The 72,089-nt window shown below is 42.7% G+C and overlaps 2 protein-coding genes and 1 long non-coding RNA gene across 5 annotated transcripts in view; 1 reads left to right on the top strand and 2 right to left on the bottom strand.

Moving 5' to 3' along the window:
- LOC118230192 (BTB/POZ domain-containing protein 7-like) overlaps positions 1-23,158 on the bottom strand; it is a 65,168-nt gene extending 42,010 nt beyond the window's left edge. Inside the window, exon 1 of the mRNA XM_035423004.1 lies at positions 22,558-23,158. The gene's annotated coding sequence lies outside the window, so the exon portion shown is untranslated. The remainder of the gene's footprint in view (positions 1-22,557) is intronic.
- A 14,089-nt stretch (positions 23,159-37,247) lies between these two features.
- LOC118228782 lies at positions 37,248-46,288 on the top strand. Of its 2 annotated transcripts, XR_004765537.1 has the most exons (4): positions 37,248-37,388; positions 38,461-38,686; positions 45,884-45,993; positions 46,198-46,288. It is a non-coding gene; the product is annotated as an uncharacterized LOC118228782 (long non-coding RNA). The 2 variants fall into 2 exon arrangements; XR_004765536.1 differs by lacking the exon at positions 37,248-37,388 and having other exon boundaries at positions 37,395-38,686.
- LOC118228781 (proline-rich membrane anchor 1-like) lies at positions 45,404-70,514 on the bottom strand. Of its 2 annotated transcripts, XM_035420194.1 has the most exons (5): positions 70,075-70,514; positions 69,465-69,581; positions 67,500-67,650; positions 53,283-53,403; positions 45,404-46,296 (listed from the first exon to the last, which is right to left on the bottom strand). In XM_035420194.1, the coding sequence occupies exons 2-5, from the start codon at positions 69,555-69,557 to the stop codon at positions 46,203-46,205; spliced, it is 459 nt and encodes a 152-aa protein (XP_035276085.1). In that variant the 5' UTR covers positions 69,558-69,581; positions 70,075-70,514; the 3' UTR covers positions 45,404-46,202. The 2 variants fall into 2 exon arrangements, with proteins under 2 accessions (XP_035276085.1, XP_035276086.1); XM_035420195.1 differs by lacking the exon at positions 69,465-69,581.
- Between the last annotated feature and the right edge of the window lie 1,575 nt (positions 70,515-72,089).

The following is a 72,089-nucleotide window of genomic DNA, read 5'->3' as shown; positions in this document are numbered from 1 at the left end:
TGTTCCTACAAGGGCCTCGACACTATTATCACTGCAAGATATTGTTACACGCAACAGAGAGCCGATGAGAACAGCCCTAGTTAGGTCCCAACATACACAGAATTACACTGTCAATCTGACGATTTCACAGACCCCCACAGATGGTGGGAATAGGCACATAATTAATATTGATTCTCACGAGTTCTGAAACGTCATTTCCAAAACTCAGGCACGCATAATACTGGAAAGAGACGCACTGTATTAGCTGACCGCCCACCAACTTACAGTGACAACAACTCCACTTTGTGGAGGTCTTCTCTACCGCATGTGTTTGTGTAGCACAATGTGGGATGCATTTCAGCGCAGAAACAAGCCGTAAACTTGTCTAAATAAGCGTAAGACAGGACTCGCTGTAGGCACGGTCCCGGACGGTAGGTTGTAGAATTGCCTGGAAGACTTGACTTCATGAGTTTTATTAGCCTGAAAATCTAGCTTCAAATGAAGGCAACCTCCCCACACCAAAAGTTTTTTTTTTTTTTTTTAAAAGGGAAAATTCACCCAATACTGCAAGATTTCTGCAAGTCGACTTACAGGAAATGAAAAGAATCCCCATTTTTCAGCAAGAACCAGTGTGTAGTCCAGCAACGGTTATATACATGACAGGTACGCCAGCATACCAACACGAGCCATCCTCATTTCTGTGCTTGATACACAGGCCTGTCCATCATAACCTCAGAGACAATGGAGGATAGGGGGTGGGGGGTGGGCAAAAGCTTGTTTGGATTCATGGTAGCCAGGGAGGTGAAGCAAGGTCACTAACTGACCAAGAGATAATGGTTATGCTGAGAAAATTGAGGCAACGGAAGGGCTTGTAATTCAGTTTGGAGCCCACACACTGCTGAGAGAGGCGACTTCTGAAGGGAAAGGAAGAGATTAATGATTCCACTCCCTGAAGCAGCACATACACGCCGCAGTTCAGAGAAAGAACGGAAAGGGAGAGGGTAGATACTGTCGGTAAGGGTCCTCGTCAAAACTTCAAGACTTTACGAGCTTCCAATGGAGGGGCAGATTCACTTATAAAGCAGCAGTGGAGCGCTTTGTAGAGGTGGGGATGCATTCATCCCATCTTTATGGCTGTAGGCATGCAGGACGTCTTCCGAGGTGTTCCGTTTTGAGGGTGCTGATTGGTCTGTTACGCAAAGGCCGGTGCACAACCAGACTGATTATGGGGCGGAAAAAAAAAACAATACACAGCGCTGCCTACTTTACATCAATTCATTAAGCCCAGCAGTCGCTTCCCTTGCTCCAGACTTTCCGCTGACTGTTCCGGAAAGTTCCAACACTTACCAGATTTGGACCAAAAGAGTAAACCAATAAACTGGAGTAAAATCAAACTTAAGAGCTTCAAGGTGGCACATAATTACCCATTGGATGCATAACTGGCACAGTTCACCTGGCAAGGTATCTCTTCCCTCACTGAACAACAGTCTGGCGGTTGGGTGCCCTCCCGGTGCCCATTCAGGCTGGAAGCAGTTCATAGAGCTGGGGGGTGGTCCAGGCCCTTTCTGCTGGACTCGTGAATGCTTGTGCTGGATAGCCAGTGCAGACAGCGCTCACGGCACTCGCCTCACTTTCCAAGGCTAACCCGGGCCAGGTTTAAGGTATGCACTGCACGCAAGTGACACTGGTGTGCAACAGGCAACCGGGGGCCTGATTTTGCAGGAGAAAACCTGAGCCGACAGCAGTCATCCGGCTCCTCTGGGAAGGAGGGGGGTTCTTGGGCTGCCCCAGGGAAAAAATCCCCTGGGGGATTGCCCTATCTGTCCCATTGTCTTCTGAGAACAATCTGCCACTGGTGCTGGGTGTGGCCACGGTGACCGGTGCCACCGGTCTTCAGATTTAATCAGGACCCCGAGGCACCTGGGGGGGGGGGGTCGCAGAGCTGTAGATACGTATCAGGAAAGATTCCCGTTCATGTTCGTTTGCATATTTTTGCCTGCATTCCTGTCAGAGTGACACTCTTTACAAAGTCTCAGTGGGAAGACGAAATTGAAGGGGGGTAAAAAAAAAAAAAAAAAAACCACAAACAAACGACGGGACCACACACGGCGCGCAAAGAGACGGCCGCGGAGGCGGCTCGCAGGGTTTTACGTGGCACTAAGGAGCCGGCTGAAAGGAGGGAAAATAAAAAGGAGAACAAGATGGCGGAGGAGGACTTTTTTTATGGGCCTTGCAGTGACCGCAGACAGCTGAGAGGAGGCTAGGCTAACTGCATAGGCTATGAGCTTTGTGCAGAGGACACGCCCTATTCCACACAGGCGCTTCATGTGAAAAACACACTTGCTCAAATTCAACTAAGCACCCGCCGGAGAAAGAGGCGTCTTTCAATGGCAGGCTGGGCTTCTTTCGTGAAAACAACCCTGAAAAGCTGGAAGGAGCTCACCGTTAGTATGACATCAGGAACCTGGCCGTCAAAATTAGATGGTCAGGTGCAACGCTCCTCGATACATTTCTCTCAAAGAGAGCTGCATCAGTTGGTAAATGTGACTCAGCCACACAACGCAGGCTGTGTGTCAGTGTTCGCTGGTGGGAGTAGCGCCTTGCAAGCAAAACTCTACCGTGGTGTTAGGGGAGAAATGCTGCCGGTCCCGTTTTCATACCGTAGTCCTTTGGCTGAGTTGCGGAGTCACAGCATCAGAGGAACAAACTTCACGCGCAGCCGGTGCAGGCAGGCTACAGGCACCCGAGTTAGCCAGAAGGGATGTTGCGCAACGTGGTTAGAAGAGCCCTACCGACCACTGGCAGCACCTTCGACCAATTACGCACCTCCCCGCAGAGCTGCCGTCCAGTTAGCGCTGACATCGTCTGGGGTTTTATTCGAGACCGCGACGAGTCGCCAGCAGAGGACTTTCACCACGACGTTCCCCCGTGACAGCCCGAAGAACCTACACACTGACAATCCCCCCCCCCCCCCCCGAAACCCCGACAGCGCGTCCGAGAGAAAGTTCCGGAGAGGCCGGGTCTTCTGGGGGCCGCGGTTCGGCCCGACCGCCGCGGACGGTTGAGCGGGATCAAAAGTGCCCGGGGCCAACGCGTTAAATATATGCCCGCTCGCCGGGAGGCACGATGTTAACGAGGCGGTTATAAAAACGGTCATGTGCGGGAGAGCCGCTAAGAAGGCGCCGCCGTGCGGGGGGGGGGGGGAGAGCCGAGCCGTGCCAGCGAATCGCTAAGCGGCCATCAGTCACTTCATCAATCGTGTGCCGGGCGATGGAGCACTTAATCCTCAGTGCATTAAGGTGTCGATGGTGGGGAGGGGGGGGGGGAGGGTGGCGCGTCTATTAAATTGGCGGCGTAAGCGCGTCGATTGTAATGTTCCGCCGCGCCGTCCTCGTGTAATTAGAGGGCGCGCGGGCAGGCTCCTCCAGGTCACGGTTGCGTTCGCGGTCGTTCGCGGTCGTTCCTTTGGGAGACGCAGAGACCGTGAGGGCCGTGAGCACGGGGTCCTTAACGGGCGGGACTCTTTACTGAACCTGCTTCTCCTGTTCGCACGTTTAAATCTAACCGTTACAGCCTCTCTCATTCTTTCTCCTTCCCATCTAGGCCTGTCCTTCCATGTCTCTCCCTCTCCCACCATCCCCCATGCACCTATCCAATCCAATCCAATCCAATTTTATTTGTTAAGCACTTTAAAACAGCCATGGCTGACCAAGGTGCTGCACAGAAAAATAAATACATTGCAAAATAAACACATCATAGCTTTCTGAAACACATCATAGCTATAGTCATATAGGTAACAGTCATACAATCGGAGAAATAAATAGGAAAAAATAAAATAAAATAAATAGGATAAAATGAGGAATAAAATAAAGGATAAAATAAAATAAAATAAAATAATAAAATAAAATCAAGTCACTGTCTTTCTAGGAGTCAAAAGCCAAGGAGAAGAGGTGGGTTTTGACGAGGGATTTAAAAACAGACAGAGAGGAGGCCTGTCTGATGTGCTGAGGCAGGTCGTTCCATAGTGTTGGAGCTGCAACAGCGAAGGCGCGGTCCCCTCTGAGCTTCAGCTTACTATTTCTCACTCAATCTCGCTTTCTCTCCCTCCATCTCTCTCTCTCTCCCTCGGTTTGTCTTTCTCCCTCCGTCTCTTCAGCTTTATGAGATTACACATCATTCATTTATAAGAATTAAGCAGAGTGACTTACAATGAGAGAGAACATACTGTGCTTTCACTTGAGTTGTCTGAGTAACAGTGACTTCAGGCTTCTTCCTACAGTTCCTGTACTGGGGTCCTAGTAGGAAGGAGTTTGACTATTTGAATACATCCCTAGTCCTGATACTGAGGAGGCCACTTATAAGGCTGGACAGCCTGACAGAACAGCCGATGTCTAGACCACAACACAACTGAGGCAAATCTAATGAAGAAATTTCTTCATGAAGGAACATATGTAGCTACTTCTCTCCACCCCTGTCCTCATCAACCTCGAAACGTATTAGCCTACTATTAGAACACCTTGGCTTAGTGTCCGGCTGTAACTGTTGGTTTGGCTTAGAAGAAAAACAATGTAGCTAGTTCTCCCTCTGAGAGAACTGAATATTAATTCCCTACACATTCCCACTTGAAAATGGCTTGGATTATTACAGAAATAGGCCATTCCGAAATAATTTTAGTATTAAAAATAGTAGGTCGGTTAAAAAAAAAAGAAGAAATTTGGCCGTTGCACTTGTCCCCACTTTAATTCAAAATCCCCTGAAGCATTTTGAAGTTTTTAAAAGATAATTTATGTCTTCCCATTTTAAGTTGCATGGGAGCGAGCCTGAATTAGCCAGGTGTGGCTGCAGTTCATAGAGCTCCGCTTTGCTTCGCTGAAGTGGACAGGACATGATCCATAGCGCTATGAAATATACTCCGGTTCTCAACTCTCGACACTTATTCCAATCGCCACAGAAAGTTTTAAAGCAAACTGCCTGTTGTGAAACAGTAAAGTGCCTTTCTGTGCAACAGGCTTGTTTTCAGTGATTCAACATTTCCGCTTCCACATTGTGCATTTTCACAATGTTCATTTTTGGTTTTTATTTAAGAATTCATCTTTATAAGCCACTACTTGCTCATGTCCTGGTTTCTGGTTTCCCTCTGCCATCCATTCATTAGGCTAAATTACATTACTGTAATTTAGCAGATGCTCTTATCTAGAGCCAATTCAGGTGAAGCGACCTTCTCATTTTAATATAGTCTACATCTATACTGCTGGATATATTACTGAAGCAATTCACCTTCTTTAATGGGCAAAACGGTCATCTGCTACATGGGAATTGAACCTGCAACCTTCAGGTTACAGGCCCAGTTCCCTAAGTGCTGGGGTCCGCTGGGTCGCTAAGCTGGGCCGCGGGCGTCCGCTGGGTTGCCAGACCGCTCGGGGCGGGGGCGGGGAGGGGGTAAAGTCGATGCAAATGGGGTTCTGATCGCCTCATTATCCCGAATGCGTTCTGGCTCCCTCGCCGACGGCCGCGGCGGCTAAATCACTTCAGACGCCGCCGCCGCCGGCGAGAGCCAGCTCGTTTACGCATGGCTGGAAGGCCGCCACAGCCGGGGGGAGAGCCACCGGGGGGGGGGGGGCTACCGGAGACGACGGCAAAGAGGTCACGGGCGGACCGAAGGAGCCGCCGCGACGCTACCGCGCCACCCCTTCAACCGCGGCCATTCCTGTGGCAGCTTTTCCGTTGTTAAATTTGCGGGACGGAAACCGAGCGTCATTAACGTAGCCGCCGATGCTCGGGCTGCATCACAGCGGCGACGAGGGAGGGGGGGGGGACAGACAGTCACGTGACGCGCCGGAATTCAACGCCGCGTTTCTTAGCGGGCTCTTTGTTTTTCTTCGACCGGTTTATCTGGCGGTAGCCCGTCATAAGAAAGCCCTCGGAGTCATAAAAGCTCCATCTCTTTGATGTAATCACGCCGGCCTGCGGCCTGCTGCCTGCTGTCTGCTGCCAGGCCCACGGGGGGAAGATCTCCCAGGACTGAATGCGGCTGAGAACGCTCCCGATGCCGTTTCACACACAACGCAGTGAGCACGCGTTTCTCTCATTACGACAATGAGTGCACACAGGGAGAGACACAGACACAGAGACACATAGGGACACACACACACGCACAGATATAGAGACAGATACACACACACACATAGACACAGAGACACACAGATACACCACAGAGACACACAGAGACACACACACAGACAGACACAGACACGCACGCACACACACACACACAAAAACACACTGACACAAACATACGCACACACGCACACACTCTCACACACACACACAGACACACAGCCAAACTCTCCCATGACCATAGCCACACATGACCACAGTCACACTCAGCCACGGACAAACCCTTACTCACGGCCACGCGCAAAACACAAACGTGCACCCACCAACGCTCACGCCAGCAGATAATTGTCCGTGAAGCCGAAAATCTGTCATAAACACAGCGGGCAGGCCAAAGTTTCTGACAACTGTGTCCATCCCCCCCCCCCAACATCGGAGAGCACAGCTGCGCTGGCACGCAATCGCACACGGCAATTTCACTTCTGCACCGAAAGTACACCCTTAAATATAGTTAAATATTTTTAAAAACAACCACAGAAAAAAAAAAAAAAAAAAACACAGAAAAACGCACACAAATCTTCGACTGACACAATTCAACTCTGAATGCTATTTAGAGCGAATCGGAGAACCGCCAAAAACGATGCAGGAGCACGCGCGCCCAAACGCACCGGAGTCGAACAACAACAACGGGACCTGTCAGACATTAAACGAGTCTCTCTCCTGACCAGCGTCCCGAGTCGTGTGGCTTCGAGGGGTGGCGGCAGGTGAAGGTTTTTGCGCGAATGCGGTCGATGCTCATTATTCAAAATCTGCCCTGAGCAGCCATTAACAATTAAGGGCTCTGACCATAAGCCACCTAAAGGAATTCTCCATGTAACCCTACGTCAGGAGAATAAACATGTTCCATATGTAATATTTGCTCAGACTACTGGACCAGTGGAGCAGACTAGCACTCAGCCTTGGACTATATATATATATATATTTATTTTTTTAAATTTTTTTTCCCAAGCTTACATGCAGCTCTTGTATAATACAAAATGTACTGTTTGTTAAGTCTCATCGCTGCATTCCAGGCTCATTAGCAAAAACAGCTGCTGGGGTGATATTTTTTTAATTGGACAGCGACCTCCATCATCCCCCCTATGGGGGAAGCCAATGAATGACAATGTGGCATTTTTCAACAGGGCAGACACATTTGTTTTCACTTAAAGGGACCAAGTGAGAGAACCTCTGTCCATCAAAGACAACAAAGCCTCTAGAAATTTGACCTTGGTGGCAAACAAACTGCATTACAGCAAAAACACCAAATAATAAAACACAACACAAAATCATAAAAATGAGAACCGTCTGTTGAATAAATGACACGCGCCTTTGCACGCGACATCCGAGATCAGAAAGTACGATTGCAAACGCAAATGGCAAAGCTTACGCCTAGTGTTTCCCAGATTGAAAGTTTGATACGAAGCATATCGCCTTCTCCTGGCTCGTCAGCTCCCTCTCTGCCCTCTCCGCAGACGACTCCGCAGGTACGCGGGGGCTGGATGCCGGGAACGGGCTCGCCGTTTCTAATTTCCGGATCTCGACGCGGCAGAAATATTGCTTTCGCGCGTCCGTAAGCCGATCCGGCTGCTGACGCCGCGGGCCTCGTGGGCGTTCGGGCGTAGCGGTCGGAGCGCTGGAACCGGGAGACCCACTGAGGGGGGTCACGAGCTCAAACCGCGGGGCGGAACGCCGTTTTAACTGAAGCGACTGAAACCTCAAACCGCGCCGTTATAAATCCAAACTTATAAAGTAAAGGGACGCTTGTCTGTGGAAGAAGCAAAGGACCTTCCAAATCCTTTGAAGGACCCACTTTCCTAAATTGATGGACTCATGAAAACTGTTATGTCACAGATCGTTGCACGCCGTCCATAAAATATGTAAAAAGCCTCCAATATCCATTCCCAGCCCAAAGACCATTTTGAGTAGGCGGCAGATTCTGAAACAGGATGTTCCTGAAGGTAAAACTTGTGTGATTTAAAATGTGGACATGAAGCTTTTCAGGTTGACTGTCAAAAAGAAAAAAAACCCATCACATACACATTCCAAGCCATGACTACTGTTAATAGATGAATTAGCTGGATAACCATTTCTTAACTAATTAGTCATCTAGTTCTATGTCATCCACCTAGTAAGGTCCAAATGAATTCAGGTTTTTGTTAATCTTAGGCGAAGAATATTTATGGCTGTCTTACCTTTGGCTGTGTGAACCATATACTTGTTAATTAAAACGATTCTTGTTAAAACACATGCTTTGTTATTTAAAAAGACTGTTCTCAAAAGGACACTTTCGGTTCCTTTGTAACCTCAAAGAAAAGCGCTGCTCGAACGGTTGCCAGAGTCTACAGAAAATCCCCTCGTAACATTTTTTGGAATTTTCACATGCCTCGCTACTGAAGGGTGTTTGATTGGATAGTTACGTTTAAACTGCGCAATCAGCTTTAACATCCCTTAAAAGAAAATTTAATTGGTCACTGGGCACAGAGGACAGTACACAAAACAACGGAAAGCACAGTTTGTATAAAAGCACTTAAAGGCACTATCAGGAAATTGCGTGGAGATAGGGTGTTATTAAAGAGTGAGGGTCCTTGTAAAACGCATATGAGGATATATGGCCTCCCTATGTTGTCATGATACAATGCAGATCAATGGCTCCCAAGGCTCCATCCACCCAGAGAAATAAGTTGTGTACGTGAGTCGCGAATGAGTCACAGACATTCGACATCATCGTAATGCGTGCAGACAGCATATCGCAGGGACGCGTCAGTTCGATTTCGGCAGATAAGAGGTTTGATACTTGATAGGGCAAGCAAGCCCTTCCGAGATCCGCTATGTATAGCCCTCGCACTTCGAGCGTCGAGGCATGCTTCTGAAGAGCAAGTCAACATCAATCAAAATCTGCTCCGGCAAAACAAATTTCATTATTGATGGAGCCTTTAAGAAAAGCATCAACGTTTCATCAAATTTTTTATAAAACATTAATGACAGTGATATAATTTCGGAGACCTGATGTCAAACAAGCAAATTGCAAACAGCACCTTTTTTTCCAGGACGGTCTGAAATATAAATATACGATAATACGTCAAATAGAAATATATTTTTAAAAAGTGTGAAATACGTAACTCACAAGAAATACAGGAGGGTTGGCAGGAATGAAATTAGCACCATTAATTAACTTCACACATCATAACCGTATATGTTAATGCCGCTGCTTTAATCTCTACCTGTTCTGAGCCTTAAAGGCAAAGACAATGCTTGTCAAAGGTCGCTGTAATTTGACATTAACAACGATAAAATAAAAACGCAGTGCCACACAATGCGAGAAGCGCTCTAAATTGTTGGGGGAAAAAAGCGGTTATTTTTGTGTGAAAAAAGTTAGTGACCTTGTTGTCGAGGCCTGGGTCGGTGTTAACGGGACTCTTTATTGGGGTTCCCTTGATTTGTTGAGCAAATTAACAGGCTGTCAGTGCGCTCGCTCGGCTGGGCCCGTGCAGCCACCGTGATGAATGCTTCACTGCCAGCGCTGTGTTCAAAAGACATTAAAAATGTACGAGGCTAATCTGTCCGCGATGTCGTGCGTGCAAATTAATGGCCGACTAATAAGTGTGCCCGATTTCAGTGAAATAGGGTAATGCTGCCAAGAAAGAAAAGAAAAAAAAAAACAAGGAGTAAGAAAGAAGGGGAGGGATGGATGGGCAGATGGAAAGAAAGAGTAGGCTTTAAGTCATTTAAATTGAACCCCGATATATATTAGCACTGTGTCAGTAAAACGTTTGAAATATCAAGTGAGGGTCGTTAGAGTACTACGGAACTGAGAAATCTGAGGCTTTGTGACATAAAAACTAGTTCAATACCCAGTGATTAAACTTTTTAGAAAAGGCTTTCCCTTTCTTCTCCTAATTCAGAATGCCCAATCATATTCATCATCAGTGTCGCATTCATTATCTCATTGCTGCAAACTACCCTTTCGATTGAGGAGAGAAACACGCAATGGCAAATTCTTACCACTCCGCAGTCCACAAGTGTGGATTACACAAACATGGGTAAGAGGAAGACATTTCACACGCAGCCCAACAAGCAGAACACGAGTGTCCCATCGACTGGGAGGGGATGGGGGGGGCGGGTGGAGTACACTGTATCATCCAGGACAACTGAAACCCTCCCTACCTAGGGTGCCACAAATGCCTATATTCTGAATCTCCCTACGGGGCTGCGGACCACACCCAGATTTGAAACCAGTCCCAGAAACTAAACAGTGCCTTAACAGGATGAGCCACCCAGCAGCCCAATGACTAAACTCTTTGAACTGAATTATGAAACATTATGAAATAAAAATTAATACATTTTCCACATGAAAATTTAACAGTCCAGACAGGTGAATTTTGCATTTTGTGGAAACCGATACAACACAATGGCTATCAGACAAGCCTCATGATTCCCTGCCTTTGCTCCGACCTCACTCCAAAAATAAAATGACAGTACACAGCTCCCAGCTTATGGAATCCCACCACAACTACCTAGCTAGCATGAGGCAGCATGGCACGAGGCATTTGCTCACCCACCTGCAGTATGAGTAAGAGCATCTGCCTTGTTTATGCATCTCTCTCACTTAGCATCTTGCCTTTATAAACAAACCTTAATAAAAATACAACCAGTGCGCTTGTTGGTAAAGGATGAAGGGCCAGATATGGTGCTTGATGCCCATTATGTCAGGTCCTCTGGGGAAGTGGGGAAGGATGGGTGGTGTGAAGGAATTGAAACAGGTCAAAGCATCATCATTTGATCTTGCGCATTCTTCTTCAAATCCTTCTGCTTTGCAAAAAAAAACTACAACACTTCTCCTTTTTATCCGCCCACGCCCGCGACAAGCAGTTCTTATGAGGAAAAAATAAATTAGCCAGTCCACAGCTGTAGTCTGACGTTTACTTTGATCTTTGACCCTAGTCGGGAGGAGGCTCACGCCTCAAGGGGGCTTTCTTTCCGGTTCCTTTCAGCACAAGCTCAATCATTGGAGAAGAGTAGCTCATACATTCAAATTGAGCCAGATTTAAAGCAATTAAAGCCATGGGAGAAGGAATTATTCTGCATAGCCAAAGGCTTTCCCTCCCCGGAGACTGTACCTATCAGGTGCCAGAAAGAGCTTTCCTTTCTCTACGCCCCACCTCCCCCACCCCATCATTCTTAAGGTGTACCCCAGGGCTCTGTCCAGGACCCCCTGCTGTCATCTTTGTGGATTCAAGCTGTATGGCTCCTCATTAACTAGCACAGGTTCTTTATAAAATTGTCATGCTAATGCTGCCTGGCACCTATAATCACAGATCCCTGCTTTGTTATCAGCCAGTTATTACTGGGGCATACCTGGCCCCACCCCACCAGGGTAGTGTGTGTTTTAGTAGTCACTGAGGTTCAATTATCTAAATAGAAAATTGTAGAGGTAACGGAATATAGGAATATCAAATAAATATGATTGAATATGATTTATTAAATCAATATTATCAATAATAAATACCATTTGTAAATAATTTAAAATATTTTAATACTTAATCCTCTTCGTTCCCTGTGGAACATAAGGCTGCGACTACCTGCTTCCACCTGGTCCTATCATGTGAAGCATGTTGTGCTTCGCCCCAAAATATTTCAATATTAACCCTTTAAATCAACTCAAAACTATTTATGCATATTCTTCAACTTGGTTTTAATGATTCATAATCAACATGGAAGTTGGCTCATAAATAGCACTGTACAGACATCGTAAAATAACAACCTCTCAGCCAAAACACTAATTGGTAGCCTATAGCAATTAATGCCATTTCAGAACATTGCGACACAAATAACAAATAGCTTAGCCCTCAGTAGACTATGTCCCATATGACAGTAATAATAATGTAGATCGTCCAGAGAAATCGTAATTTCTGTTTTATAGGGGAATATGTGCACTCCATGAAGTTGTTTTTATTTTCCCTTCAAACTCTACATATATCCAAGATCAGTTTTTAAGGTGATGGCATCGATTTACAATCAACTGATTACTGTACTTCTCTATGAGAGCTGGACACCCTATGAACTGGATGCTGCTCAATCCTAAAGCCCTGTACACTGGAATGCGAGTGTGTGTTGTAGCCACTTTCACTTCTCTGCAATTGCGTTTTAATGCAAACGGTCAGTCACTCAAACGAATTACAGAGTTTCAGTCATCTTCATTGGAAGAACACAGAACTTCAGAAGCAACGTGAACGTGAAGCCGTCAGCCCAGCTCATGCCATTGCCGTAACCCGCCAACCACTGACTCGGCATGGATAGAAGCTGGGGATTATGGGAACGATGCAGGAATAGAGAAAAAAAAAATCTTCCTTTTCAAATCTGTCTGCCAGAGTTCAACCAGCAAACCCACGAGGAACGTCTGCTCAATGGCCAGGGATAACCATATTGCACCTCGAAGGTGGGGTGCAAATACACACTCGTCATACCACACGTCACTGCCGCAATGTGAGGCATAGCGGCTTGCCTTTCGGCAGGCTTTTCTGTTGGAGACCCTCGTTTTAGCCTCTCAGTTAAGGACAGAAGGAATGGGAGCACCGCTGCAGAGGCAGCAGAAAGGCTTATTTATTTATTTTTCGTCCTAAGAGAGGCTTTCCTTTAGCCTAATTCTCATCTTTTTTTCCCTGAAGCAACTGATCTGGCCTCCGGGGCTTTTGCTGGGCATGTAATCGGAATATTGATCTGGCCCGGGCCATTTGAAGACCTCAGGCCGAACCAATGCTGGAATTACTCATACATCATCAACCAGATGCAAATCTGAGAAAGCCTATTGGACAGTTCCTAGAAAGCACGGTTTTACCGTCAACTGTACCGTTCCCAAAGACACGATTTTGGCTTCTTATTTGACCAAAAGTGAGGCAAAACCTCTTGAATTATTTATGTGCGGATAGGCTTACCTCAACTGACCGCCATTTGCAGCCTACTGATGAATAGGTCCCGGTTATTGATTTGATGGCTTAATACTTTCCTGCAGTCAAAACTGCTCCCTATAATTCTGTCATTTGAGGACAGTGATGGGAAAAAAATTACACAGGCAGCTAAAATTCTGGAATATTTTAGGGGTTCACTGGCACACTCCACTGAACATTATTGAGCAGATGAGGAAAAATAATCCTGTTTACGTGCAGAAACTCGTGAATAGATTCATTGTTGAATGAGGCCAACCATGAGCAGATACTAAATTTGGGAATCTTCACGCTGTGCACAAATATATTTTGTTGAATCTGGATTCGGCTAAGTCGGATGGCAAGCAATTACACCAGAGGTCGGAGGTAGGTCGTCCTGGGGCAGTTACTGACGACTGTCATTGCTAAATGTGCCAATAGTTAGGGGTCCGAGCTGAACAGCTGCTGAAAGAGTATTGTACATGTACTGGTTATTTTTATTCTGCCAGTTAAGGAACAAATGGCTGCACAGTCAACAGGGACTGAGAAAAACTCATTAAACTTGGCATAAGTGCAAGCTATGCTAATATGGCGCCAACTGGCCTCACAGTTGAGCTATAACGGCAGCTGAATGTGCAAACTTCAAAAAGATTAACTCCTGAAGCATATGAAGTAAAGACACAAAACATGATGCAGTGACTTACAAGGAACAAATCAGCTTTTATATATAAAGTCCACCATATTAAATTTCCCACCCTTTCAGATAATTTGCTAGATCTGTTTGATATAGCCTGCCAAAATTGGACTTTCATTAGCTAACTGGACTATCCTCTTGAAATGTTATCCAAAAAATGTTGCTATGCTAAAAAAAGCAGGCCACAGTAAGCCAATGAACTTTCAGTGGGTGTGAATTTTTACAAAAAATCTGAGATCACAAATGGTTTGACATAAGACAACTTGATATTCACACTGACAACCACACCAACTCTCCAGACCTATGGCATTAGCCCAATCAAAACACAGGCTCACTACTGTGTCCCAAGTGTTGAGAAATATTCACTTACAATCACTGTAACTTTGCAGAGATTGTGAGGTTTACGCAGCGACCAACACATACATATTCCCCATGGCCCAGCCATTCAAATCACGGTCCTTGAGGGTCGATTTTCCACACTCCCTTTATCAGGGAGTTGGGCCTGAAGATAGTCTGGCCAACCAGTAGCACTAATTGTTCATTTAATTACCTGGGAGAAAAGAAAACCAGGTATTTGAGGGCCAAACACAAGTACCCAATGGGTTGCCACTACCATGAATTAACCATTTAATTTTTCCCCTTCAGTTTTGAACAAAAATGCCTGTAAAATCAACAGGGCTTTAATGCTAATGAATAACTGGGCTGTTCTAGGAGTGGAATATGCCCCAGCACCTGGCTAAGTGGCTTTGTGTTGTTTTTTTCTTCCATTGCCTGTATACATGGGGTCAGTGGACAGGCCAGCACAGGGCCATGTGCTGGGACACTGGGCCATTTTGTGCATTTTGTTGGTTGAACAGTTCGGATTTAACTGTGTTTGATAAAAAACTGATTTGAGTACCCTTTTTTTTGCCACAGCCACCTCTCTCTTTTTGCTGTAAAACTCAGTTTCCTCCATTATTCAATTGCTATGAACAAAAATATTTACATTGGATGCATGATTTACAGTGATTGGAACCATTAACATGAATTCACGTAGTTGCACTACATTGAAACATCTTTCCAAATATTTCAATTATTGCTAAACTTTCAGAGGTTTGTTTTTTTTTTTTTTGTTTTTTTACTTTTAGACAAAGCTTTGCTCTCCATGCCTGAATTTAAGTATTACCATGGCATTAAGATCCCTTAATCTGTTCTGCATATCATGAGAAATCAAGTTTGTTTGTTGGCTTTGAGTGCAACACACTTTACAGATAAAGAGATTTACCTCTAAGCATAGCCTATACGATGAAGCGATTTGACCGATTAATTTAATCTGGCTCCATTTTGTCTTTCACACAACTGTATTTTCCAGAACAAGAAGAATGCTACAGTGTGAAACCAAAAATAACATTGCATTTGCCAATGGTTTATATTCTGATAATTGGAAGCAGTTATAGTTATTGCTAAATGTTTATAAATCATCCCTCTGTGTGTGAGCGTGTGTGTGTGTGTGTGTGTGTGTGTGTGTGTGCACGCATGTGTAGCCAAAGATCAGTGGAATGTCTTGTCGTTGGAAGCGGCAAAGGGAAATGTAGCACGCGCTCCTTTGCCAGAGCTGCATTAGGCCAAACACATTGTGTAGTGTAAAGCGGCCTTTGAAAGACCTCTTTATTGATTAGGAGGGCGAGGAGGGGTGGGAAAAATCAAACAGACTCTACTCTATGCCCCTCTCATCGCCGCTGTGGCGATTAATGGAGCCCGCTGGGGACGCTCTGACGCCTTCCAAACCGCAGGCTTCCAGCCACTTGCCTGGAAGCACAACCTGGCCTTTGAGCCAACTGCACATTCCCAGTTACAAATAGAAGGGTAAAAACAAGACCAGGTTAAAACCTAGTATATGGCTGGACCTAACACACGTGATCCGGCCAGCCAATGGTGTAACTTCTTCAGTCAGTCAGTCAGTCACAGACATTCGCGTTTGTAGGGCTGGCCCCACTGCTGAGGTCCAGCCAAAAAACAGCAAAGAAGAAAGTCTGCAATTATTTTTTCTTTTAAAAAAACCCTTTCAGTTCAGGGTGACAATGATTGCACATTTATATCTTTAAGTCCTGAGTGTTGTGATAGGGCAAATACTAACTGGACCATTAGAGCATTTGGGGTAACAAAAAATACAGAAATACATAAACACAATTAAGCATTGATGAATGTAGAACAGTGGCACCCTTGCTTTGGGGTATTTTAAACAGATGTCAATAGTATATAGGCTCCTGGTTTTCTTTTCATAAGTTGTGTCCAAATTCACAATATTAATCTCTCAATGACTTCAAAAATATATTAAATAAAGCTTGTGATGATGTGGTCTGACCAAATTACTTTGTCATGTTTGGTTCAGCTGCTATTCAGAAATGGTTATTTTGATTTGGACATTTTATGTTAAGAATTTACTCTGGCTTAGGGTAAGACTATGAATATTTGCTAGAAGTGAACAAACCTAGACTGCAGGTTACAGGCACACCGCAAACTCCACGTCTTCAAAGACCAGCATTTCAGACAAGCGTTCCCCATTGACAATAAGGGCGAGCTGAGCCAATTTCAAAATAAGATTTCCATGTGGTTCTCCCATCTGCTGCTTTAGACCAACCGACTGGCCCCGACAATGAACTCTTGTTTTACAGGGAATAATTAAGTAGGAGCTGTCTGGCCTACTTCAGTCTGATCTGGTAGCGCTCACTTCCCAAACTCCTCCCAACAGTGGTATAACCACTCGCACACCACTTCAAAACTTCTAGCAATCGCTTTCCGTATTTCCACACAAACAATAAAATAAACCTCTGTCGTGCGAAAAAGGCTAAACGAATGAATGACAGCCCAAAACCAAGCAATTTTATTTTCCTCAAATAAAATGGCCGGGCTGTGTCCGGAAATAAAAAAATAAAACACAAGGTCACAAATTGGGAGCAATCCGTAGAGAGATTTGCCCATCTGTTTCCCAAGCGTGAAAGCACAGCTCCTGCCAGAAAAGGTAGAGAAGCACAATAGAGATGACTGCTGACGGGGCCGCTCGCACAAAGAGCAAAGGGCTGGAACACAACAATGAACAAATCTTCACACCCGTACACGGCTGGGTGGCTTTTGTTCACTGGAACAAAAAACCCATCTGACCTCTTATTTGTAGCTGCGAGGCACTGTTCATCAAATTCTGAAAGGCTCCGGAACAGACCCTTGAAGTACACCCAAACACAGGTTAGTACGTGAATAGCCTGACAACCTTTAATGTAAGTACATTGCGCAATTGGTGGGCCTACTGTATTGAAATCGAAAGGGCACTGCAAAAACACTTCACAACCAGATGTTCGGGTCACATCAAAGTGGTCAGTGGATAGTTTTTGCATGTCTGCTTGAGTCAACAGAAAATAGGCCTCCATTCTTCCATTCTTACCAGAGGCAAATAGTCTTTAGTTACTCCATTAAACTTTGCTACAGTACCAAAACATAACATAAATTTTATATGATGTGTAATTAAGACGACAAATAAAAGCCAAGGCCTCATTTACCAAAATAAAGCAAAATAATGATACATTCAATATTACAAACTTGGGGGTAATTGTGATTGACCAAATGTGGGCTTTTTTTCAGTGAGTTCTTCGTGTAGCAACGATTGATGGAGAAAACTACACTTGCCCTTGAACACTCATACCACAAGTCCTACCAGGTATGAGACAAGACTTAGTACATGATAAAGGAGAGAACCAACAACGGACACCTCGGAGGTCAACTGAATGCAAGATAAAGGTTTTCTGTCGACTAGCTTGAATGAATGACTGAATGACCACTGCGACAATGACTCAGGCAACGCTGGGCAGGAGGTTGTGGGTTAAATACCACAACGCCGGCTAAGGAGCCGTGCGATTGGAGGCGGGGGGTCAGCAATTTGGTCAAGGCCGCAACGGAATTAGCGGGCGTTACCAGGAGGATAAATGGCCCGTAATAACTGCCATTTCCTCGTTCAGCTCGACAGTCGTCCAGCCCCCAGCGAGCCAGGTCTTCACCACCCGGGCAGACCATCGGTATTAGCCCGCGTGAGGTCGACGACTTTACTCAGGAAATGCATCCTGTGTGCCAATTGCCTTTGACATGTTAAACCAAAATCATGACTGCAGCCAAACCCTATGAGTTACAGGCTCATAAGGAATGGGTGTCATTCGGAGTTGGAATGCTGAAGTAGGAGAGGGCGTGAGACACAGCTCTAAAGATGCATGCGACTGGGAAAGAGAAAATGATGCAATCACTGACAAGGCAATGTGGGAAAAAAAAAACCATGAAAGTTCAGACGACATCCAAATTACTGTTGGTTTAATTACAGGCCAATAAACTAAAATTAAAAATCTAGGCTACACAATGACAGTGGCCTTTTTCGTTTTCGTTTTTATTAAGGCAACCGTAAGGCAAGAACAAGATTCCATTTTCGTGTCACCTTCAGAGCCGCACACATTTGTTCTCAACAACTTCTGCTCCCAACGCGTTTAAAAATCAGTGATCACTCAATAAATCACCGTATGGATTTGGCCGTAAACCGCACAAAAGGCGCGTTAGATAAAAACTCGAGACGATTGCTGTTGACGCGCTTTCTGGGAATAATTCTAGAGGCCGACTGGCTCAAAAAAAATGGCTGGTTGGACCAGAGGACTAGATCAATGGCACGGCAATCCTTTCAAAACATTTCTGACAGCTCCATTTTGGAAAGAGCGATCTCATTTCTATATTTTGAGTTTTTTTTTTTTTTTTTTTGCACATGATTGATGAGACTTTAAGCTCCCATTCTGGAACTCAAGGTCCTTTCTCCTCCTTTTTTTTCCCCTATCCTGGTTACTGCAGTCACCCCTGTGTGCGTCTGCTGCCTACGAATAGGGTCACTGGTGAAAACTGTGGACAGGCTTAAATGAAACTGGGTGAAAACACTGGCTTCAGAAAAACTCTAGAAATTACTTGATATTAAGCCGGTAACAAAACTCCTGAATGAAAGGTAACAATACACACCCGTTGCCACCGAATAACAGCCTTTATAAGGATTTGCTTCTCGAGTAGTTTACATCTTATTGTGATTTAGCAGAAATGACTGTGGACAACTATCCATGTAGGTGTTCAGAGGATGATGAACTTATTCTTATTAAGCCATGAAAGGTCAGCACGTCTAACTATTTTCTAAATGGCAACGCGCAGAGATGGAAGTCTTTGTACAACTACCGTGCAAAAGTGTTCAATTATTAAAGCACCAATGGATTTCTGACATTTTTATAGATACTAAATTAACTTCCCCCTACAAGCCAATGTGTTCTCCAAGGACACTCCATAAAAAATATAATTAATGTGCTACTGGTCCGATGTATTCACTGAATTACATGGAGGGAGCAATAACTAGGAAAGGGTTTTACATTTATCAAATCAGGCAACTTTCAAGGCCTTTTAAATGTGATAATTGTGATTAATAATAAGGGGAGGCACTTGGAGTGTCGCACATTTTGAATATGTAGGGCAAACGATTCACAATGCCACAAACCTGGGTGTCCATGTAATGTCTTTGGATTCTATATCTTCACACACAAAGCGCTTTTGTCCCCTTCAATTTAAGAATGTTCGCAAAAGTAACATTTTATTTGGGAAACTGGTTTCTGCATGTGATATCTAGGTACCTATGAGATATAGTGAAATCACGTTAAGCACGTAAATTAATACAGATTACAGTTTCAGCCCAAAAAGTCACTTAATTTAAGCTGTATACTGTCAGGATCTTTCCAGAGTACAGGAATGCAGCTGCTACATGTATACATTGTTCAACCAAGGGAAGTTTCAAAGTTCATGGGAACAAAGTTATTTTATCTCTCATATAATTAAATTCATATAATCTCACAAAATTTAAATTCATATAATTTCATGTATTTAATATTCAGGAAATCATATCTGCACACAATCAGGCCATGCTCATGGAACGGAGCGTTCTGTTCTACAATCTCAGGATGTTCACTGGATAAAATCATTTTAAAATTCATGTAAGGTTATGCGGTCTTTCAAAGACAATTTATGCCATCAAACCCTATAATGACAAACTTAAATTATTCCACTAAAAAAATGTTTTGAAGTGAAAGAACTGATTCAACCACATTACAAATGGATGGACAAGATTAGCCATGACAACATAACATGAAGCATCCTAAACACCAATATTCTTAGTGGGGGGGAAGCCAGTTCAGAGATGACACAGTGGATGGACTACAATTGGACCACTGTTTGTTGGGCCTTTTGAAATAGGATACATGCTAGGCCAAACAGCCATTACGTTGGTGCTTAACATACAGGTGTCAGTGTTTTGTGGATTTCAAAAAAAGCTTTATTGACAATCAAGTTCAGATGGAACCATTGTCTTTAGCATGCGGGCTCAATTAGGCCTAAAAGGAATGCATGATACGGCACAGTGTACAACAAAAAAAAAAAACCCCAACAGGAAAATTCTAAGTACATCCATATTTGTTATGCAGCCTGGCTTCCAGCGGCCAACAATGTGCTTGATTAATGATGGAGTGCAGGCTTGAACGCACTCCTAATGAAGCCTTTTAATATTCACATGCCCGGCATTACTGATTTTGTAATGTTTCCCAAAGTCCGATGGCTTCAGTACCGAGCCCTTGATTCAGATTGTCATGCGAAACCCTTTCCAAGTCGCATGTAATTCTTTTTGACAAGCGTGCGGGATTTCTGCAGGGCGCTAACCGCCCCTCGCCAGTACTACCGCGTTGGAATCCGCCTCATATCCCAGGGCTTTTAATGTCAGCCAGTTACATAAGACCGCCATCATCCCGATTGTAATTACTACATGGCATTGTTTATTTCAGATCAAATGTGCACACTGCGGGGGATAAGCTCTGGGAACACTGAGGAGACAGGCAGGCGGAATCAACAAGACAAGTTGACAAAAGAAGAGGCGGATAAACTCGTAGGCTTTACTCAAAGTCACGCGCCACGTGGTCGTTTACGTCTCAGGTATGGTTTTAGACACCACTGAGGAAGACCTGGGTGTAGCGGATCTACAGCTGACTCGAGGTACTTTGCAACGTGCGGGTTGGCCTCACCCACGATGGCGAGCCATTCCAAAATACAGTAGAGGTGCCAATCAACCGTGGAATTCGCACAAAACAAGAGACAGATGGTGGATTACTCTGGTGGCTCGTGGGTGGATTTGAGCACTATAAATTGAAGGGAATAGAAAAAAAAAAACATTTCAAAACAAGTCAGCAAAGACTTTGTTTACCTAATTTTTTTTTTTTTGAAAATATATAAGCAATGTTGCAACACCTCAATATAGTCATACTATTTTAACCTGTAGAAACACTCAAATTAACATATCCCCTATTTTGCAAGTGTAAATAAATAGTGCATCGCAATTCCTTCACAGCAGTATTGCAATTCTAGAAGAAAATGTTAAAAGGGAAGTGAACCTAAAAACCAAGGCAACACCTATTTTGAAGTAATGACAGGACGCAGGGGTTATGGGTTCGAGTCCCAACAGTGACGCAGTCAAGTAGATCGAAATGCCAGCCGATTTGCAGATATCCACGAAACAGGCTGTCTTGCAAGCGCAGTACAGTTTAATATAGCTGGCTATTCGGAGCAAGGTTGAAATGTACACTAAATTGCCCAACTCGATTTACAGTGCACTGGCGACTACAATCAGCAATACGTAACGTTAATCAAATGAAGACGGGAATGATGTGAAGCCATCGCACCTGGCTGCCAGAGTTACCAATACTGATGTATACCTTGTCATTCCAAAAAGAGATATCAGCAGCAAAAACAAAAGAAAATCGAATGCTGGCCGAACAAAAACTACTTTGGAAAAAGCATCCTTAGCGCTAGCTAGCTTAACTTCGGACAGACCCCCCGATTTCCCCTCAAACTGAAACTAGCTAGCCAACTATTTGGACATTAGCTGGAGTTAGCTAGCTAGCTTACGTTAACTCACTCAAGCCTGTAAACTGACTTACTTTACACTAAACGATTAATCTGAGACAGGGAAATGAAAAGTTAGCTAGCTAGGAAAAATACTGTTGTATGCGATATAAGCTGTAGCTAGTTAGAAAATAATGATTGGCTATTTTTTGCTAGACATATCTAGCTAGACATCCAGTCAAAAACTATCCGACTAGCATTGGGAACTGGAAACCTAAAGTGCAAAGCAGCAATATGTTAGCAAACTAGCCGACGTTACCCATCTATTGCTATGTGCTAGCATCTACAGTGATTTTCGCATTGCTAGCTATTGCCAAGTTATTTATACATGGAATCTGTCAAGTAGGCTAGCTACCTAGCTAACGTTAGCTTGTTTCCACGGGAGCGAACTGGAAATACTCGATTTATGGAAAATAATTGGCCAAATTGGGGGAAAATTATGCTATCGACCGCAGTAATTAGAAATGATGTTAACTTTGACAATAAGACAATCTGTGGTCTTAAGAAAATGCGATGGAAATTAGCGGCTCTGCTAAAGTAGCAAGTCACAGTCGCTTGTTAGAGAAAGGTATCTAGCTGTCCCATACAGTTAATTTAATTAATTTATAAATCTAGTAGCTTATACTGGTTGCTACACCCGCTTGGCATGTTTCTCATTCATGAGTCAACGCAGAGCACAAGTTTCAGTTTACAATTGCATGCATGTTAGCCTACAATAGCAGATAAATAAAAAACAAACAAACAAATAAAATCGACCCGTAGGGTGCTTAAACATGCAGTGCACACCCTCCATGATGTTAAATGATAGCCAACCAGCTACCAAGCTACCTTGAGTTTGATGGCTTCGGGATTTGTTGTCCCTTCTCAGTAAGAAGACTCCGTCAGGTCTCGCACAAGCTCACAATTTCTCGCTGGCTCTCCGCTAGCAGACAAGTTTTGAAACCCTTCAGAAAAACGCACAAATCCACAAAAACAGGCTTCTAACCCTGGCGGACGTCTCTGGCAGTTTACCAACAAGCTTGTGAGAAGGAGACATTCTTTAATTCCACTTTAATTTGACTTTTTCATATCCCCTCCGTTTTTTCTTGGAAAGAGAAACTCGGAGGCGGTCCTTCCCCTTTGCTTCGTTACATTGTCTTTGTTGAAGCGCCTGGTTGGTCGCTCTCATGGCCTATCCGGGCGCGGTTTACTGGACGGTTCGCGACTTTCATGAAAGTAACAAGGCGGAAAAATTCCGGGTTGGTGCGTTTGATTTTTATAACAGCCGATCTCGGTTTCGGGCTCCACCTAATGGAAAGTAGGTCGTATTGCTAACTCTCAAAAGCCACTCATACTGAAACATCGATGCATCACTGTTTCCGCAGTTGCATCGATATGAAATGTATAAATCGACCCAGAGAACTGCCAAACTCTCGGTGCTGTATTGGTATGGGGCATGCCACCCCGGCACGGCGTAACTTCGTATGTAATTCGTATCACGTTGAATCGTTAATTTACATGGCAAACTTTTATTCGGGCACGTCTGAGGCACTGAAGTTAAAGCATTTGTCATCTTTGAAAGTTATAGCGTAATGTATCTTATTTCAATGATCTCTTGAGTGTCAATGGGGTGGGGGGAGTCTGTCAGATCTAATGGTTACATTCACATCACAGCTAATTGCATCGTATTCTTTAATGATTGGTTGTTATTGCATATCATATTGTTAGAAATGAATGGAAATCGCATCGTATCGTTGTTCAGAGTATCACTATCACTATTGTATCGCGATGAAGCTGTTTCAATCCCTACTCCTTACTGGATTTTCATTAGAAGGTGCTGCAAATGTATTGACTTCACTTACCCTCTCAAATTTATGGTTATTCAGGTTCATTCTTAGAGAGGTCAGTTATGCAGCACAGGCAAAGCTCACCGTTAAGTTAAATGAGATTAACAGGAAAAAATGTTTGTATTTTTGTTGTTCACTACAGATGTACCATAAACATATTGATTACAACATTTGGGCGGAACAGTGTGTCACTTAACCACACAGAATGCATTTTCAGCTTTAATGTTTCCCTCAATTAATCATTGTCCTTTGTTTTTGTTTCATAAACCAGTCAGGATTGTGGGGCAAGCTGAACATATTTAATCTTGTAAAACTTTTTTTTTACAGTCTAGATGGCCTTATCATTGATTATTCACAGCAAAAAAAACTACAAAATACTGTGTATACAAAAGTCTTGAAAGTATAGCTTTCAACTGCGGCTTTGGAGGCACATATATTTACAGTGCCTTCCAGAATTACTGTCACGCTTGAAAAAGATGAGCGAAGAAGATGATAAAAAATAGACAATATACAGCACAATACAGCACATTACAATGCGCTAAATTGTATACTGAAAATGGGGAACTGATATTATTTTACATTAATACAATTCCTCAGAGGAAAGTAATATTTTCCACCAAAAAATATATTGCAATAATACCTACCTCCCTTTTCAATACCATTTGTAAGAATAACTCCTCTGAGTCATCTTCTTTAGTATTTTATGAGATTAGTGAACATATTTGGGGGTGGGGGCTTTCACCATTCCTCCATTTTCAAGATGTAATGTTGTTTTATATAGCCTTCTTTGCTCATCTTTATCAAGGGTGTGAATAATTTTGGGAGGCAGTATATTTCCATGCAATGCCTCTATTTGCATATTTGATGTTCTGCACCTATGAAATTCAAGGTTGCCTTTGAGCACACACATCCCATGTTGAGTAATGCACTGTGGTGACCTTATCAAGGTTTAGCTGACCCAATAAGATAAAACAGAGTGGTTTCAGCTATTTCAGCGACGCCCATTGTTAACAGGTACCTGAAATCAGGCATGCAGTCATGCAATCTCATTTACAAACATTGCCAGTAGAATGGATCATACTGAAGAGGTCGGTGACTTTCAGCGTGGCACTGTCACAGGATGCCACCTTTCCAACAAGTCAGTTTTTCAAATTTCTGCCCTGCTAGAGCTGCAGCAGTCAATGGTGCTGTTATTGGAAAGTGGAAACGTATAGGAGCAACAACAACTCAGCCACAAAACGGTAGTCCACACATGCTCACAGAACGGGACTGCTGAATGCTGAAGATTGTAGCGTGTAAAAATAATCTGTCCTCGGTTGCAACACTCACTACAGAGTCCCAAATTACCTCTGGAAATAACGTCAGCACGAGAACTGTTTGTCAAAATGGGTTTCCATGGCTGAGCAGCCGTACACAAGCCTAAGATCACCATATGCAATGCCAAGCGCTGGCTGGAGTGATTTAAAGCACACCACCGTTGGACTCTGGAGCAATGACAACGTGTTCTCTGGAGTGATGAATCATGCTTCACAATCTGGAAGTCTGACAGAAGAATCAGGTTTTGGCAGAATGCATAGTGCCAACTGTACTGGCCCGAATAGCGCCAACTGTAAAGTTTGGTGGAGGAGGAATAATGGTCTGGGGCTGTTTTTTGTGGTTTGGGCTCAGCCCCTTAGTTCCAGTGAAGGGAAATCTGAACGCTGCAGCATACAATGACATTCTAGATAAATGTGCGCTTCCAACTTTGTGGCAATAGTTTGGGGAAGGCCCTTTTCTGTTTCAGCATGACAATCCTCCCGTGTACAAAGCAAGGAGTTTGGTGGGAAAGAAGTTGACTGGCCTGCAGAGAGCCCTGACCTCTACCCCATCAAAAGCCTTCCCAGTACAGTGGAGGCTTTGGACAGCAGCAAAGGAGGGTCCAACCTCATATTAATGCCCATGGTTTTGGAATGAGATGTTCAACAAGAACATATGGGTGTGATGTTCAGGTGTCAACATACTTTTAAAAATGTAGTGTATATCCAGGATTCACCTTTATGACAGAGGACGGGCAACAACAGAATGGCCCTAAAGTTAGATTTTTGTTCTTGCTTTGTATCGTAAATTTTCATTTATGCAGTTATGTGCATTAAGCTGTGTTGCATATGTCCACGCTGGTCTGGAAATGCTGTTAGCCTGGCCTGGCATAATTAATCAAGTGAATGCACTTATGTTCTCTAACACTGTAAGTCAATCTGGATAAGAGTGTCTGTTAAATGAATGTAATGTAATATATGTAATGTAATCATGTCTCACAAGTTATTTGAATGTCATCATGTATTGTGTCTTACACAATTTATGTATCCACTGAGCGCTCAGAAATACAGCCATGTAATCAATTGATTCCATTAATGCTTAAACTACCATTTGTGCACAGGCATCTTAAAGTTGTAATACACTATATGTTGTAGCACCATAGTCTACACTGGGCTCATCCTGTTACTGTATATCAGCAACCATGAGCAACAGTTATCACCATGATCATTATCACCAACAGCATCCACACTGCCACCACCAACACCTTCATCATCATCATCATCATCACCATCCTCTACTCCTTCATTATAGCTGGTCATCTGTGCTTTTTTCATCATCATCATCATCATCATCATCATCATCATTAAAATCATTGTCATCTTTTTATTTAACAGCATAATCCTCATTTGAAGCTAATAAATAATACCCATTCATCTCAAACTATTTATTTCATGAAAAAGTAAAAAAAAACAGGCAACAAATGAGAATGTAAGAAATGCAACTATTAATTGTAAAAACATGTAATGATCTAATTTTTCTTGGGGTAGAAATGGTAAATATCTACTAATTCAACAAGGTAGTGAACCAGGTTTGATTATAGTACGCAGGATCTGAAAAATATGAAGTATTTGTTTAGAAAAACTTTTCACTGAAAACAAAAAACAGGTCTTCATAAAGAAAATGTTTTTTATTTTTTACTCTATTAATTCTTGAGGCAATCTTGTATTGGGCCCCTCTCTACAGGATAGAAATACTTAAAATGGGGTGCAGTGATACTTTTGCAGTATGGAACAAAGTCTGACATCAGCCTAACCTTCTAAGTACATTAGCATGCCCAATCCACACCAGGCACTGGACCCCACACCATTATGGAATCACCAGAACCCTTTACTGTTGTATTTTCATTTTTTTGTTCACGACCTGACAGTTAATGACATTATGCATAGAAAGTGACTGTCGCGGTGAGTTACTGGCTCTTCGGTGACTCAGTGCAGACGAGACAGACACTGCGTTGTAGATCAAAGGCACATCTCCAGATGAGTCGGTGTGAGGAAGAACAAAGTGTACACGTCTCTGGCTCTTCCGCTGACCATTGTCTGACCTTCACATCGTGTGCTGAAGCCAATCAGTGATGCCAGCTTCTGTGGGGTAGCCCATTTAGCTGCTGTCGAGCACCAGCCAGCAATATAAAATATAATCAATCCAGCAGTTCCTAACAAAATGAGAACCCATTTTCTGTGCCACTTAACTGGTTTTGGAAATTGAAGTTACAGAAAGAATTCCAGGTTTTTGGACCCAGTGCTATTTCACCATAATAAGCTCGAGAGATTGCGGACAAGACTAGAGGAGAGTAACTTAAAATACATTCTTGAGTTTCCACATTCAGCAAAGCAGCTTTAAAAGGTGCAGGAGATATGTCTAGCCAGAGAAATTGATTTTTCTTGTACTTACTTATCTTGTCCAGTAAATGCTGCTTGCTTTTCAAACCCACACTAGTGTCCCTTTAAACAATATTGATACACGATTGATTTTGTCTTAAGTTTTATTTATTCATGAGGTTTTTGTTTCATTAAACAATATAAGGTCATATGCACTTTTCACATGGTACATTGCTGATTAGACAAGCATTTCTTATCAAGCCCGATTTGCAACATCATGTAAGAGGAGCCATCTAAATGATTTTATCTGCGTTAGCTTGTTTTTGGCGACCAAGTGCCTGTTGATCGGAAATAACGGCACGAAAACAAAACAGTGCTTAAACACGATCTGATCTGATAGGCTTCTGCTCTGAACAGCTGCCTTGCGGTGACAGATTGACCAAAGATAATGGAATTTACTGGAACCAGGTCCACGTGTACCCTTTGAAATCTAATGCCTTGCAAGACATCTGCTGCAGCTCTACCTGTGGCCTCTTGCTTGTTTGCGACAGCTAACAAAAGCTGATTGCTTGCTATTGCAGATTTCTCTTCATTTTTTTTATCTTATCTTTGTATCAGATCACTCATATTGAATGCAGCAGCATTGGGATAACTCAATAAATCAAGCAAACACAACCAAGGGAAGCAGGTGGCGTCCTGTTAGGAATCAAAAAGCACACAGTGAGTGTATGGCTTAATTGCTCTGTGATGAGTAAAGGCCTTATATGACAGCCTTCATGCAGGTTAAAATATGCTCTAAGATTTACCAGGGACCAAACTGGCATTATATTGAATGTTCCATACTTTCCTCCTAACAATGAGTTCAGAATCAATCCATCAACTCTTAATGGGACTTGTAGGCATCTAGGATAGGTTTATGAAATACAAGTTAAAAGCTTCCTTGATATTGTTTCAGAATTTATTAATTTTTGATTAGAACCAGAAAAAAAGTCCTGACAACAAATCACATCATAGTCAACCATCCAAGCTTTCTTTGAGCAAATTTTCTCCTATCCCAATAAGAGTTTTGACCCAATCCATTCAGCAATGAGCAGGGGAGGGAGTTTTTTTGATGAATTTGAGTGACATAATAGTTCTGACTCCTCCCAGTCTGATAGGGAGGTGTGGGGATGCAGTCTTAGGCCGGGCTCTCTGTCCCCACAGGAGACGAGCTGGGATCTTCTCCAGAGCTCTCTCTGAGGACGGGAGTTCAGAGCGGTTCGTATCTGCCCCAGGGATGTTTGCAGTCCTGAGCAGTGCCATACGGACCAAGCCATTGGTCCAGTCCAGGACTGTCCTGCTCCAACAGAGACCACAGATCTACAGCAAACCACCCAAGCAGAAGATTGGACCAGGGGTGAGTGCTGTAGTCCCTAACTAACCATTACACTTTGAATCTTCATCAGGGCACAGTTCACAGACACACACAACTTGTGGTTCAGACCAGTCCTGATCCGTTTAGACTTATTTGTGTGATTGGTTATGTACCTCTCCACAGCCACACACACTACAGTTCTACAGTGTATGATGTTTCTAAACCTAAATCATTGGTCATGTAGCACATGCACCTGAAATCAGTGCTATACATTTAAAAATGAGATGGGCAAATGTATTGATCAGCATGTATTGAGAAGTGTGAAAGCACAAGTTGACAAATGGTTGTATGACCAAAAAATAAAAAAATAAAATAAAAAATAATAATAAATAATAATAATAATCGGAGTATATTTTGTACAGAGGCAAAAAACAAAAAACAAAACAAAAAAAAAAACCTTCGGTGCCTGCAAAGCTGAAGATAATGCAAATTCAGCTCAGGCAAGGATGAGCAATACTACCTGTGGCAGAGTGATGTGTTGCTTGTTCTTGTTCTGTTAGAGAGTTCATTCTAATACAAAGTGTGGCAGCAATTTGTGAAATAGTTTTCATAGCTTTTTACATTATGACCTTTTTACTGTGAAGATTTTGAAACCGCTGTAAAGGAGAAAAAAATCTACAACATGAAAGCTATGTTCCATAATGGATGGAATTCGCTTTTAAATGCACCAGCCTATCAATATATTTTACTCATGGGCTATTTGTTCATAGCTGTTGGTTACTGCCTGTTCGTTTTATGAAACCTCAAGCACTTGTTACTGTCACTGCATTTGCGCATGCTAATTCACTTAATGATCATTCACTTAATTCCCGCTGCTGTGCATGAGATCTATTACTTAATTTAATGAAGAAATAAACTCTTTGATTTCTTCAGATTTTTTCCTGTTTTCTATGATTTTCAACAACTTTGACTTGACTCCTCCATGAGTTCAGCCAATATTTTCCGTGTCAAGCACCCAGACTTAGTGATACATGCTACAACACTGAAACATTATACAGCTGACACAAGACAAAGGTGTAAAGTTCCTGCTCAGTGATAATGGCTTTTTTTCTGCCGTCCAGAGAACAGGAAATATACGATGAAATGTCGTCAGACCAGGGTGAAGACAACAAAATGGTTTCATTTGAAATATCGGCAGAACTGAGGATGAAAAATACCACTAGAACCTAGACTCTAAACCCTGGAACGTTGGACAAATTGTGCCTATTTATGTCAGAACCTTTAGTTCAGCAGTGAGTAAATTGGAAGAGTTGTTTTATTAAACTCAGGACAAGATAATGGCATAAATATTACACGTTCATTTTAACATTTATCTTCATCGGAGCTATCATCAGAACATTGTTTAATGAGGTGGTCAGACTGCCTTACAGAAGACAAGAACAATGAATAATCCAAACTGAATATGCTTATCTGTTCATCCAGGGTGCCACTGGCCTCATGGTTGCCATTCATTTTGAAAAGAGCCCTGGCAGCAACAGTGGCAGAAAATACCTTAGCAAATGTATGTTTTTTTCTTGCTTCAAAGAGCAAGGAGGCTGGTTTTTCACTCTCCATTCTTCTTCTCTGCAGCAAAGCTTCCTCATCATGTCAGTGTTTACCATCGCACTGTTGGCCCCGGCTGGGTGGATAATGCATCACATCCCAGAATATCGTCAGAGGCCACCCCCCCCTCCCAAATGAGGACCCGGCGCTTCCACTGTGGCTCTGTCCACCATCACTAAGCAGTTGACTCAAAAGCATTGCCCGCCAGGCCATAATGTACTTCATATAGCAAAAGTGAAAGAAAGAAAGAAAGAAAGAAAGAAGGAATATAACTTAAAAAATATTTTGTTTAGTTTTTTCATGTTTTGATTGCATTTCCAAACAAAATAACAGTTTGAACTACAGAGATAAAAACAATCAAAACAGTCTATTGACTATTGTCTTGACTACCATTTGAAAGTTAGCTTGAAAAAAAAAAATAGAACCCAGTATGTTGTTTTTTTCTGTTTAATATAGGATATGCTATACGCTATGCTATACAATATATGTAAATGCTATACAATCCTCATTTTCCCATGCGTAGCAACATCTGTGTACACTATTCCACCACTTTGCTCAATGCATGTTGTAATTTTGCTGCTGTATATTGTAGTCCCCAGTCTGTAACCTGTGAAATTCTCTTGCCTGTGAAATTGCTGGGGATAACAACGCTCTGTTCCATATATTTTCTCATGTTTATTAGGTTCTGAAGTTAAGCTAAATACAATCCTTGATGTATTAACAGAAATGCCCTCTATCTCTTTATACGCTTCATATCTTAAAAAAAAGAAGTAATATCTCACAGGGCGGAACCGAGACAAGCCGTTTCAGGAATGAGTCACAGCAGAACTTGCCTCTGCAGTGTCCAGTCTTCGGTTGGGTGGTCCATTTGACGTGCCTTAAGGGGGAAATTAAGACAACATCTGATGTCCTGCGATAGCAGGCTTGTGGAATGCTCGCATCAAACTGTGTGTTTAAATCTCAGCCGGCGAAGCTGAGGAAACTCCACCAGGCCTCTTTAAACTGTAGCAGTGATAAGGAGCAGGTGGGCGGAGCCATGACCAGACTCCAGGGACAGATGTGCGCGGTGAGGTGGTGTGGTGGTGGTTGTGGGGAGGGGGTCCTGCATAATGGGTGATGGGAACAGTGGATCTAGATACATTATATGTTCAACCATGAAATGAGGGTCAGTGGAAGGCATGCTATTTGCTTACTTCAGAATAGAGAAAAACTTGTTTGTTTGTCAGATTAAGGCGGGGGTGAAACTTCCACTTCCTGGGAACTAGATGTCTTTGATAAAATACACATTTTTTAAGACTGGTGAAAAAAAACCATAAAAAAGAGAGAGAAAAAAAAACTCTGAGGATTGTCCCCCTGAAAAATAAAAAAATAAGGGTGACGCTCCAACTCACCCTCTCAGCAATGGGCAGGTTTTTTATTCTTTATCTGTGAAGGGAACTGAGACAAGCAAGGATTCATTTCCACATTGAAATTAAGCCACAGAACGAAACCCAAAACCAGCAATGCAAGCATTTTAGCAAAGATGTTAAAAGAGGTGAAATCCACTGAAGTTCATATACATTTGTTTGACTTGCTTTATTTTTTCCATTGAGGTTGGCTTTATTTATTTATTTATTTTTTGAGGTTGGCTTTAGCCCTAACTAAATGGAGGTTATAGACTTCATGAAGCACTATTACACCACACTAATTTCATCTTAATGTTCACTATAGCCAATATAGTATCAAGACAAGCCAAAAAGGACCTTTCAGGAACATCTAATGCTCCCTATATTATTTGACGTGCTGTATTACATTACATGTAGGGGCGACATAGCTCAAGACGTAAGAGCAGTTGTCTGGCAGTCGGAGGGTTGCCGGTTCGATCCCCCCCCCTGGGTATGCTGAAGTGTCCCTGAGCAAGACACCTAACCCCTAATTGCTCCCAATGAGTTCATTGGTACATTGCATGGCAGCCTTTCACCATTGGAGTGTGAATGGGTGAATGGGTGCTTATATAACACTTTTTTAGATAAAAGCGCTATATAAATGCAGTCCATTTACCATTTACGTTGTGATACAGATTAAAGGATACCTGGATACGAAGTTATCTCAGCATTTCCAAAAGGCTTTCCCAGGAGTGGTGGTCTTGGACAAAAAATGAATTTGCAAACGTCATAAAAAGTAACATCAATGCTGAGTGAGTACAGCGGTGCAGAAGCTAGAGAACTGAGGACTCTGTTTCCATGACTCAGCCATGAGACCACCATTGCTGAACCACCACAGGGCGGGGGCATGTTTGTGTTACTGCTTCCGTGAAGCAGAAACAATAATTATTTCTTATGAGTACCGCTTTTAAGTCCGTAACGCGATACCCCCGGCCTCAAGAGAATCTGCTGGAGGTGAATCAGTGGCAAACGGACTTTCTGTGACCGAGCGTTCCAGTGTTCTGCCCGAAGTTTGACCCCAGGAAAAAAAAAAATATGAGGAATGACATTCCCTTCTTAAAATTATGGTAATAACAACATTTTGGCATGGGGTATAAGTATGAAACATACTTTAGAAATATACCAATCTGCTTTAATCACAGCTGAGGTTACTGCCCATTATTTAGCAAGAGAGAAGAGGTGACATGGATATTTGTGGTCTGACTGATCCCCACCTGGAACCTAAACTCACCAAGTCAGCCCGATTCCAGCTGTGGACTGCAGTTGGAAAGGCCCCGTTTTCCCACACTGCACTTCTTACACCTGTTTATTTAGGCTCTTCTCCCATCGAGCCAGTAGGTGGCAGAGGTTTGTTTTTATAGGACTTGTGTTTGTGGAAGAAAGCCTGAAGCCACATTTGTTTCAAGAGGTTACTTTCTTGCTGACGTGACTGCCGATTGACCTCTTTTTCCTCCCCCTGTGTCCTTTCCTGTTCATTTTTAATGAGATCTGCTTGAAGACGGAGGAGTGCTGTTTGAAATTCATTTTTTTAATAGTGTTTGCACGGCTTTCTGCTTTTTAGTTTGGACGTGTGTATGTTCTTACGAGTGTAAATACCAATGATGATAGAAAAATTTAGTGATAAGATAAGATGTAAGGCTTTAACCTCACAAGCTACCACTGGAATTAAAGAATAACTGAAATTGAGTAAAAGAAGGGCAATTTCTTCATTCGCTGTGCACAGCATTGATTTTTAGAGTACTGTATATCTGTCTGTTCTTACTTACATTCACCACTGGTAGGCGGTCTCAAGACATTATAGCACTGCTCTGTGGATGATGATGATACCAAATGGGGTTGGCTTAAAATGGCTGGCCAATAAGAGTGAAGCCAGGGCATGTGACCCTTCAGGAGATGAGGGGTTCTGGAAGGCCACAGTCTCATCAGAAAGGGCAAAGGGAAATCATGTCAAGCAGAGCTGCCCGATGGAGTTCATCATCAAATCTGATACCACCTAACCAAACTGCTTCCTTATAGGTTGTTCAAATATAGAAATTGTGACATCACCAAGGAGGCCTCTGTTTAAGAGTGAACAGTCCATATCCCCTCTCGACTGAACGGCTTCCTCTCAGGGGATGCTGAATCCTGAAATCTCAGGGAGGTGTGCTTCAGAAAGATGTACTGTAGTGTTAGTATTGGAGAAAAGTGACAAATTATAAAGAGATCTTGCTATTATGTGGATGGTGACGTGCATGGTATGTGACCAGGGTTATTGCTGAGGGGTCCAACAGCAGTCCTGTTCTCTTATCCTCTCCTAGGGGCCCAAAGGCAAGGGGGGGGAGACCCCATAAAAAATGAGTAATTTGTGTTGTGTGTGTGCGTGTGTGTGTGTGTGTGTGTGCGTGTGTGTGTGTGTGTGCATGTGTGCATGTGCATGTGTGTGTGCACATGAGAGCATTAATGATTGCCAGCTCCCCAGAAAAACGGCAAAGATCAAAGTGCTGGAACTCATACTCTCGTGGCTGTGCTTCCATCTAGTGGCCAATGAGCACTAGCAGTAGCAGCACAGCAGTTCCTCCAAGCACATTGTTCTGGCATTATTCCGCCATTATATTTTATATAGATGAAACTATCAAATTTGCAGCACTTGGTTTTTAACACATCTAGACAGTGTTATTGACCTTGGAATGTGTCTCAGTCACTGATAACACAGAGGAAATAATCAAAAAATAGGACGCCACTCTTACTTACAAGTTGCTCTGGATGAGCTAGGCTACTGCTGATCATTTTACATGATTAGTTATGTTTTATATGAGGCAATAGGTTGGGGCAGACATAAAAATATGAAGTCAGAGTAACAAACCTAATTCCCAAATCAATAATGTCCAAGTCAGTGACAATAATTATTCATGTAATTTGCAGTCATTTTCATTCCACATCTGTATACCTATCGCAGTATGACTATAGCACTTTCTTCTGAATCGATCAAAACTACGCTCTGCTAGATTGCAAGGCACTGGGGTTATTTTTCTCTCTCCTCTATGGAGGACAACTTTGATTATTATTTCACCCTGATACATTTTAAATATTAACAAAACAGTCATGGCAATATTTCAAACACGAGTATGATTAATGTCACACACCCCATGCTCACCCCACACCCTTGTGTCTCTTTTCAAATGTCTACCTGTATTGCCTGTATTCTTGTCTGTCGGCTAGCCTATCTGTCGGTCTTCTGTAAGCATGTTTCACTCGGTTAGTTCTCCTTAACAAGTCCTTACCAGCTCTAAGACTCGGTGCTGTTTTATTAATGAAATTAGCAACCTGAATAAAGCAAGATTAAGAACAGCTCAGGGCTCTGTTCTAAATATACATTCTAAAAATAATAATCCTGTAAAAGTTTTAAATCACAGATGATGAGCTCAGATGGTTCTTTAACTGGAATACTTCTCTGGTGAAAATGGCTCGAAATGTTTCCACAATTTCCACTTATGACTTTGAACCTACAATGACAGTGCATTTGAGATTTTGCTAGCCCATCAGCCATTTTCTCTCTCTTTCTATTGTCTTTATCTCACTATCTGTGACAATGCCAAATGTGCCTGCAAAATGTCTGCTCTAAAATGACTGACCTTTTGCACAGAAGTATTCCACTTTCGATAAAAAACATATTATTCATTATGAAAGCTTGTTTTATTAATAAATGCATTTTAAAGGTGCTTAACGTAACATATCGACCTGTGTTCACTGACAATTAAACAAAAAAGAGATTACATTTTCTCAGTCAAATTCCATTTATGAAACAATCCTGTGGATTGCGTACAGTTATTGAATGTCAATTTTCTTTTCAAGCTCGTCGGCTGTGGTGACTAGGGGCAGCGTCAGAGTCACCTGTGTCTGCTCACAGAAGAAAGAGTGGTCAGAATTAAAATCATATCCACCCTCTGATGAGATGAAAGGGTTGTGAAAAGGCTGGGCACACCGTCTTCTCCTTTAACAGGTTAACTGACATTTCACTTCATTTGGTGGCATTTGAAGAAATGTGGCAAAGTTATGAATTTTTAATACGGCATCTACCCCCCCTGGGTCAGCCCTGTCTCATGTTTATTAATAAAAAGGGCTTCTTATGATTATGATCATTTCATGTAGGCAATTTATTTTTCATAATACTATGCCCAGCATCTAATAATAATAATAACAACAACAACAACAACAATAATAATAATAAAATTGCTCTGAACAAGGAGGTATAGATAACGGATGGATAATAATAACAATAATAATTATAATGAGCAGAATAAGAAGAAGAAGAATGTTCATATGTCCACTGTCTAGTACTCTTGTCCTCTTTTATTTGTATGCTCAGCATGCTTACTCTAACCCTTCATTGGTCAACATGATGGGCAAGTCAGAAAGGAGTGGTCAGTCGTACAGTCAGTCTTATCTTTGTTGCTTCAGGAAGCGGTCTGACCCACAGCAGAGACTGGGAGTTTTAACACCTGACGAGCTCCCTAGTAACCAAAGCCTTAAGAGTTCGATCCCACACTAGCCACTGAAAGTCTTTAAATGTTTCTCTGTGCCTTTTCGCAACACCCCATAGTGTTATTTCATTCTCTGCCAGCAGGTAGAGCCTTTCCACAAGAAAAGATTTCCACTGGCGCACCATGTTTGTAAAGCTCACACATCATGATTGTGCCTATATGAACTTTATGGGGTATACTTTGAAGGTCGAAGCTGTCAATTTACCAGGCTTTTGCTTAGCTTCAACTTTCATTTCCACACCTCAGCTGTTTCTCTGGAACGTTGTGTTCCATAGCTGGTGGCAGTTCTGAAGGCCCAGCTTGTCATTAGCTTATTAATGCCACTGATCCTCATTGGATTTCCTTCCTGATCCAATGTACAGCGAGAAAAGACACTTTCCAGTTATCTCCTGCCTCCAACGTTCTCTACTGACACACTCTGCAGAGGCTTCCAATGAATCACAAAGTTTAGGTCACAAATCGTTGGTGAAAATAGGTGCTCGTCCCTTTGTGTGGGAGGGTAATGAGTTTGCGAGAGTAAATATCAGACATCATGCAGCCGGAACATGAACCGCTCGAGGTTGTTCTGGTAGGCGGCATCTCACGTCACCTCCCTGGTAACATACTTCATGGAGGCCTCGCACTCCCCCGGCAATCTGCAGACTACCATCAGGGGCTGGGACTGAAGCTCTCTGACTAAACCGGCAAATGAGCTACCGCTGACTATGTGGCGTTATGCCTATCGACGGCAGGAGGGAGAACCACCCAGATAAAATTGCAAACATTAATGCTCGTACAAATTTAAAAAAAGTATTTTTCTGTTCTATTTCCAGGTGCCTGGGTGTAAACTGGGTGCTTATTGAGGCTCCTAATGGAGACTTTCATAAGCCTTTGATGGCTCTCCTCCCACAACGTATCATGGATTTTGGCTTAGGCATCATTATTTGGCTGTTATAAATCCCCTCCCGAAGGTTCTGCGAGGGTAAGTCCCAGAATACACTCGGCGCAGAATGGATTCGGACTGGGAATGGGTACAACGGAGAGAAGGAGAAAATGAACGATAGAGCAGAGGAAAGGAGCCGTACAGAGGAAGGAAGGAGGAATGGAGTGGTGGGTGGGGGGGGAGAAATGGTACAGAGGTGGGAAGGAACAGCAGAATCAACGGAAGCGGGGGAGACATTGTAAAGCGGAGATGGTGGATCTGGAGGACGGAACAGCGTCACTCTGACTCAGCGCAGTCCCCTCGCCCTCCTCCGTCCGGCGCCGCGGAGCAGGCAGAGGTACTGCACCTAGCCTCCAGACAGACACGGCCTCCCCCTTACCCTCCCCCTCCGTCACAGAGAGAAGACGCCCGCAGGGCAGCTCCGTCCGCCTGACGGAGCACCCGATCAGGCCGTATCGATTTCCATATTTTGGGGGCAGAAGATTCACGGCGGCCGGCTGGAGGGCCCCTCTCCATTACATCAGCCGCCGCGGTCGAGCCCCTGTCACCGGGAGCCGGCAGCGCGGCGCTCTGCATCACCACCCCCGTCACCCGGGCGCACCCACCCCACCGTGCTTTATGGCTCTGTCTATGGGACTCTGTCAGATGTGCGCTAGCACACAACCCAAATTAACCATTGCGTTTTGTGGCCTAGTAGTATATTATTCTATCCGTCCATTATCTGTACCTGCTTATCCTGGGCAGGGTCGAGGGGGGTGCTGGATCCTATCCCAGCGTGCATTGGGTAAGAGGCGGGAATATACCCTAGATGTGCATTGGGTGAGAGGCGGGAATACACCCTGGACAGGCTGCCAATCTATCGCAGGGCACACACACCATTCACTCAAGTATATTATAGTTTCTATAGTTTATTTCATGACAATGCAAGCAAATTGGAATGCTACAGGCAGAACAGAGGCTAGTATTCCCATGGTTGTTGAGGGCAGAGTAAACAGGTACGCATATTTGAAGGGAAATGGGGTAAATGCAGAACCACCATGGAGATGATTGTAGAAATTGGAGCCCTGCACCACTGAAACCATTTTTTATGAATTCACAACTAGTGCAATTCTATGGTTATTCTGTGGGGTTATGTTTAGAAGTTTATACGAAATGACCTATTTAGCAGGCAGTGGATATCAGAGTGTTTTCAAGAAATATTTTTGCAGCCTGATTTTTTTAAAGATCCAACATGCTTCCTACACTCTCTCCATTTCTGTGTCCCTCTTACTTCTTATGTGAAGCCCATACTCCAAGGGTTTTTAATGACTGAGTGAGAGAGAGACAGAGATAGAGAAAAAGTAAAAGACAAAGAGAGAGAAGATGAGAAAGAAAGAGATCGGGAGTCTGATGATGGATCCTTGCATTAGGCCAGTCGACCCTGATGGTTCGAGGCCCGTGAAATATGGGGAGAAACGAGGGTGTGCTTATGATCCATCACCGTGGCGACGGCAACTCGGCCTGACAGGTCATCGATTGGGCCCCGGTGAGAGCCTAACAAGGACAAAGCGACGGATTCGCTGTGCCTCGTCCCCGCCCGCTGCCACAGTCCCATGAGCACTCACCACCATCATGTGTCACAGTCACTGAAACAAGGTATGGCTTCCTGAGGAAAAATGTAAAGACTGTTGGTCTATTTATTTTAATCCTGTCTTTGTACTAACGTGTCCTCTCCTGTCTCCTGAATAGTCTTCACACAGAGTGTGTACTTGCCTGCACTCTTACTAAATGCCGGTAATACAAAATAATACTCTTACTCTTAGAGTGTATACTTGCCTGTACTCTTAGTCTTCGAGTGAGTAATTGACTGTAATTCATTTAATTGTTCTTATTATTTAATTTAATTATTGTTATTATTATTATTATTATTATTATTATTATTATTATTATAGTTAGTTTAACATTTTGACACTGTAAAACACAATCTGAAACTTCTGATACCAGATAGCAGCCCAAAGTAATCTATTCTTCATAAAGTCTTCTTTTTCTATTTTAAGTGCTGCTTTCGCCATTTCCTGCCATATGCACAGATGACATCACTCAGGAAATGAGAAATGTGCCACTTGAGAAATTGGCAATCTCAGTTGCTTTAGGAGGATCCTGTGGTCTGGCTTTATAAAGAGGCTGTGTGATCACCATTGCTCACCACATTTAATATCCAATATGCTCCACTGCAGCTTTGTGAAATTCATCAGGTTGAGTTTTTGCTTCTGGTATTGTGGCTGGTTCACCTGTTGCTTTTTTATAACAGGGATGAGTCAGGATGTATTATACATGGTTACATTCTCTGTCTTGAGCATCTTTATATTGACCCATTCACATTTTCTGCAGCTATTTTCATAGTGATGCACGACATACAGCAATCAACAGCGTCTGGAATTATTTCTCCAAATTACCTCTTCAGTTTTGATTTTTAACACAGGAAAGTTCAAAGACATGACATATTGTATATGCATATGTGTGAACAGATAAAATTTTGGGTATCTACAAATCTCATATATTGAGAAGAATCTCATAAAAAGCAATGGTTTTGATTAATTGATATTCTACTGCATAGTGTGTTGGGCATTCTGTCTTTAAAAAAAATGTATTCAATAAATATAAAAAATGTAAAACTTTTGCATTACATTACTCAATTCACAAGGGATTTGAAAAATGTCTGCACTGGTGAATTTTACAGCTTGTTTTCCACGCTTTCTTCTAAAGTTTTTTTAAAATGGAGACTTGCAAATGGGAAAACTGTAATTGTTTGGGCTTGATATCACAGAGTCATCAGATTACCTCAAGAGTTACAGCCTCTGCCATGGCTATCCATCACAGTGGCTGTCTCTGATCGATCCATAAATTCTGTTGTATTTATGGTGAACTCTCCCGTCTCTGCTGATATAGGAGGCACATGCTGACTCCTGTGCTACCTGTTATGTGATACAGCTACTTTGTGTACTGCAGCACCATAGATATGTATATATGCATAATGTTCCAATATTACAGCATGGTGCTGAGGTACACATGAAGGTACACATGAAGGTGGTCTGGAGGTGTGTGTGTGTGTGTGTGTGTGTGTTTGCATGGATAAGTGTCTGTGTGTGATGTGTCAGCGCAGCTGTCTGGGGTCTGGAGTCATTTTCGACCGACCCACATGCCGGCCTTTCAGTCTACTGGTCTTGCTTTTCTGCCTCCCCTGGTGTAATGCGATCTCTGGATGGCTATCTCCTCCCCCTGCCAAACTAACATGGGAGAACACTGCGCGCAGTCAGCAGCCTCGGTGCCACACCAAGACAACTACTAATCAGCAATACAAATTATACGTGTAACCTTTGCACTGTCTGAAAAAATAATGAGAAAATTAGAACGCTGCGCAATGGATACCAGGTGTGATGAATGCATATTTCACTCATTTAGCACATAAAATCTTTTCACCGTGTCACACGCCGTGACTACCCTGGAAGGGACAGAAGAGCTGGACACAGGGAGATGCGGAAATTCTGGATTTCTCTGGCGTTTTATTTCGATCAAGAGAGAGAGAGCAACCGGCAAAACAAACAAAAAACCTTTACCCGTCACCCTCACGGGATCTGGGCAAAAACAACAAAGACAAAAATAAATGAACTATGTTTTGCTTTTCAGCTGCGGCATACTCCGGCTCGGGGGCTGGCTGGCTGGCTGGCTGGCTCGCTCTCTCTCTCTCTCTCAGACACCTACTGTGGAAAGAAGCACACTTTTAAATCCTGGATTGATTCGTAATATCATCCAGGTGTGTGCCAACTTGACCAGAAGGCGTGGTCCTCTAATTGTCCTGAATTCCTCCCGCAAACCGAGCCCTGCCACACACTGCAAACTGCATTTCATGAGCCATTCCCTTTTATCAAAGTTACCGGCACTTGGCATGGCTGCCTGTGTTTGTCCATTCAACAGTTAGTCCTGAATATAACACTGTCAACACTTAGCTGGGCGTTCTGCACGTTGTGTCCCAGGTATCATCTGCCAGCCACTGCAGCTGTTTGATTGGCTTTCGCTTTTAAAGCCCCTCGACGCACGGCTTATGCAATCGGCATCGCACAGGTGCCCAGGGCTCCTCCCTCCCCAGTTCTTCGCCCCAGTTGGTCTGAGCCAGGGGCAGCTGGCTCTCATTGAATGCTCACCAAGGACATTAAGCGATGTTCATTTAGACCAGGGCCGTCAAAATCAATCCTGAAGGGCTGCGTGCGTGCTATTTCCCTTTCAAGCTAATTCCGCTGGCTTAATTGCTCCAGTTAACTAATTAGCCATGTACAGTTTCACGTATACATTGCCCAGGATAAATTGCATTGGGATTTCAGAGCAGGAGGCATAAATAACATCTAGAGCAGCAAATTATGATTTGCAACAAAATTGTATTAGAAATGACATTGCGAAGACATTAAATTGATATTAGAAATATTGAGATGACTACATGACTGGAATGATTATATGATGAAGGACACATGAATGCAACTTTGATTACCTTTAATTAAAAAAAAAAAAAACACTGGGATAAAGGGAAGAGGTGGAGGAGTGGAGGACATATTCCAAGCCGAGAATGGACTGATGCAAATTTGGCCTATCCGCATTGTTAGCATGCTAGCGATTAGATGGAAGGCAGGAATAACCCTCGGCTTCTTCCTCGTAAACTGCAGGACTGTAAAATCGAGAAGAGGGACTCGTGCCTATTGAGATTTATGGCATATGATCGAACAGTGAAGGGCCCTGTTATGTGGAATAGCATATTACTCAATACGTATGGATGCCCATCTGTCTTCTTTATTGACCCAGACTAATGGTGGATTGCATCTGCACTGTCAGTCAAAATGGAAGTAAATCACACGGACATTCACACACACACAGACACACACAGACACAGATGCACATACACACACACACACACACACACACACACACACACACGCAGACACACAGACACAAGCACACACACACACACCCATACACACAGATGTTGTTTTCAACTCACTGATATATTGGGTTAGTGGCACCATTTTTATGGCACAGTCCATTTTTAAGCACAGGACTGATCCCCTCAGTCCATCTGCATTCATCCAGATGGGTCTGATTGGGTTATCTCCCTCTTTGCTGCTGCTGCTGCTGAAGCATGCAGAATCACAGCTGAGGCCTGCACTGAGCTACCAGAGCCTGTAGAGACCAAAAAGGACAGGTTCAGTCTTAATGCAATGCACCTAAACTCATCCCTCCAGCATGGATACACAGAAAAGGACGGATTCAAGGTAAGACCAATGCAGTTTGTCTATATTTAAGTGCGAGCTGTGCTTTTCTCTTTTTTTTGTTGTTGCAATATTATGACTTTTAGGGAGATGTGTGATTAACCTGTGCTCATATACTGTTATATACATATATGTTATAATATACTTTGGAATATAGGGCTCATGGGGGTTTCCTTTGGCAAAACTGGTCTTCAGTAATCAGGATTTGTGTTTCTGCCACAAATAGACCAGTGTGGTTATAAATAGGCCACCTCTTTGCTTCGCCAAGGGCCAAAGTGTTATAGCTGTCAACTCATGTTTCATCGCCATACAGATACAATGCTATCACCCCTGCTTGGTTCTCTTGAGTGCACAAAACGGCATTGGGATGCAAGCACAGACCAAATTATGTTGTCATTGGATCTTTAGAATGCATTGGATATTCCCATTGGCCTTGGTAAGAGAGTTATCTTCAATGAATGTTCTCATGTTCTCAAATAATAAGTATTTATTATTTATTTTGTTTTTCTTATACAACATTATTAGTTCTGCCCTATCATTATTAATTAATGTATTTTAAAAAACATGAATATTTATCTTACCATCATGGGCGGCATGGTGGTGGAGTGGGTAGCACTGTCACCTCACAGCAAGAAGGTTGTAGGTTCGAATCTCGGCTTGGGGCCTTAGCTGTGTGGAGTATGCATGTTCTCCCCATGTCCGCGTGGGTTTCCTCCGGGTACTCCGGTTTCCTCCCACAGTCCAAAGAAATGCAGGCAGGCCAATTGGAGACCCTAAATTGCCCATAGGTATGAAAGTGTGAGTGAATGGTGTGTGTGCTCTGCGATAGATTGGCAGCCTGTCCAGGGTGTATTCCTGCCTCTCAGGCTTCAGCAACCCCCGCGGCCCTGCTCAGAATATGTGGGTATAGATAATGGATTGAACGGATGGATGGAATAATGGATCTTACCATCTATACATAATGCATGCTGGGGACAGAGTGTACTTTTTTTGATTATGCAGTGTGTTGTGTGTGAGTTTTGGCCAAACTCATTTTTTTGTTGACGTGCTATAACTTCTTCTGATGTCATCGACCCTTCACAAGGATTCAGGAACTCCCATTACTTCCCCACCCGAATATACACCTGAGATTCCAGCAAGCAAGGGGGGTAGAACAGGGCAAAAAGGGGACTGAAGCTTTTTATTTACTGCCCCCCCCCCCCCCGCCCCCCCCCCCCCCCAGCCCTGCTGTCGGACCATGGCGAGCCAAGCGCGTTTTGTCATTGGCTGCTCGTTAATATTTAACGGCCAGCGACAGGAAACGCTTTCGCCGCCCTCAGCCCTGGCTCACACTGTGAGCTGCTGACAACGGTTAAAAAACATAAACATAAAGAAACATCAGACGCGCCGTATAACAGATGCATCGGTAACCTCGGAGCGGAGCGCTTCTCTGGCAGCACATTTGCAATTATGCTAAATAAAAACACATTTAAAAAAAGCTCTCATTCTTTTAAGTTGTCACTGGTAATATATGTCCTAGCAGCATTGGACGACCTGAAGTTCCAAGATCATGAAAGTCCCAAATTTCATCATATTTGGCACAAGAACCGATCATTTTTTAACAGTACAATTTTATTTAAAAATAAAAAAGTACGCATATTGAAATTAAATTATTACAATGCACAGTATATATAATATATATATGCTTTCCATTTTAGTATGCAACGCATACATTGTGCAACAACTTTAATTACCCAATATACATGAATGGCTTCTTCCCAATAACATGACATTTATTCATTGCCGCTTGATAGCATCTCAACCTTTTAAATATATTTCCCTATAAACATATTTCTTTATTCTGTACATGGAATAGATGATAAAGAAGGGAAATAATTAACTATTTATATTTACATTCATGCATTATTTGTTACATTTCAGTCTAATCCTTTGTACATTATATTACAGATGTGCGATAGGTTACTTGACAGGCATGCATATGTCAGTTGAATGCCACAATGCAAGGCCTACGCTTGTCATTTCAGCCAAGAGTTGAGAAACCAGTCAGAAAGATTCCCTGTTTCTGTAAGTGAGGCAGATGGGGGTATATTGGGCTGGATGGTAGATAAACTTTGCTTAGTCTGAGGAGAATATGAAGTCCCTTCACTGTATTCTCTTGATTCATTTTAACCACCAGTTTATAGACCCAATGTGCGACTAGGGTTGCATGTTTTCCAAGCAAAAATGCATCATTAATACACCCCACCTTTTGAAGATACAATTCAGGACATATAACATGTAAATGACATTTGTCTCTCCCCAAACCTCCATGAATGTCCAGCAAACAATTGTATTCATTTTACAAAAACTGTTATTTGGCACTGATGGCACATTGATCTCATGTAATTTACTGAAACCAAAGCCAGTATTTTTTTTATTGCACATGCATTAACTGCAGGGAACGTTTTAATTACAGTAATTAATTACTTTATCAGTTTTAATATGAATATTTAAGCGCTGTTTCTTCATCTATAATGTGGTAAGAGACACCAAAGTGAGACTGTCGGGGGTGTTTCAAACCAGCTCCTCATTAGGCTCAAACATGTAAATACAATGAAACAGATGGACAGTCTCAGCCTTTCACCCCATCTCCATTTTAAAACACAGAGAAACAGAATGTACTGGAAATGAATAACAACGCTTCTGCTTGGATGCAATTAAGGACATTTCAGTACATCTCCAACTATAGCTTTGGACCAGGATTAAACAAGCTTGCGGTTCCCTAGTACCTATCATCATCATCTTTATTATCATCATCATCATCATCATCATCACAACCTTGAATGAATAAAAAACAACCATGCATCTGTTGTGACAAGGTAATCTGTCCCTGTGTTTTGAACCAGCATGGCACCTTGCCACTAAACCAGGCGGGCAACCAGCCCAGACTTCCAAATAAATAACTAAATAATATCATTCAGAAATTAAGATCAATTCAAAGTTTAGTTTTATTTGAGCTGCATTTCTTGACAATAACAGCCATTAATCACCCATGTGCCTGTGTCTTGGGGGGGGCATAAAATATTATTAAATAAACGCGTGACCAGACTGCACCTGTCAGACTAACCTTCATCCTTCCAGGAGTGCATAAATATGTATGCTTTTGTTTTACCACAACTGGGATTTCCTTCTCATTTCACTGGTCAGATTGCATAGAGGACAACAGCAGTCCAGTCCGAACAACCTGGTCATGCATACGTTTAGTTAACTTTTTTCTGAAATTTAAGCTCACTTGTTGGAAGGAGATGTTTTACAGAACCTAGAAGCTCCAACATTGTACCTGAATTCCAGCCGATTCCTCCTTCGTGTGCCTCAATTTCAGACACATTGCGGATGATGAGATAACATAATTGTACCGAGAGACATAGAGAGGGAGGGAGAAAAGGGGGGGAGGAGAGGGGGGGATTGAGAGAGAGAGAGGGGGTGGAAATAAGTTTCACAGGGAATTAAAAAGTGCATGCGACTGCTTGTTGTGATTTATTGTTCCTGTGCTCTGCAGTGTCACAGTAAAGTCACAAGGGCCACAGCTTCCTCCTTGGGGCTGGTAGCTGTCAGCTGGTCCACGGAACACCTGGAGCCTCATGCAGCACGGAGGTGCCTGGCCTACAGGTAAAGTTCGCTTTGTCTTCCTCCAAAATTAACTCACATTTTTTCTTTCCCTTTCTCCCATTGTTCACTCGTTTCTGTTTCACAAAAGCATGAATTACAAGTGTATCCAGAGTTCATAACTCCCCGTTCCTGACTGCACTGTGGGGAGGAGGTGTTCTTTTTCTGATTGGAGTAGCTTGCATCACTTCCCCTTCCTGTCCGTAGGCCTCCTACACTCCGGTGCTATTGGTGTCCACCAACTTCACGCTGCGGGAGCTCATGGCAAGTTCCCTTGTCCCATTCTCCTCCTTCCGCATTGGTTTCCTGCAACATACAGCATTTCAAGTGAGTCAGACAAGAAGCTTTGAGTCTTTGTCCTGGTAACCACTTATTCAGCTAAAAGTCAACTAATTTATCTGTTTTCCCAGATAAATTTTCAGTGGCGTCAGTAAATCAAGCTGTCTAAAGACATTGATGAATGCTGCTCAAAGGAAGACCAGTCATGTCATAGACAGCTGGTATTCATGGACAACCCATAATGCCACAGATGGAAGGAAGACCAATGACATCATGGATGGATGCTGCTCATGATGAGTGATGTAATTTCATCGATGAATGCTGCTCATAGGAATATGAGTGATATCACAGATGGGTGCTGCTCACAGGAAGACAAATTATGTCACACATGGAACAGGAACCATGACCCTTTAGCCCTGACAATGCATACCAATTGATACCTGGCTGTGGGGGCACCAGCATGTGGAGCATTTAGCTCTATGTCCTGTATATCCTGTGACAGAACAGGAACAGTGCAAAGAACAGCTTTCAAACAGAGGATGACTAGAGAACGCATTGTGTGTTCCAAGCTGACTGAGAAGGACTGCGTATCTGTAATAAATTTACTTAACCTCCCATTCCATCCTTTAAAGGAAAGCTGCTTCTTGGCTGACAGAATGACCAAGGTATTTTCCACAAAAGGAGATTGATGTTTTTTTTGTGCTACAAATAAGAGTTGTGAGATGAATCAGAACAGGTTTATGAAGCTTAAATGTGCAAAATGTGCCTTGTGGTGGGGGTCTCACTACAGCAGATTGGTGGACACTGATTCTGTAAGCATGACATATTGTGCACCTGCATCTGTCAAGTTCTAGATGGTTCTATGAAGCTAATGGAACCTCACAAGGCTTATATTCAATCAACATTTGACCTTAACTTTGACTCAAAACTATGTAGTACCAGTATTACTTGGAAGTCAAATTGCCAGGTGGACGTCTCCTGGCATAACCTGGTGGGCTGCCCTACCTAGCAGTCACCTTTTTCAGTCAAGGTCCTTCAATGAGCGCATGCAATGCCCTGAAGCCCTGAAGGACAGTGGCGGTTGGGTAGGCTCTGGGTCCTGGCCAAGCTTGGCTTTGTGCCAGGGCTGCTGGCAGGATCATTGTCTGAGGGCCTCAAAACTCACATAAACATGGTGCTGACTGAGTAAACACTCACAAGCTCATGACATCGGTCATTCGGCAACTGTTTATATTTGGGCTTATAAAGAACAGATAATGATAAACAGCATCACTCCCACAAATGCATGAGGAATTCCCTAGTATTTGTAACAAAAAAACTAATATTTAATATTTAAAAAAATCCCAGCTCTGAAACAGACCTGATCAAAATATAACCCCTTTAAACTATTCGTTTTGAAGACATTATAAATGATTTGTTATTCTGATCCAAAAAATCCATGGTAGTGGTTCCATGTTCCATGGTAGTGGTTGAGCTTCTAGGGCCTGAAAATGCAAATTAACACAAGAAGTCCATACCATAATAGGAGCTGTTTATATAATTGGATGATCCAGACTCAACGCTATGAGTAACTCAGCCAGCAGCGTCAAGCTGGCCCCCATTTAACAGCATTGAAATCATGGCTTTCAAATTAAAAGTACAAACTTCCAGGTCTTCCTCTGATTTAGTATGATGCTGAAATTGAAATTCTTTAACCAGTAACCTTCAGGAGATTAATAAATAAGCGCATCACAGATAGCCAAGCCATCTGGTGATACTAGTAATACGACACTTTTGGTGTTGGACTAATAATGGATTACATTGATATAATGCTTTTGGCTTTGGAAATCTCAAAGTGCTTTACTGTTAAAAGGGAAAGCTCTTCCCAACCACAAGATAACATCTCATGTCTTCTTGGTCCAGAGGGTGGCCCACTAACACCACTTCCAGAAGTAGCTTTGTTCTCCAAAGTCTCCAAGTAAGCCCAGTCCTGTACAACTTCAGCCACCAGGTACAAGTGTAAATATAAACTGTCCTGGATTAAAACTTCTGCTAAAAGCCTGAAACGTAAGCTATGAAGGAAACAAGAAATTCAAAGGGTAGTATGGCTGTTGGTATTAAACAGGAAGTGAGCTGCTGAGCCTGGTAGTAAGCATGGTTATTAAGAAAGGCTTAAGACAGATTGTGACGTATCCATTCAGTGGGATCAAACCAGAAGCTGATCGATGTAAACACATGGAGCTGCTTAGTTCCAGTTTTTCTCCGTTAAGTAGATATGTCAGACTGAAACACCTACTGGGAAAGATGAGTTTTTACCAGACTGTTAAGACCAGTGACGTTCAAAAACTGCATTCAACATGATTGTCAGGAGTGGGGCTGTGAGCACTGGCTCAGATAAACACAAAAATAAGCTTGTATGAAGCAGACTCCCACAATCTCTCTCTCACACACACACACACACACATACACGGACACACACACCCACACAAGCATGGACACACACGCACACACACAAAAATAAGTTGGTTCCGAAAAGTGTTGTGCTTACGCCTACCTTCTATTTATAGGCACTTTTGCGGCTAATGAAATCCCCCTACTGCCATTCCAGTGAAACTACAGAGCAGAGGAGTGCTTTCCTGGCTCTATACGCCATTCCGGGCCTCTTCATTCAACAGAAAGGCCTCAAAATAATCCCCGGTGGTTCTCAGACCAGGCCTTCAATAATGAATGGAGTGCAATGCAAACATGCCAGGTGGCTGCACAACACTTTGCAGGTACAGATGAATATTTCATACAGCGGCTCTGTACAGCGTCTCTGCTAGAAACCGGGGTGGTCTATGTTGGTTATATTTCAAGACAAATTCAGCAAAATGGGACATTTAACTAAAGGATCACTACTTTGGTACCAAAAAGTGAAAAGTCATTTTGAAGGGTATTCTAATGACGAGGGACCAATGAATGTATACTGAGCTTACTATATCAATGCAAAGAAAACTGACACGTACTGCTCAAGGACATGAAAGAATATTTAAGCAGGAGTAAATTTGAGTCTGTGCTTATTTTGTCCTAAAGCTTGTCTGCCCTGTTTTGATATGAGGTATGGAAATCTTCATTCACAGCAGCTTTAAAAAGGTTAAGTAGCCATTCCTGGCTCAACATACCTAATAATAATAATAATAATAATAATAATAATAATAATAATAATAATAATAATAATGTAGTCCTTGTCCCTCTGCCACTACAGCAAGCTGAAAATGGCACCGACATCAGTTTGTATACATTATCTCTATCATCTGTCCTCCGTTAGCCGTTCAGCAATGGCTGTTTTCAGAGATCCTATTTGGAGTCCTATCATTTCTCTTTGATGCCAGAAGCATGGATGAGGATTTATCCCCTCATCCCCTCTCTGTCTCTGACAGATAACATGGAGAAAAGACAAGACTGAGAAAAATTAAAACTTCTACAGGCATACTTACTGGGATATCAGACCCATTGGGGACTACAACACCCATGCCCCCCCCCCCCCAATCTCTCCCATCCCCTTTTTCTGGCATCTAATACGCTACAGCCCCTCTCTGGGGACCACCAGTCTTATTTTCACTGGGAAAGCCCATTCCCATGGTATTTTACAGCTATTAATAACACTGGCTATTTTCCTCTGACAAACCTTTGGCGCTTTGATATTGACTAAGCGTACCCATGCGGACGCACAATTTCTGCTAGCCAGCTTTGATGGAGACTGACTGAGACATTTTGATTACAGTGCATAAAACATGTTTTCCAAACTTAATTTACCACATGAGAAATACATACTGTTGGACATTGATTTAAAACGGAGGCCACCTCACCTATTGCTGACAGAAGCTGATTCCTAAATCTGGTCCAAACTTTTTCCACAAACAAACGCATTATTAAGAGCCTGATACTGAGGATGGAGAGACCACCAGGACAACAAATTTTGTCTTAGATGTGAGCACTACAATATCCTGAATGGCAACGATTCAACCTGCTTCGGGGGGTAAACGGGGGTCACTGATCATGGACAGGTCTGCAGCCTACATTGTGAAAAGCAGGTGAAGGCTTCCACAAGAATGCTGTCTGAATGTTGAATTTTGGGTGCACTTGGCTACTGGTATGAATCATTGATTATTAGACAGATTATGTCATGAGGTTTATCAACCATTTTCTTATTACCTTTACATGGGTTGTTGACTTTTGCCAGAAAAAAATGTTAATTATAATGGCAAAAGTACAACTGAAGAATGTTGCTGAATCTGTTTTTGGGTTTGGTTGGTTGATCTTGAGCTAATTAGGCAGTTGGGATGGTATTGCTCGGCTAAGCAAATCTATAAAAGCTCTAATAAAGCACATTCAAATATTCATGAATAGAAATAAAACTTATGTAATAAATGCAGAACCCATTCCAGGCAGAAAAAGATGGTTAAGAAAGACCATGCCCTGACCCTATAACATTTTGCCAACTTACAGTAAACCTAAGCCATTTTACAAGTCTCTGTGATGCTCACATATGGAGTTATAAAGCCTTAAATAGCACTACCAAAATGGGCAAGGATTGGCCAGATTTTGCATCTGCACAAAGGGGTTAATTCATGGTAGCCATGGATTTGTAAATGAGTGTCATTTACATACCACTGACAGTGGTGCACTGTGTACTGGGTGTCCTAGGCACACCCGGATTTTTATTGGTGCCACCAAAAGTTTCTATGGTATGGTACAAATTTCTATGGTACTCCTACGAGTGGAACTTTGGCACCGCTGCATACACAACATTAAAGGAAGTCAGTGCTCTTGACACATTGTTATGACTGGGCTCTCAGATGAGGCTTTGCTAAAAGCATTAAATGAAAAAAGACTTTGTGAAAGCAAAGCCTTGTTTTCCTGCTTCTCCACACTGATGTCTTCCACAGGAGGCACAAAACGGGCTCCCTCAACCTCCTTAAACGTGACATAAAAAAGGTTAAGCATTTTATTATTTTGATATCATACAAGTGCCTTGGATGACAAAAATGGGTTGGGATGAAAATATTTTCAAAAATATTGTTTCTTTTTGTCAGGCTCCAGGGTTGGAACTCAAAAGCAGACCAAAAAGTCCAGTAAGAACGTGGCGATTTATTTCCAAAACAGGGTACAGAATCAGCAACAGTCTCGTAGTCAGAAATACGGGCGCAGGTCGAAAATCCAGAAATCCAAACACAAACAGGCAAAGGTACAGAATCGGGAGCAGAGACCAGGTCAAGGGAAACAGGCGGAAGTCAAAAACCAGAAGCTAGGATAATAGAGCAGGCAGGCTAAATACGTAGTCGAAAAACAGGCAAAATTCAAAAACCGGGAAGTCACAGAGATACGGAGTAACGGCTTGAACGGCAACTGACAAAAACAGAGGCACGATCTGGCAAAGACTAATGGGCTAACCGAAAATATATCGCAACAGAACTAAGTGGACGATGAGACGCAGGTGAAGATGGCTGCCGATGCTTGATTGAATGATGAGGTGAGTGGGCGGGACTAGGAACCTAAGGAAAAAAAACCAAAGCACACCCCATGCACTCACACACACAAAAAAACGCAAAAAGTAACAAAATAAACCGATAAAAAATGAAATAAACAATAAAGAAACAGGAACACAACGGAGACTCAGGCTGACTTCCTGACACTTTTATTTTTTATTGAATGTCCCTTGTCATGAGGTATCAGCATAGTACAGTATATGGTTCTTGAGATTAAGACCAGAGACTCATGTCCCTTACACTGGACAAAAATGAATGGCTAGGTCTCATAGGTTAAAACACTGAATAAATCCCACTCAGCGGTCTGTGAACGGTTCAAGCCTAAATATGGCATTTCACTTCCTGTAACAGACCCAAAGAAACTGGTCTGTGAGTCAGCCATTCAGTGACTCCAGTGACCACACCAGCCCTTCTTCCCAGCAAACTTTAGTAATTTGGTGGGAGGTGGCTTCTGGGTGTGTACATTTAGAGGGAAAGACATTTAGAGGGAATTCTGTGGGGAAAGCACGACTCTTCATGATCCGCTGCAGTACTCCACCTGGGATTGAAACCTGTACCTTTCTGGTTGTAGGTCAAATAATCTAACTGCTCTCTGACATGCCATACTGTAATTCTGCAGACAGACAGATAGACAGACAGTACCTCAGCTGGTACAGGTAACTGACAAGAGATTCACATAACCTCAAAAAGTGCACATAAATTGCTCAAATTTAATTTGCGAAACATGGCAAACTGATTAACAAAGTCATGAGAAGATGCGTTTGTAGGAAGCTGGTAAATGTGTCTGTCTCAAGCTCTGGATCACTCCCCCTCTTCCAACCGCCCACGCATGCGAGCACGTTAATGTGCCCTCCAACCCCCTGGGGGCGCTGCGTCACCCAGGGGCCTCCTTCCATTTTAGCGTCTGCTTAATTGGCTGAATTCAGCTGTCTGTCTGGAGCCATTTCACTTCGAGGCCTTTGTCAGACAGCCTGTATGTCTGCTCCCCTGGCAGCATTACCTAACCGCCAGCACGCATAGGGATCTCATCGTGCCGTGCTTGACCTCACAAAGCGCAGCGCTGAGGTGCTTGTCTAGGCTTTGGACTGACATACACCTGTTTTCTAGACTGAGACACATCTGTTCCCTGATGCGTCTCAGTCACTTTTATGCTGACATCCACCTGTTACCTGGTCTGGCGTGCATCTCACTCCCCATACAGGAACAGGAACAAAGAAAGGGTGTGCATATTTTCACAAGTTTTTGCAAATTTGAGAGAGACGCCACGACGTGTGCTGTGGTTTAGGTTATTGTGGTTCACTACGGTTGAGTATGGTTCAGTATGGTTCAGAGTGGTGGAGTGCAGTGTGGTCCACTGTGGTGCAGTGTGGTCCAGTGCAGTTCAGTATGATTCAGTGTGGATTAGTATGGTGCAGTGTGGTGTGGTGCACTGTGGTGCAGTGTGGTCCATGTGTGGTGGAGTGGGTGAGGTACAAGGTGAGTGAGTATAAGAGCAGCGAGGCCTACCTCTTTATGGCTTTATAGCCGATGATGGCCGTTAGGAGAAGGAATACCACAGAGACGCACCCCACCGTCCCCAGCACCACCGTCTCCTTCCACCATGACTCCACTGGGGGCACGAGTGGATCTGCAGGAAGGGGGTGGTTAGAGTCCAGCCTAAAATCCTCCCAGCAATACTGTGAAACATTCAACAACCAATATTTAAAAAAATGACACAAAGTGCACAAACTTCAATGTTGGGAATTATGACACATTCTACAGAATGAGACAAATCTCAGCAGTTATGAAATGGGCATTAGTATTACCTATGGCATGCTTACACAGATGCACTGTGCCTTACACACATTGGACTGAGGTGAAAGCCAAAACAGTAAACTTCTATAAATATCAGTGCATTGGAAAAAATCCAACAGCAAAGAAACATGAGTGCAATTTCACAGGGATACTGTGATTAATAAATATGAGCCTTTGACATTGACCAACCCCATAACAATGGCTATTTGCCAGATTAGATAGTAGGTGTAAATGTGTTAAACAATTTGTAAGATGCCTTTGAAATAACTATCAGTTACTTAGAAGACCACTACCTCTGCAAATAACCATAATGTTTCACCATTCAAATAATTTGTACGTGTACTTAAGCTGCACAATACTGTATCACACCATGTTGTATTGGAAAATAAATCCCTGAGGAATAATGCAATTAGCTCAAGGTTGGACAGAACTGATTCCTGAAAACACTCAACGGTCCCGTAATGAGAACCACTTACGATGAATAATGTACAGCATCTATCTTTATCTCAGTCTCCTTTGTGAGAGATGGAAGATTCCCTGGATAACTGCTGATCTAAGATACCCCCCCCCCCGACACACACACACACATACCCACACACAAACACACACAGACACCCACACACACATGCACATACACACACATATGCACATGTCAAGAGGATGAGACGAAACCAAGCAGTCATTTTTTTATAAATACATTGAGTAGATAACTCAGCAGGGTCTGTTATAATCCATAACATCCCTATGTATAACATAAGGCAAACAAATTTATATCTAGAATACAATAAAACCAGGTCATAAGTAAGTCTAGGACTGGTCAGGGCTTAAACATATATGTATAATAAACGCCTCAAGTAACAGCAAGTGTAATAATTATAGTTCGTACTAAATGCCCAGCAAAAATGACTCTATACTGTAGAGTGTGGAGGAATCTGCAGGCTTTACTACAGGACCAAATTATGTGGGTGGATACCATACAGTTCTCATGTTGGTAGGTCCCTTTAGTGCTCTTATATTGAAATTCCCCAGAATCCAGGCCTAGATAATTACAATATGCTGATTATACAATACCATAGCATTACTCAAACCACACAAAATTCAATACCGAAATAATTACTTTGGTTGGCCAACACAGCAGCAGCAGATTTTATCCATTTTTTTAATCATCTTGATGGATCTGAAAGCCAACATTTGCTTTGAATAATAGGAATCGATTAACAGACTCAAACACAAAATTTGCTGATAATCTGAGGAAAAAGCAAGAGGAGAATTGAAGGCAAAACTATTCTCCAGGGCAGAAATCGATCCCAAGGAAAAGAGTGCATGGGATAAATGTAAGGTACGGCTGGCATGCAGCAATAACCAAAAGCTGGAATGAGTGGAGTAAAAACAAACTAAGATTAACCAAAGTATGTGACCTTCACTTATTTGGCTATTTCCAAATAGACAAAGAATCCCACGACACACCTTGAGTGGTACTTCTCAGATAAAAAAGAAAACTGCACCTCGTTCAAAACCACAAATCAGAAATTCAACAGCAAAATTACAAATTTTCCTGTTTTTCTGACACTCTGAATCAGATCAGACTTGACCTGCCCTTGGCCTCCTTGGAGAAGCAGGAAACTGCTGGGGTTGTCTGGGGTACTATTGATCGAGTGATTTCTGAAAAGTAATGGTGTACAGCAAATGTACTTTCATAGTTATTATTGTTCTTTCAATGCAATTTGGGGAATTCACGGTTCATCTCTTTTTCCTATTAAAACACTCTAGTCACTGTTCAGTGATAATCATTTCTTCTGGAAAATGGACTTCTAATTGAACAACAATTGCCTCAAACCAGAGGAAAGTTTACTTATTCCAGGATAAGTTTTCACTTTGTGGCTGTAAGTGTAAGTCTTCATAGATTAAATCAGTTAATAAAAATGCATTTAATGTAGATTTTTTAAATAAAAACAATCTCAGTTTTACAGGAAATAGAGCTCTCTCTGTTTATGTGTTATCTCAGTTAGTTGGCCTACATAACAGTGTTAATATGAACAATATTCTCCCTGTGCAGAATGATATGGTTTTGACTCTAGGGGGATGGTATGTGTGCTGTATTTTGAGTGCAATGGCTGCTGGGACTTTACGGAGGCTTGGGCTTGCATCACGACAGGCCACTTGTCTAGTGTGCCCCCTCGCCCCCTCGCCCACTCTCTCTACATGCACATCCCTCTCTCTGTCCTTATGGAGGTGTTCACCAGATGGGCTCTGGATTCTGTATTCCACATTGGTTCCCAAACAAAAACACGGAAACGACTGCACACACACACACACACGCACAAACACACGCACACATGCACACGCATACATGCACACACACACATGCACAGGCACATATGCAAACACTCACACACACATATGCACACACATGCATACGCAAACAATAACACACACATATACACACACACACATCGCACATGCAAGCACATACACACACACACACACACACACACACGCGCACACACAATTAGCTCTCTCTCTTGCCCGCTCTAAAAACAGAAGCTTCGAGGATGTTTATAATAAATATCAATGCCTAGTACAGTTAACATAGGTTTGCGGCAGGCACGCGTATCTGCGTGTGCATTACTGAATGTGAAGGAGTTCAAGGGGCCAGCGCAGCTGTCGTGATGCGGCGGAGCCGCCACCGCCCATCTCGTCCTACGCTGCGCCCCATCGCATCCCACAACATCCGATCTGCAAATGCGCAAAAGCGCCAACAAAAACTAATAAACCTGTCAGCTCGATTGGAGTGTGCGGAGACTGCAGGTTCATCTTGAGTGACGTGCGCATGTGTTACCTCCGTACCGTAGAACTGCCAGGGTGGAAAAAACCACATTATGTTTAATAAGAAGAGCAGCTGGCCCTCTGGTCTTGACTTGCGAAAAGTTGTGGGCGTGTCCTTAAAAAACCGCTCGGCCTCAGCTGCACCGCCCACTCAGCAGCTTCTCAGTCCCTGCCTAAAATACAGCCAATCGGCACGCAGCCTTCCAGGGCTGAATAGCGGTCTGGCTCGAATAAACACAATGATGGGGCCGTCCATAGGGAATGGAATGCACCAAAAGGCCAAAAGACAAATGGTGAGGCAAGAAGCAACACGGTACTCATGATGGAGACTGAACACAGCGTCACTTCCTGCCTGCGAAGTGTAAGGGTCATTGGTGCAGTGGGTGGAGCAAAACTGATAGTATAATGTGAATGCAAGGTAAAAATGATAGTTCTCAACACCTCATTGTGATATTTTTGCATTTCCAGAATGGGACACTTCTGTTGTACACATTAGTTAAACCCTTACCTGGACTTGGTTTAGCTTCAGCTACACACATGCCAAATGTACTATATTCAAAATGAGAGCTGTGGAAGTTGCTATGGGTAAGGGTGTCTGCTAAGTAATAAAATCATGCCAAGTCACAGTTTGGAAAGCTTCCAGCATACGCAAGTAGGAATAACTGATGTAGTGTTTAATACAAGCAGTACAAGCCAACATATGTTACAGATATCGGATATGAACATGAATTACTCTTATGGGGACCCAGCAGAGAGAGGCATGCTGGGACTATATGGGGGCGTGTCTAAGATTCTCTTTCCTGCACAGCTGGAGTATCAAGCTGCAGGGAAACCACACCACTGACCTCAGGGAGCAAAACAAGGCTATTTTTGTACTGCAGTCTAATTCTAATGCAATTACTGGTCTTGGGATTGCTTGTCCAAATGGATTGCAGTAATGAGAGGACTGATGACACAGAAGACAATAACAAACAGTTCTGACATAAACAGAAAAGTTCTTGTTACAAATATACAATACTTGGACTAATTATTTAATTATTCTTGGAGCATGTTTCTACATGCATAGTTATACTGTAGTGAAGAAACATCTGCTATAGACCCAAAGGATAGGCATCACGTACTATGTGGAGTTGGGTACCAAAGCCAGGGGTGGACATTTTCGAGGATCTTGAAAATTTGATGACCCCTGTTAAACTGCATGTGAAGTCCCTCCCAATACTAGCTACAGGACCTGTGAAAACGGACCTGCTTGCATCCGCGCAGCCAATCACTGTGCTTCGTCCAGCATTACCAGGAAAACATGGGCTCCAGTGGGTGGCTCATCACAGCACAGAAAAGCAGAGGTCAGAGGACATCGCACAGCCTCCAACATGGCTGCCTACCCTCCCAGCTCCCCACTCACTGGCCATGTTCCAAAAGGAAATGTGTGCCCCGCAGTACACCAGATCCAAGCCTAACAGAAGACAGTTCTGGAAACATTTATACACTGCTCCAAAAAAAAAAAAAAAAAAGAATCAGTCAGCATGCAAGATGGGCTTTGGTGCAGAGTGCTGAATGTTGAAGCGAGCCACACTTACAAATGATGCTGGAATTTTTTTCCCTTTAAACATGTAAAATAAGGGGTTCCCATAACTCAAAAGAGGGGGAAAAAAAACAATAATTGAAGGTGAGAGCCATATTATCAACTTTCCCAGTCATAGTTCCAAATCAGTATAATGCACCCCAGAGGTAGCCAGGAATTTAAATTCAACATTTGCATTAGAAAACTACCAAACACATACAATAATGTACAGTACATTACAGCTCACAATCTACTCTCTCATATTCTAGCAAAGCTCTTGTAAACCGTAGATCACAAGTGCGGATAAAATGCCATTGATAACACTTGGTTGGACCTCCTGTAAACACAGTTAGCAAATGGTCCAGTCATACAGTGCCAGATCTGCTTACAGTGTTAATATAACACTAATGCTAACAGAACCCTTTGAACAAGACTCAAAAAACAACAACAACAAAAAAAAACCCAACAGTGAGAAATAGCCTAAATAACTGCATCCCTCCACAGGCCAAAATCAACAAGGATTACCAGCAGAAGCACAAAAAGCAACATAAAACTGCAGCATCTATTGCCTATCATTCCATAGCCTGAAGAATGAAGGAAATGACAGCTTGGGAGATCGTAATTATGGCACGTGTGAGCTGGAAACTGAGAGTGCCCATTAACATCTTAGGCATTTGGCAGCGCAACGATTACGCAGTACACATACTGCATATGCTGTTTTAGGAGGCTGCGTGGAGTGTTAGTGTGCTCGTCTTTGGGACTCTCAATGCCTCTGTTCATCCATAAAACGGCAGTTAAAAAGATATGGCAAACCTGAAAAGATATGGCAAACCATAAATGACGAGCAGTTCTTGTTGACGTGCTTTTTCGTTTAATTAAATGACTAAATATATGTCCTTTATTTGCTTCGTCTGTGTCCTTGTAGAGAGGGAACCTCATTAAGCAAGGCCAAGGCTATTAGATCAGAATATCTTTCTATCTGCTCCAGAGGATAAGTAGATTATTAGCCTGGCCCAGCTGGCAGCTGATCGGACATGGTCATTTTTGGTGGTTTCTTGGATACATAAATCATTTCCCTTTCCTTTAGGGTTCATTACTGGGCTAATATGGGCAGCCACACCAAAATTAATAGAGTGAAACAGCCCTTTATTCTGAGGGCTGTCTGTTTGCTGTATCCAAACATAAGGGCTTATGGGTAACTTTGGAACTCTATGCCTTCTTCAGGACCACTGATGAGGCAATCAGCCCCAGCTGTTCTGACTAACGATGAGCTGCAGCTGTGCCATGCCTATGATAAGGAGTGGCATCGTACATGGACCTGCAGTACTCCTTGTGCAAGGTCTGAGCTGTCCAATGTCCTGTAACTCAGAGTGTGGGCTATCAGTAGTCCCACAGCACCCCTGTGGGTGAAATCTGAGCTGTCCATGGTCCTGCATCACTCCTGTTCTGCATACCGTGGCAAGTCCTGGCACAGACGTAAGCACTATGCTCTGCCATGCTAAACTTATGCCATGGTGGAGCCAGAATGGCCTCAGCCATCACCCTGCCAGAACCAGGGTCATGTGACTGCCTGACCTCTGAGACTACGGGTAGGCATGACAAATTGCCAGGGCTGCAGCATGCTTTCAGCCAGATTGCTCTGCATTGCTCTGCCGATGAAAAGATTTACAGGGGGCAGGATCCCAATGAAGTGATGGGGGGATCCCATCTCATTCTCTGTTAACTGGACAGTATGAATGCGGGGAGAGAGAGAGAGAGAGAGAGAGAGAGAGAGAGAGCGAGACAGAGAGAGAGAGAGAGAGAGAGAGAGAGAGAGAGCGCTTTCACATGACTCAGCTCAGCTGTCACAGGACCAGTTCTCAACAAATGGGTTCGCTTAGAGTAAATCTGAGAAAATCTACAGATGCTGTAGATTTTAGTAGTACAGGAAATTGAGGCACCGGAATGCTGAGGTTGATCAAATCAAAATCAATCAGGGATTCAATCGGGTCAGGGATTATGGGGGAGAGGGAGCCTTGCATGTCTTGAGGAAATTGCAATAAATCAGGAAAAAGGCCGTTGTAAATAAAGGGCTTTCAAGGTTGTTAAGCTAATGCTGTGGGTCTCAGAAATCAATTTAACCTGGACCGTAAATGTAAATGGACCATGCACAAAATGTAAGTTCTCTGTAAAATACATTTTAGCATTACCTATGTGTTAAATGTTCCATGCTATATGTAAGTTAATATAATATAAATATTACTCTGTGGTGACTGCTTGAAGGAATGGAGTATAAGGTGGGACATTCACTTTCCAACGTCATGATGTAACCTCCAGAAAATAATGAGTAGTCTCCCATTTACCCTTGAATTAGTTCAAGAGACGGTTGAGGAGTTCCTCAGACTGAGTGAAAGAAACTGAGTCCTGGTCATTTACTGAGATTTAGCTAACAATGACCACTAACAGCACAACCCAGGGGATATGACATCATACATTTAAAACATTATGCGTCAGTGTCATCACTTTGACTTCTGCTATCTGGCTATTGCCCCTCTGAGCATCAGTCAATAAAAATAAAGGAGATGTCAACTTTTTCATATACAAATACACACATAGATACTCGTGTGTGTGTTTGTGTATTTCAAGGAATCAAGTATTTCTAACAGAATTACTGAATGACCACAAATAATTAGAAGGCCTCCATACACGTAGAAATTGTGAAATATACTTGTTTCAGATTCATTCACCAGATGGCCCTTTCAGTTTACTGAAGTACTTTTTATTTTTAAAATCTCTGGAGCCTTTCATTTAAATCTCCAAGTTTATCAGGCAGCATGAGTTCAATACGGACAGGCTGGTTATACAATAAGCCATCGCATGCAGGCAAAGACCGCTTAAGCAGCCGAACAGCTGCCTGAAAAGGAACAAAACGTCTACACGAGTGGAAAATGTTTTGTCGTGCACGCAATGTTGTTAGTGTAAGAGGGAGACGTTTCAGACTCATACACAGCCATGCAAACAACTGCCCACTTCAGCGGTTTACAAGAGCTCGACTTGGCTTGCGTTCTCTACGAATTTGCACAAGAGCAAATATACTTGTGTACACCGACTCGCCGGTGCGTTATGTAAGTTCTTCTAGAGGTCTCTCGCTGACTTCCAATACAATTTGACCCGCAAAAACTAAGTTGAAGCTGAAATGGAAAGCCAGGCACACTAAGTCGAATTGTAGACAACGGGTATGGTGAAACGTTTTTTGGGTCCTATTACATGATGATGTGAAAGTAGAGGGAAAAAGGCTAGCACCAACACCATCATCAATCTGTACTTCAGATGCACACATGCTCATTTAGCTAAAATGCTGTTCGTTTACAGTAATTCTTGTATCCTAGACTAAACAAGTCCAGTTTAGGGATGGTTTCCCAAACATGGATTAAACCTATAGCCCTAGACTAAAAACATTTTTTAATGGACATATTCATTGAATTTTTCTTTCAGTCTAGAACTAAGCTTAATTCATGGGAAACCAGCCCTTAATGTACGGTTGTACATCATATTCCCAAGGGTTAAGTATTAAGACTTTGAACTACTCAATGTAATAGACAATTAAATATGGGTATTCCAGAATCATTTTGCTGAATCATTAAGGTGTTGGCACAGAAATACATGATAATTTTATGACCTTGAAAATAGCATACGGCAGGGTCCTTCTAAATAAAGACACACACGCAACCAAATGGGATTTGGACATCACCTGCTGTCAGTCCACGACCACGCCCGGAGGTTCCATTAGTGGTCAACAAGCGTATGCGTTCCTCACCCCCTTAATGCAATCCCACAGCACTTAACCAATCTCCTAATGCCGATCCATTAATGCTGCCTTTTCCGGAAATACCTGGCCTGGTTCGATTGATCCTTGTCACATCAGCAGATGGGCTGGTTGACAAATTGGCTTGACCGTCCCCCAGGCCTTGTTAAAATGACACCAGATGACAGTGCTTTGGAGGTGTTGGGCAATGGAGGCTCATGGGGTACTGAAGTAGTACTGGGGGTCAGTAAGGGGTCTGGTGGAGGACTGCCATTTGTCCCTGATTTTCTCAGGGGTTTATGTGGCTAATAAACTTTCAGTAAACCTTTGCCCTTAAATTTGACCTCTAACAAAAATGTGAGTGTTGTTTTTTTTTTTTGGAGAGCTAATTTTGATGAGTGCAGAACTTCCCAAATTGTGTTAATTTATTTTAGAATGTTTGCATATATTTGTATGTCACAGTTATGTTAAAGTGTCAATTAAGGCCACTCACACACTGTAACATTACAAACAAGTGTGCTAACCAGAAACAATGACTGTGGCTGTCAGAACCCCCGGCAGTTTCCCATAAATGACTGTGATGGGAGAGAACCTTCCGGTCAAATGGGCGTCTGCATTCTACCTGCACCAGTGGCATGCAGATCATTGTACTCGTATAGAATGACAGTGTAGCTCAGCTATTGAACTGTGGAGTGAAAAGAAGCAGCTTGCTCGAATATTATTGGGTATGCTAATGTGTAAAAGAAAAATAAGGGATAAAACTGTTAAAATGTCCTGACAAAAATGAAACAAATAATTTGCTGCAAGACAAAAACCAGGTTTCTGCTTCAGATGCACCCTGCATTTGATTGATGGGAGGCGGACTCAAACTGACTGGTCTTTGGGGAGGAAGATGGCAAGTACAGTGGAGGTTTCTGAAAAAGCATGGCACTTCACAAAACATGCTATGTGACACTGCTTTCATACATATTTTTGGATTCATATTTCCATGTTTATCAACCAACCGATGATTTAACCTTTCTAGCATACCTGCAATTAATGGCAAGCATCTGCAGGGTAAATAATAAAACAGAAATAATTTTAAACATGAAGCAGTCACAAAAAGGGGGGGATGACAGTGTGTCGAACAACTGAACCTCTAATCACTGATTCCCTGAAGGAAATATGAAAGCTATTTTCATAAGTACACCTGGGCTACATGAAGCAATCTAAAAATGTCCCACATATTCATAATCCTATTTACGTCATATTTATAATCCTATTTATGATCAACATCCCACCATAGGGGTGCTAAGATGGACAGGGAATTTGCTGAGAATAACAGGAATTATGCCTGTGTTTTTTTCATACCTCTCCATTTTTCCTCCCAATTTGGAATTCCTAAATTGCAAGCGTAGGCCATCCCAGCACTATAAAATCCTCTGCTCTCCATGTTTGAGAGTGCATTCAACTCTCTGAGAGTGAGAGTGTTCACTTTTGACTCGGTAGTCCTGTAGCTGTGATGTTGCAGATTCCGCACAGCTAATGTAGCTGGCTAATGTAGACTGCCAGCGTCTGCTGGACCAGAGGAATCTGCTTATTGAAACTCCAACTCCCTGGGCAATGATGTGGCCAATAATACATTTCCCCATGGGAGTCGCTGTCAGCACAGCCACAGAAAGGATTGATACAGTCCTTCTGCTACACCACATGGACTGATACAGTTAACATAATCAAAGCCAATAACTGATAATATCATGAGAAAAAAACAGCGATTCATATTTTATCTACCAGTTTGCATTACCTTGTGTATTTTCTAATGAGAAAAATTTTCCTTGAGCAGCTTTAGACATAAACTCCAAGTCCTTCTGTGCTTTACAGTGAAGATTTTTGGAAATATGGAAATGCTTCACCTTTATCATGCCAACCTGCAAATAACACTGTAGATTATAGAAAACCTCACGAAATCAGCAAATAGTCATCAAATATCATGGCTGTCTAAACCCAACATGTGTTTTTTGTCAAGTGCGCACTTGTCTGTGAAAAGCATTTATTGTATAATGACAGAGGAGGAGATCAAACCCTGCAGAAAAGTACTGCCTGATGGCTGAACAACAACCCAACTTCTGACAATCTATGGTACACCACAAACCCTGAGGGGAGGGGGGGGGGGGGAATATCCTGTGACACAATAAAACTTTATTAAACTAATATTACTAAATTTACTAATATTAGAAAAAGGGGAAATTTTTAATGGAAGTGATGGCAAGACAGGAATGTATTAGTATTTAAAAGGCATCTCAAAGCCTCTTGCTATGACAAAAACAAGAAGAGCATGAATGTGAGAACCAGCATATCCATTTGTCACCACGGTCTCACTCTGACCTCTTTCCACCTCCCTGGAGCTGAGCTCAGATGAAAAGCACTGGCCCGCGAGCAGCCCGGAGCTGGACAAAGCCACTAGCCGCGGCCACTGCCTGACCGCTGGGCCCTTATTGTTGTGCTTCATATCTAGCCACCCGGGCTGGCCGGTGGCTCGATTCACCGCAAACGTCTGCCAGAAGATCAGTGCGAGCCAGAGAAACCCCCTCCCCTGACCTTTAGACCAGCTGCTGAAAATAGACCTTGCAGGAATCTAATAATAATGCGTGTTCTATTTTGGTGTGGTTCCAGCTATTTTGGAATAGACTGATAAAATAACAAACTGCTTCTGCCCTACAGTGTTAGTGCATTTTCATTCCATATTCATCGTGCAGGGTGGATTTAAGGATGAACCATACATATTTGATGCACAAATGTGAATTCCTTTTACCACAGCCTGCACTAAAAGTTAAATAGCCACAGACACTCAAGGATCCAATATATACAGTACATCATATGTTTTGAATGTGCCAAAAGTAAATATACATTTTATAAAATATATTGATCATTGCCATGTGCATTTACGCACTTTGTACAACATCACACTGTAAACGGAATTATTTCACATTTAAATATTTTCAAATAGACCTACATTGGTGAAGGTACATATTCAATATGTACATACATTATATGTGTGCACACATATATCTATGGACATTCAGTGTCAAGTGATGTGGGAAAAGAGTCCTTCACAGTTAAGACTGTGAATGACATAGCACATTTTCTCAGATCCACTATAGAATTGAATACACTGTAGGATTTAATACAGTCAGGCAAAGTATCCCTTTATTTTTCTTTAACTTACTTTTTTAGTCCTTCATCCAAGAATACTTTTCCATTTTAAAACTTTTACCACTCTCCTGGGGCAGGAATGTGCTTTGAGTCATATTTGCCCCTGATTTTAGGTTGCATAGTCATCATAATTTCCTTTAAATTGTATTCTAAGTACAACCGAGGCAGAATAGCTAGGCATGCTGCCCATGTAAAACCAATACTCTGGCTTTAAGTCGCAACTCATAAAAATCTGCCAAGTCAAACCCTCAGCAATTTAACTGTAATTACCCAGATATCCATGCTGTGCCCCACATCTACAAGTCAACCCACTGCACATTTTGTTTGAAGCTTTGGAGGGTTTCAGACTAAAATTATGCTAATATGTATTCATGCGGTTAAAAATGAATGAAGTGCTTCCAATTTTGAATGGCTATAACTGAGGTGCTGGCAAAAAGAGAACTCATTAGGTAAAAACACACAGTCATTATTGCCCTGGGAGCTATTTGAAATAGTGTTGCTACAAATCAATTTTTTTTCACGTCCTTTCAAGTTTCAGACCCCAAAATTTAAGGACCCATAAATCTGTACATTAAACTACATCATAAATGCTGCAGACCATCAATAAAGTAATACAAAAATATGAATATTGAAAATGAATACTGTCCCAGATTCAGTTATTTCGGCTCCATATTATTATGATCCAGGACCAGTTTCTAAGGTCTTGCAGTATATTGAAAAAAATCTGGGAATGGCGCTTTTTAATATTAACTAAAAAGTTAAGTAGTTTAAACTACCTCTGTCAAAGGTTTGTCATTTAAAAGAATATTCAACCCCTTAATTTTTTTCTTCTAAATTATAGGACATGCTCAGCAAGCCTGAGCATGTATATCATATACAAAGAAATGTGGCCTTGTGATTAATGATTAATGATTAATTTTGAGTGATTAATCAACACAAAATTAAGGGGAGTGAGAGGTACTATTCAATCAGCTTATTAACTAAGAAAAAGTGCTTGGAAATTGGTCAGAGCACCGTTGAGAGAAAGCAAAGTTTGTAAACTGACTAAACATCACTAAAAACTCCTTTTCACAGTCAGATCCTCAACACTAAAGCAAACGTAAAGCATGTATTTATTGTCTGCCCACTCAGCTTTTGGGAAAATATACAACCTCCATCAGAAGATGCTTTTAAAAAAGGAGCAGAAACAAACCCAGATAAGCACCATGTCAGGCATAATAATCGGGTTTTACAGTGGGACGTATACAGTATATCCTGGAAGACTCACACTAATGCCACCAGACAGTTTCAGGACTGCTTAAAAGGGCTGCAAACACACCCTTGCCTTTCACCAATTGCGTACATCACTAATTTCACATATTTGTTCCCAGAATTATATTAATCCTTAGGGGAGCCATGCAGTGATCTAATCGCGGCTGCATGTTTACTGCGGTCTTACGAACACATTACACAATGCTAGTTTGAATCAGGCTGGGCAGACACTCCACACGCAACCTCTACTCTGTGCTTCAAACATAAATACTCTGCCTACATTAATGGGTTTACATAAAGCAGCACAACTAGGCCTACTGTGTAAAAATTAGCACCACCGACTCACGATAGTGTACTGAAGTGCTTTTTTTTTTACCCTTGGGGCGTGTGTGTGTGTGTGTGCGTGTGTATGTGTGTGTCTGCATGTGTGTGGTGGAGGATGGTGTAAAGAGGGGATATATGTCCTGTTGAGATATTAAAAACCTTGCCCACCCCCTCCCCCAGCTCTCAAAAGCATTCAGTTTCAGTTCATTAGCTTCTGTCTTATCCAGACTATAATTTAATGAACTCATCTGGGTCCTTGTGCTGGGGGGGGGAAAGCAGGCTGAGTTCCAGGATCTTCTCCCAGTTTTCCCCAGGGTCAAAACACTTTACAAATCAACCCACGCTCCACAAAGCCAAACACAGCCTCGTCTTTCCCTCAGTCCTCACCGACAGCCCAGGCCACTCTTTAACTGATCTTCCCTTTCCTGTTGCAGTGCAGCTTGGGTTGAGCACAACAGGGTGACACAGACACATATACTACCCCCTCATTCCAATCATTTAAATGTTAAACCAAGGTCCTAACTGACAGTGGTCATTAAAAGAATTCCCAAACTGCCTTTCTCAACCTTGCCACGTAACCCCCAAGGTCAAGGTAATGTATGGCACAAAATGGCTACTGTGGATCCCCCAAGTGGGCGCTAGACATTGATATTGGTTGAAGTGCGTTTCACTGTGATGTGCTTTGAGATCATGAAATTAATGTTATATAAATGCAATTCATTGTTGTTCTTCATTGTTTTTTTCTATTGCAAACACATTGAGACACACACTTTGGTCCATGCACCACCTTCATTTTGAACAGTGTTGGAACATTTGACCTCCAGAAGAAAAGCATTTCATATTAAGAGGAATTAGACCTCTGTTCAACCTACATGGCTACTTTGTAATGGCTCCCTTATGTTTAGCCATAGCCCAAAAGGGACTCCCTTGAGGGGCCGTGAGGGACCCAAATTTGGCCCAGTCCTGAGTGAAACGGAGCATGAGCACTTACCATGGTGGACGATAAGCCTGGGGAGCGGTGGCGGCGGAGGCGGGGGAGGTAAAGGAGGGTAGGGTCTACACTGGCACGCCAGCCGACAGCTCTCGCTCACCTTGTTCGTTGCGGTTCGCATGCACGACTTCTGCAGCTCACCTCGAGCAAACTGCAGACAGGGAGAGGCGGCAAGGAGAAACGAATAAATATCGAAAAGGTTCTACGGTATTGTGAAATAGTGTCACGTTATGGTAAGAGCATCTGCTAAATTGTTACATATAAATGTAAATGATCCACGCAGAAGCACGCAGTAGGCTGGCTCTGATCTCTCATACAAGAGAGATACGAGAGAGGTAGAGCGTAATAATTCCCCTGCAGGGCGCTCATTCACTTCCCACAAACTCGCATGCGCTTTTGTGCGGATTTTGTGCTGTACCAAACGAGGAGTTTCCACCTACGTACAACAAAAAAAGTCCAAAGGCGACTTCTACTCTGATATAACTCCCACCAGTTGAAGAGCCAGTTTAGGTTGTCTATTGCGGCATGGACTACTGCGCAGTTGCATATTAACACACTGTCCTTGTCCATCTGATAGCTGTTGCAATGTGCGCAACAACTGACCCTGCCCGTGGCCATAGTAGGCTTTGTAATATTAAATGTGTGCCTCGAGATCTTTAGTGGCGGTGCTGTTGTTGTTGTTTCAAGTACCATATGGGGAGACTACGGCTGCAGCCTCAAGCGCGATATTTCAACTAGATTGCTTAATTTACGCCAACAATTATTATAACGCTGCGGATGAAAGATGCAGTAATACTACTAGCAAAATGTAAACATTACAATAAAAAAACTTCGAATGCCATTCTATTCATGAGTTTATAAAATATTTTATATCATTTAATGTTAATATTGGACAATTTAAACGAACATTTTTTAAACAAAGTGCATACAGTTTGTATTGTTCTACATATACTTTGTGTCTGAGCTATTTTCAATATTTTACTCGTTGCTGTACATAGATATAAATACGGACTATTTTAAGTTTTTTCTCGGGCGGGTTGCGTGTTGCATCCATGCTTCAGAATCGTGATGCACGGAAACCACCATCAGCCTCGACTAAAAGCATATCGCAAATTACACAACTTTGTTGACAAACACTTGTCTCACGCGCATTTGGATGGAGCAGTCTGCTTGGATCAATGAACCCCATGGCATCCCCATTCCCCACTCCGCGGTAAAGAATGAGCGCTACTCGCTTGGTGGCGGGAGCGCCTTCAAGTTTGAAGTGCAGAAATTGAGTCTGAGTGTCCTGGATTGATACCAGATGCTTGTTTTTTAGTTAGCCCCAATTCACACTGTCCCCAAAATTAGTTTCACGCGATTAAAGAGGCTATGTATCATCTGTTTATATTCTTTCCACTGGACACCTCAGTAAATTAACACGCGAGACTGTATGTAATTAATTACTTTGTTCATACGTTGTGAAGTAAAGGCTTTTCTTGTAACTTATTTTCTCATTATGTCGTTACTGGACCATTTCCAGTTACATTAAATAATTTAAAAAACGATCTGATGTTGAGAATAGCCCCTTTAAAAGACGAAACACTGAAAGGTCGTTCGTCGAGGAAAGTATTTAAGTGGCCAAAATCAACCCTTCCGACCTGACAAAAATCAGCATGCCCAGAGCGTTTTCCAGTTCTGTTTAGTACACACAGGTCGATCCGATTGTGATATTTCAAATGTCAAAAGTCGTATACTTCATATAACATAGAAACCAACACAAAATGCTAAATGATTCACATTAGAAACATTCTCTATCACATCCTTTCTCATTTAATACAGAGTAACTGTTTCTTGATACTAATGTAAACTCTAAATTCGAGTGGTGATATAATGAAATATCATTCTGATGCTATGTAATAAAGATAACATTTTAAAAACTTTTCATTATTTTACATTCGAAAAAAGAAGAGTAAGAAGTCCTACCTGAAATAAAATGAAAAATGATGTGAGAAGACAATGACCAAACAGAGAAGGCCGAAAACTTAAACTCAGCGGCAATGTATATCGGGTCAGCATTCCTACTTCGCTCTTTTCACAGCCCTTAAAACAAGTAAACTGTCACTGAGCACGTGCAGTGTGTCTGCTGTTAATAACCTAATCCAATCTCCACAATTCGACAACGAAATCGCGATAAAATGATTGCCGTTTCTGTCACATTCTTGTCCTCGAGTCTTCGTTATAGATGGCATGAGAGAGATTGGAAGAACATTCGCCGCGCTCTGACTGATACTGTCAGTTTCATGACTTCAAAGTTGAGTCAGCTGTGCTCTTGCGCGCTGATCAGGTGAGTATCCAAAACGATGTTTAAGGTCGAAGTTCTCCGGTAGAAAAGTCGGCAGGTAAGGCAAAAATGAGAGAGAGAGAGAGAGAGAGAGAGAGAGAGAGAGAGAGAGAGAGAGAGAGAGAGAGAGAGAGAGAGAGAGAGAGAGAGAGAGAGAGAGAGAGAGAGAGAGAGAGAGAGAGAGAGAGAGAGAGAGAGAGAGAGAGAGAGAGAGAGAGAGAGAGAGAGAGAGAGAGAGAATTCCCTCCTTACCCAGCCATTAGAACATGTGTTGCAGCAGCTGAACAATGTCAGATTATTATGTAATTTAATGCCATTTAAATGACGACCCCCCACTTGGTTCCCAACTGATTAAAACATTTTAGGTATGCGTATAACTCTGAATAGAGAGTAAAGTCTCCAATAACACGATGCGTTCCTCTTTACAGTTCACACACTTGGTAAAACGCGCCCCAGGAAATCCTGCTTCAAATTTAATTCCCCTCGTTGGAAGAAATCCCGTAGGTGAAGAGCTGACCTCAAATTTCAGAAAAACTGGCGGATTAGCCTATCAGAAAAGTACAACGGGCGTAAGGAATTGATAAAATGAATCACTATCGGAGCCGGATATTATTTCCACGGTGTTTGCAAATAACACTTCGGTCGGAGTAGGCTACGTCACAACGTCCGTAAGGGAACACGGGGCGCGTCGGAAAGAGCTCATAAGCAAAGGCACAGTGAAACTGTGCTCGATGTGGAAGTAAAAAGTAGAGAGAGAGAGAGAGAGAGAGGAGGAGGAGGGGGTTGGGGGTAATGAAGGTGCTTTTGTCGTGGATTACTAGCACGCAGGTATTGCGTGGGATATTCGTGGATTTTCCGCCGTTCCTTGTGTTGAAAACAGCACATTTGTACCACAGAAACCACTGCACCTCTCAGCAGCGGTTACATGTCATCTTCGGTCCCATTCAGAAAATAGTCTTGTAAAACCGTGTTGCTCTGCTGGTTTATGAGTGCTATGGCATGGTTCCCGTTGAAACACAAATATTTTGGAGCGCGTAGAACTTCAGCAAATATTTAGCCGAGTAGTAAATATTCAGAGAGTTGCATAACAGTCAGCATTCGTCCGCAAGTAAGAAGAGACCGCTGACCGTCAGCCCTGCTTAGTTTTATGAGTCGTCATCAGAAAAGGCTCAAATGCGTAAGAAATGCCAGTGACTGAAGTCTAAGTTATGCCGTTTCAAAACCTGACTAGTTTTGTTGACCATCTGAGCTACATGAATCCATGACATGACCATCAATGTCCTTGTTAACATTATAAATCAATAATTTGTAGATTATAATTCTATAATGTGTGCGCAAATGATAATGAAGAAGTGGCCAAAGTAGATGCACCAAAAAAGAAAGAAAGTGTTGACTGAAAATAACTGTAATGGTAAAGAAATATTGCCCAAAGGCAGTGCTCCAGGAACCTGACAGGAGCAGCAGGTAACACAGCATTATCTTGATGAGCTGAATGGGTTGTTCACCTCGATTTAACTTTAATTCTAACCTGTGGGTTGCATCCAAACAGGTCCAGTAAACTGCTGTTCAAGGTGAAAGTACTGTGCAACTACAACTGGACACAGGGCTGAGTTAGCATTTTTTGGAATACCATTGCGAGCTCTGCTGGACCCCCACATTCTGTGGGGTGCTGTTATTTTGAATGTGTCTGCTTTATTTTGTTTAAATAAAGTTGTAGGTCATGCTGCACCAGTTTTAAACGAACAAAGCAAAGCAGAGGCCGCACTGTTTTGAGCAACCTGAAATGCAATGCTGCTCAAATGCTTACAGAAAATCATGGCCAAAGGGTTTAAACAAATGCTAAATTACCCACCATTTCACACACACACACGCACGCACGCGCACGCACACACACACCAGCATGCAGGCACACACTCGCACACACATACCCACCACTAAGGAAATCAGAATCTTTGAGGCTGTTTCATCCCTTCTTGGGATTCCTCCTGCACGGAGGACTAAATGAATTGAGGGTAAGCATTCAACACTTTGCAGAGCAGCAGGGAAAGGAGGTCAGGGGCTCCCAAACCTCTTTCTCTCAGGAGTCCTAAAATGGCTACTCTGTGACTGAGAGAATTCTAAACCACCTTTCTACTCAGCATTGGGTTCTGAAGCACTACAACGTGGACACAAATCAGCGGTAGCAGTGGGTGCCACCCACCCAGATGTTTTTCAGCTGTGCTGTCAGATCGTGCCCATTTGATGCCTCCTCCGCACAGTATTTACTG

The sequence above is a fragment of the Anguilla anguilla genome, chromosome 6, assembly GCF_013347855.1.
Source record: "Anguilla anguilla isolate fAngAng1 chromosome 6, fAngAng1.pri, whole genome shotgun sequence".
NCBI classification, from domain to species: Eukaryota; Metazoa; Chordata; class Actinopteri; order Anguilliformes; family Anguillidae; genus Anguilla; species Anguilla anguilla.
Note: the sequence above shows the minus strand (reverse complement) of the source record. Positions and strands in the feature narration are given on the sequence as shown.

Bases quoted from the DNA above. Each gene is read 5' to 3' on its own strand.
- LOC118228781 (XM_035420194.1), bottom strand. From the start codon at position 69,557: ATGCTGACCCGATATACATTGCCGCTGAGTTTAAGTTTTCGGCCTTCT. The intron at 67,651-69,464 runs GTAGGACTTCTT...CCCTGTCTGCAG, and splicing joins CATTTTTCATTTTATTTCAG to TTTGCTCGAGGTGAGCTGCA. The intron at 53,404-67,499 runs GTAAGTGCTCAT...CCCTTCCTGCAG, and splicing joins CAGGCTTATCGTCCACCATG to ATCCACTCGTGCCCCCAGTG.